The sequence below is a fragment of the Triticum aestivum genome, chromosome 4B, assembly GCF_018294505.1.
Source record: "Triticum aestivum cultivar Chinese Spring chromosome 4B, IWGSC CS RefSeq v2.1, whole genome shotgun sequence".
In the NCBI taxonomy this organism is placed as follows: Eukaryota; Viridiplantae; Streptophyta; class Magnoliopsida; order Poales; family Poaceae; genus Triticum; species Triticum aestivum.
This window is the reverse complement of record NC_057804.1, coordinates 437255755-437324429: the sequence shown is the minus strand read 5'-3', so window position 1 is coordinate 437324429 and position 68675 is coordinate 437255755. Positions and strand designations below refer to the sequence as shown.

General features: G+C 43.7%; 3 protein-coding genes across 9 annotated transcripts; 1 reads left to right on the top strand and 2 right to left on the bottom strand.

Annotated features, from left to right (window-relative positions):
- Positions 1-16267: 16267 nt before the first annotated feature.
- Positions 16268-18706, bottom strand: LOC123092586 (uncharacterized). 2 transcript variants are annotated; one of them, XM_044514386.1, is made up of 2 exons: positions 16860-18706; positions 16268-16662 (listed from the first exon to the last, which is right to left on the bottom strand). In XM_044514386.1, exons 1-2 carry the CDS (start codon positions 18067-18069, stop codon positions 16619-16621), a joined length of 1254 nt encoding a protein of 417 aa, XP_044370321.1. In that variant the 5' UTR covers positions 18070-18706; the 3' UTR covers positions 16268-16618. The 2 variants fall into 2 exon arrangements, with proteins under 2 accessions (XP_044370321.1, XP_044370322.1); XM_044514387.1 differs by having other exon boundaries at positions 16983-18706.
- Positions 18707-19360: 654 nt separating this feature from the next.
- On the top strand, positions 19361-23742 carry LOC123092585 (serine/threonine-protein phosphatase 7 long form homolog). Of its 6 annotated transcripts, none has more exons than XR_006444748.1 (9): positions 19412-19567; positions 19735-19891; positions 20605-21211; positions 21290-21547; positions 21691-21911; positions 21987-22299; positions 22368-22836; positions 22911-23012; positions 23347-23536. XR_006444748.1 is itself a non-coding variant. In XM_044514382.1 (9 exons), exons 4-9 carry the CDS (start codon positions 20819-20821, stop codon positions 23623-23625), a joined length of 1566 nt encoding a protein of 521 aa, XP_044370317.1. In that variant the 5' UTR covers positions 19426-19567; positions 19735-19891; positions 20368-20434; positions 20605-20818; the 3' UTR covers positions 23626-23742. The 6 variants fall into 6 exon arrangements, 5 of the variants coding, with proteins under 5 accessions (XP_044370316.1, XP_044370317.1, XP_044370320.1 ...); XM_044514382.1 differs by lacking the exon at positions 22368-22836 and adding an exon at positions 20368-20434 and having other exon boundaries at positions 19426-19567; positions 23347-23742; XM_044514381.1 differs by lacking the exon at positions 22368-22836 and having other exon boundaries at positions 19361-19567; positions 23347-23742.
- Positions 23743-28479: 4737 nt separating this feature from the next.
- LOC123094956 (guanosine nucleotide diphosphate dissociation inhibitor At5g09550) lies at positions 28480-31717 on the bottom strand. The gene is made up of 13 exons (XM_044516812.1): positions 31462-31717; positions 31221-31283; positions 31002-31085; positions 30809-30916; positions 30547-30719; positions 30316-30427; positions 29929-30009; positions 29788-29850; positions 29587-29688; positions 29371-29495; positions 28995-29205; positions 28847-28921; positions 28480-28714 (listed from the first exon to the last, which is right to left on the bottom strand). The coding sequence occupies exons 1-13, from the start codon at positions 31546-31548 to the stop codon at positions 28655-28657; spliced, it is 1344 nt and encodes a 447-aa protein (XP_044372747.1). The 5' UTR covers positions 31549-31717; the 3' UTR covers positions 28480-28654.
- Between the last annotated feature and the right edge of the window lie 36958 nt (positions 31718-68675).

The window sequence follows — 68675 nt, the reverse complement described above, 5'->3', positions numbered from 1 at the left end:
GGATGGCCTAGGAAAATGTGCACCACTTTTGGCAGAGGTTCTGAACCAAGACAAAAATGATGGGCATTTTAGAAGGGCATTTCAGGTTCATTGAAAAATTATTTTAGTAACCCTAGTTGGTTTCAGAGGGGACTGGGGGTTCTGTCATCCCCATTTCAAGTTTCTGATGAAAAAGTAAACATGATGCAACACTCTAATGCATAACTAGCTAGGGTGTGACAACTCACCCCCACTCAAAAGAATCTCGTCCCGAGATTTGGGTTCCTCCGGGAAGAAGGCGGGATACTCAAGTCGAAGACGATCCTCCCTTTCCCAAGTTGCTTCATCCTCAGAATGATGAGACCACTGAACTTTGAGGAACTTGATGTTCTGACGTCGAGTGGTACGCTCAGCCTGATCGAGGATACGGATGGGGTACTCTCGATATGTAAGATCATCTTGGAGATCAAGCGTTTCGTGGTCCACTCCACGGATAGGATCCGAGAAGCAACGCCTGAGTTGAGAAACGTGGAAGACATCGTGGACCCTGGAGAGGTGCGGAGGTAGTTCCAATTGGTAGGCAACTTCTCCTCGTTTGGCGAGAATGCGAAAGGGTCCAATGTAACGAGGAGCCAATTTGCCTTTGATACCGAAGCGATGGGTTCCCTTCAGAGGGGTGACCCGAAGATAAGCCTTCTCGTCAATTTCGAAAGTCATAGCCTTATGCTTTCGGTCATATTGACTCTTTTGACGAGATTGGGCTGTTTTCAACTTTTCACGAACGATGCGAACTTGTTCTTCTGCTTCCTGAATCATATCCGGGCCAAAGAATTGTCTTTCCCCGGTTTCTGACCAATTAAGGGGTGTTCGGCATCGTCGTCCATAGAGAACTTCAAAAGGGGCTTTACCCAAGCTAGATTGATAGCTGTTGTTGTAAGCGAATTCGGCAAATGGAAGGCACTTCTCCCAGTCCATTCCGAATGAGATAACAGAGGCTCGAAGCATGTCTTCTAGAATCTGATTGACGCGTTCCACTTGACCACTCGACTGAGGGTGGAAAGCGGTGCTAAAGGAGAGACGAGTTCCCATAGCATTTTGGAAACTTTCCCAAAATCGAGAGGTGAAAAGACTTCCTCGATCCGAGTTAATTTCCAAAGGAACACCATGGAGGGACACTATTCGGAGATGTATAAGTCTGCCAGCTGACTAGCGGTTATACTCTCACGAACAGGTAGGAAATGAGCTACCTTGGAAAGACGATCGACCACGACGAAAATAGCATTATTCCCTCTTTTGGTCCTGGGAAAACCGGTAATGAAATCCATACCAATTTTATCCCATTTCCATTCAGGAATAGCTAAGGGTTGAAGGGTACCAGCAGGCCGTTGATGCTCTGCTTTTACACGACGACAGACGTCGCAATTTGCAATATACTGAGCAATTTCTCTCTTCATCCTAGTCCACCAGAACCTCTGGCGTAGGTCCTGATACATTTTAGTGCTACCGGGATGAATGGTGAGAGGAGATTCATGAGCCTCCTTAAGGATCAACTGCCGTAGATGCTGGTTCTTGGGAACCACTAGACGGTTCTCAAAGTACACAACACCATGATCATTGGTGGAGAAACAACTAGCACCTCCGCTAGCAATGTTCTCTTTGATTTTAGATATTCCCTTATCTCGCTTTTGGGCAGCGATGATTTGATCCGTAAGAGTAGGTTTTGCTACCAAGGTGGAAAGAAAACCTTGAGGTACAATGTGAAGGTTAAGCTTCCGAAATTCCTCATGGAGAAGCGGTTGACTTTGTTGTAACATCAGGTTGTTACAATAAGATTTACGACTTAGCGCATCAGCCATGACGTTGGCTTTCCCTGGGGTGTAGGTTATTCCTAAGTCGAAGTCTGTGATCAATTCAACCCAACGTCTTTGCCTGAGATTCAGATCCGGTTGGGTGAAAATGTACTTCAGACTTTGGTGATCAGTGAATATTTCGCAACGATTACCGAGGAGGTAATGTCGCCAGGTCTTAAGTGCATAGACTACGGCTGCAAGCTCTAGATCATGAGTAGGATAATTCTCCTCATGTGGGTGCAATTGCCGTGAAGCGTAAGCAATTACATGTCGATCTTGCATGAGAATGCAACCTAGTCCTTGTCGCGAGGCGTCGCAGTAGATAACGAAGTCCTTGGAGAAGTCTGGCGGTACCAGTACGGGAGCAGAGGTCAGGCGTCTTTTCAGTTCCTGAAAGCTGTGCTCACATTGTGGAGTCCATTCGAACTTCTTATCTTTCTTGAGGAGTTCGGTTAGGGGTTTAGCAACTTTGGAGAAGTTCTCGACAAAGCGACGGCAATAGCTCGCTAAGCCTAGAAAACTCCGAACTTGCTTGACCGATTCGGGTGGAGTCCAATTAAGGACGGCTTGAACTCGCTCAGGGTTAACAGCAATACCTTTACCAGATATTACATGACCCAGATAGGTCACTTCTGACAACCAGAATTCACATTTAGGGAATTTGGCATAAAGGCGATGCTCTCGAAGTTTCTTCAACACTAGCCTTAGATGTTCGGCATGTTCTTCCTCGTTCTTGGAGTAGATGAGTATATCATCGAGATAAACTACGACGAATTTATCCAAATACTCCATGAAGATTGAGTTCATTAACCGAGAAAAGGTGGCTGGAGCGTTGGTTAAACCGAAGGACATGACGGTGTACTCGTATTGGCCATAACGAGTAACAAAGGCCGTTTTAGGAATGTCCCCGTTTCTGATTTTGATTTGATGGTAGCCCAACCTCAAATCCATCTTGGAGAAGACTGAGGATCCAGCGAGCTGATCGTACAGGTCGTTGATCCTGGGAAGTGGATATTTGTTCTTGATTGTGACCAAGTTGACAGGTCGGTAATCTACAACCATCCGGTCCGTACCATCCTTCTTCTTGACGAATAGGACGGGGCAAGCCCACGGAGATGAACTAGGGCGGATGAAACCCTTTTTCAAGGACTCATCGAGTTGTTTCTTAAGCTCGGCTAGTTCTAGTGGTGCCATCTTATAAGGTCTTCTAGCAATCGGAACGGTTCCTGGAATGAGGTCTATTACGAACTCAACATCCCTGTCAGGTGGAACACCTGGCAATTCCTCTGGGAAGACATCCGGAAAGTCACGGACTACCGGAACGTCCTCAAGGTCTGGCAAAGGGCTGGCGTTAAGAGAATATAATTGTCGCTTGGCTATTCGGGTCAAGACATTGACTATCTTCCCCGAAGGATGGGTGAGTTGAACAGTCCTAGAGAAGCAATCAATTTTGGCTTGATGAGCTGACATCCAGTCCATACCCAAAATGATATTAATATCTGAAGATTTAAGGGCTATCAAAGATGCGAGAAAAACAAGTCTATCGACTTGGATTTCATTTCCATGGCTTACTCTAGAAGTTTGCCATTTGGATCCCGGAGTTTGGATTACCATAGAGGTTGGCATATCACCGAATGCGACGTTATGCAAGCGAGCATAGTTTTCAGATATAAAAGAATGAGAGGCTCCTGTATCGAAAAGAACAGATGCCGGGTGGCAATTAACAAGAAGCGTACCGAGAACGACGTTGGGATCCTCTTGAGCTTCTTCGGCAGAGATACAGTTGACATGGCCACGTGAAGCGGTGACCGGTTTAGCATGAAACACTTTCCCTGTCGGCTTGCCACGGCCAACAGCTTTAGCAGATTGATTGGGGTTGGTCTGGGGACACTCACGCATATAGTGACCAGATTCCCCACACTTGAAACAAGTCACGGAACTGGTACGTGGAGGAACATTATTGGTTGGACCCCCATAGGGCTTGGCTGGAGCAGACTGTTGTACAGGGCGAGGCGCCTGGAAAGATGGCCTCGGTGTGAACCTGGGTGGCAGGGCGGTGTTGGGCACCCACACGCGGCGCTTCTGAGGACCAGCACCGGATGAGGAACCCGTGTCACGTCCATGCTTGCGTGTTGCGTCATAGTCAGTCTGACCAGTTTCAGCACTGATGGCTTTGTTGACAAGTTTCGAAAAAGATGTGCACTCATGCAGACGGAGGTCGCGGCGAAGCTCAGGACTAAGGCCCTTACGGAACCTTGCTTGCTTCTTGGCGTCAGTAGAAACTTCCTCAGTTGCATATCGTGCGAGATTACCAAACTCCCTGCTGTAAGCATCCACAGAAAGTCGGCCTTGGGTGAAACTGCAAAATTCTTCACGTTTACGGTCCATGAGACCCTCCGGAATGTGATGTTCACGGAAAGCCTCGCTGAACTCAGCCCAAGTAGTGACATGGCCCGCTGGGCGCATAGCTCCATAATTCTCCCACCATAGACTGGCGGGGCCTTCAAGATGATATGCAGCAAAGGTGACCTTGTCAGCCTCCGCTACCAGCGCGGAACGCAGTTTGTGAGAGATACTGCGAAGCCAGTCATCAGCGTCGAGAGGCTCGACGGAGTGGTGGAACGTGGGTGGATGCAATTTGATAAAATCACTGAGTGACACCACGTTAGCCCTTTGATGGTGTGCTGTATTCTGTTCAATACGCTCCAACAAACGGTTTGTCTCCCGCTTGTTTCTCTCAGCTTCCATCATCACCTCGGCTAGTGAAGGAGGATGAGGCAGATTTTCATTCCTGGCTTCACTGCCTTCGGCCTGCTCTTGGGAAGCAGGGTTAGCGCGCGTGTTGACCATCCTAGGTAGACAAGACAATGATTTAGTCAGGATGGTAAAATTCCGATATAGGATACATAATGTAAGGAATAAATCGGAATGCAAGATGATCATCCGTATGACATGGTAGATACAGAAACTGCTTCTTTTATTCCATCGTCATACACACCATACAGGGTTTAGTACAAGACCAAACATAGTACTATTACGGTGAAAAGAGGATTACATCTCATCGGAGGCATTCCAAGCTCCTATACATTATTTTTCTACATCTCCGGAAAGAGTACAAACTAGGTCATATCCCACGAGTTACGCGGGACGATAGACGACACAGCTAGTGCAAACTAGTGATACTACCACTAACTCAGACCGATCCGTAGTAGTCCTCGTAGAAGTCGCCTCCATAGCCTGGAAGTTCAACATGATCATCCGGAAACAGACGGTCTCGCGGAGCTTGTGGACCATAGGGGCTAGGATGAGGCCTTGGACCAACAAACGGTGGCCTGCGGGGACCGCGAGGTGGGGTGATGCCTCCTACATCACGCCAAACCATCACGTCTGGCAGAGCAGATCTCACAGGATAGAGATCGCGCATATCTGAATATCCAGCTTGCACCGCCGGTGCGAACCGAGTCAAAGTGGCCCAGTGGTCAGCACGGGTATTGAAGAGCTCTAACCTTAAGGCCCGATTTTCACGGTCCTTATCCTCGAGCATCTCAGCAGTGGTGCGAGTCCGTGAATCCTCCTGAGTGGAGTCAGCATAGATAGCCTGGAGATACCCTTGTGCTCCCGGAAGTGATCCTGGCATATACCGGAAATCAGAGTCCCGAAATAACCCAGATCTGACTCGCATAATGGTCATCATAGAGTAGGCGGCGTCCTGCACAGCCATCTCAATAGTAACCCCGAGTCCATAGGAGCAGTGAAGAGGCTCGGTGGATCCAGGATAAGATGGAAATATCCTGACAGTGCAGAGATACTGGCTTTGATTAAAATCTCGGAATTGCTCTTCGACCGTGTACTCGGGATACCAGCGATATCCAGCCTCAGTCATTACCCTGACCAACTTAGCAGTATGGCCGGGTACATCTAGGCATCGAGTCAGGCGAACCACTTGATTGAGGTCGCGAGTGGCCATCTGAAAGCACAATCATAATGCAAAGGCATTAGAATTTCTAGCAAAATTTCGGCAGCATAACAGCTGTAAATGCTCAAAAAGAATTTGAGACATTTGACAAAGGATTTCGTACACACTCAACATCACCAAGTTGAACATCTGCAAAATGTGTAGTAGAACTGAACTAGGCTGGTAACCATCAAACTTATAAGGTACTACTGATTAGTAACTCGTGATCCTGATAGAGAGAACAGATCCTAATTCCTTAACCCCCGGTGGAAGAATGGACTGACTCAGATCAGAAAGTCATAAGGTATAAGGAGTAAAAAGAGCCTTACGTTCCAACCCACAAACAATTCCCCTACATATAACTAAAGAATTTCTAGACTCAACATCGACCAGTTTGGCTTGGAGAACCTACAGGCAGTCCGGCTCTGATGCCAACGCTGTCAGGACCCCGACTCGATGTCACATCGATCTAGCCGGTAACACCTCATATCACTTTGCGGCCTCACGCACGGTATCCCCACGGGTGTCGTCTTACCTTTGCCCGGGACCGTTTGCGCCTTTTGGCTCACGTATATGATAGTGTCGCTAGCATCCATATGATAAGGAGCCCGGGCTGACATGACTAGTCGTAAACCCAAAGTGGCACAGACTTACAGGGACAGGCATCCATGACCCAGCTTCGAACGTGTCGGTCATCAGCAAGTGGGTCCGGGCTGTAGCACTGGGCTAGCAGGACTCCGGTAAACCGGGCTGTAGCGGGCTAGCAGGACTCCGGTACTCAAAGCGTGACATTTCCCCGAAGGGACAGACACAGGAACGAAGAAGGACACATGCCGGCCAGCCTAAGTGTTCCAGAGCAGTAGCAAGCTACCATGGCTCAGCGGTAACACTAGGAGACATTTCCCGGTAAGAGAGGCTACTAAAGATAAACAACTAGATAGTCAGATCCCACACATACCAAGCATTTCAATCATACACACAATATGCTCGATATGTGCAAATACAACGAAGCATCACAACATGACTCTATGACACAAGTACTTTATTTAGGGCTCAGGGAGCCATACATAACATACACAAAGATACGGGTCTCACGACCCAACATACAAGTCATACAGTCATACAAGCCAACAGCGGAAGTAACTTGTCTGAGTACAGACAACTAGTAAAATAAAAGAGGCTTGGAAAGCCTAGCTATACTACGTGGTCCTCCACAAGCTCAGGGTCACCACCTGGGTCCTTAGCCTACTCGTTGATGTCAACGTCTACATAGAACCCATCAGAAGGGGTTGCAGCGTCTTCTGTAAAAATGTAGATTATAGCAACATGAGTACAAAGGTACTCAGCAAGACTTACATCAGATCCTACATACATGCATAGTATCAAGAAGGGTTGGTGGAGTTATTGCAGCAAGCCAGCTTTGACTCTTGGCTAGACTATCCTACGATACTCCAACTTGAAATGGTTTTGCGCACACGAGTCCACTACTCACCACTTCAATACACTACCGAGGATCCACCTCCGTCTTCCTACGGAAGAGCCATCCTCGGCACTCACACTTATCTTGAGGCTTTTAGTAGTTTTCCATTTACTTGTCTATGAACTGTATAGGCAACCAAGTAGTCCTTTACCGCGGACGCGGCTATTCGAATAGATTATGATAACCCTGCAGGGGTGTACTTCTTCATACATGTTTCCACCACTTAGCGTCTGCACACGACATGTGCTCGGCAGACTTCAAGCGAAAGCCGACGTGGGTGTAGACCACGACCTACCTAAACACTTAAGCCTCTAGTCCAGGTTTATCGCCTATTCAGGTTCCATCCGCAGGGAGTCCGGCCGAGGTTTCCCATACGGCCCCGAACGATGTGAACAGGGTTCCCGAGATACCTAACGGGTATTCGGTACACCGTGCCACGTACCTACCGCATCACAGCCCACCCCTACGGTCAGCGCTGTCCACGGCCTCCAGTAGGCTACAAACACCAGAAACTACTTGCAACTCCTGGACAGAGAGCTAGGGTGAATAAGAAGTCGAGCGGGGTCATATTTCAGGGCCCAATGTATGGTAGTAGCTGATTCTTAAATCACACATACAGATCTCAGTGCTTAAGGTCGGCTTCAATGAAACAACCCACCATGTACTCCTACATGGCCTCTCATCGATACCTTTACCAAATCGTATTCACCACACCACTCTTATTACCGACATAATCATTTCACTCTAGCCCATCACCCAGATGAACCAGACCTGACACGACTCTAAGCATAGCAGGCATAGCAAGGTAGGAACAACACATACATATGGCTCAATCAACTCCTACACATGCTAGTGGGTTTCATCTAGTTACTGTGGCAATGACAGGTCATGCAGAGGAAATGGGTTCAACTACCGTAGCACACAGCAGTTTGAAACGCGTTGTCTTAATGCAGTAAAGGAGAGCAGGAGCGAGAACATGGGATTGTATCGATATGATCAAATGGTTGGTTGCTTGCCTGATGGTTCGATGCACGGATACGGTTCTTCGTTAGGGTAATCGCGGTACTCCTCGGGGACAGAACCTGTCGCAAAGGACATCGATACACAAGCATCACCAAACAATGTGCAACAATATGATGCATGCATGAAACATGGCAATATGAGTGTGTTGGGCTAATGCAACTAAAGCCAGAAGGGTTTGAACAAATTTGAATCAAAGATTCAAATTCCAAATTCAAATATGGCCTTTTAAAGTGCCTTTTCTTGTTCTGCTTAAAACATCAATTTAACTTGTTTGATCATGCATGAAAATAGTACAGATGGATAGATTGGATTTTTCTGATCATTTTTCATATATAATTTGTCCAATTTGGAGTTACAGAATAAAAGTTATGAATTTTTGAAGTTTAAATAATATTCTGGAATTTCCTGATTTAATTTAAATCCAGAAAATCAATTACTGCGTCAGCCTGACGTCAGTGTGACGTCAGCAGGTCAACGGAACAGGTCTGGGTCAAACCTGACAGTGGGTCCCGCATGTCAGGGTGATTATTTTAATTAAAACTTAATTAAAACTAATCCTGTTTAATTAACAGGGCTGGGCCCCACCTGTCATTGACTCAGGGGAGTCAACCAGGGCCCACCCGTGGTCAAAGTCAAAGTCGGCTGCCGGCGTTTAGTCGCCGGCGAGCCCGACGCGGCGGCGGGAGTGGTTTTGGCCATTTCGGCCACCAAATGGACCGCGGAGGCCACCGGAGTGGAGCTGAGGACAACCCGCAGCTCTTGGCGGAGCCCGTTGGGGTCGGGGTGGCCGGAGTTGGCGCCGGCGACGACTTTGGCGGCCACCGGGGTTCGGCCGAAGGTGAACTTGGCGCTAGAGGGGTCGGTGAGGCTCGGGGAGTGGCTGGCTAGGTGCTGCGGAACTCGGTGAGTAAGATGGACACCATCTTGTGGCCGGAGTGTGGCCGGAAACACGTCGGCGACGAGGTCCGCGACGGTGCGGGCGTGTGATCCTCGTGCGGTGGCTACACGGCTCGGGAATGAGAGAGAGAGGGTCGGGGGAGTAGCTAGGCTCACAGCGCTCCCGTAGAGGCCACCGGCAGGGTCGGGGACGAGCTGAGGCAGCGACGGCGTTGAAAGGGATCTCCGGCGACGGCGAGCTCGGGCGAGGTCGGTGCGGCGGCTTCGAGGCACGCGAGCGCTCGGGGCTCGGTTAGCTCGAAGGAGTAGAGGACGGCGGAGCTTCTGGACAGGGTGGCGCGGCGTGGAGACGACGGGGAACACGGCTACGACGGTGGTGCGGCGACGGTGGCGTCGGCCATGGCTGGGGCGTGCGAGGGGGAGGAGCTGGAGAGGAGAGGGGGTGTCTGGGGGGTTCGGGGGAGAGAGGGAGGCCGGTTCACGGCGTTAGCCGGGCGAGGGAGGCGGCGAGGCGGCGAGCAGCTGCGTGGCGAGCTGCGGTGCCGCCGCCGAGCACCTTGGCTGCCTGCCTGGCGAGCCAAGCAGCTCGCTGGAGCGGTGGCCGGGCTGGGCCGGCCAGGTGGGCTGGCTGGTGGGCCTGCGGTGGCGCCAGGTAAGTTTTTCCCTTCTTTTTCTGTTTCTGTATTTTATTTAATATATCTGCAACTTTGTTGAATTTAATAAAATACCTAGACAACTTCAAAAATCACCAAATTGCTCCTGGTCCATAGTTGGATTATTTCCAACATGAAACATTTTAGTTTGGAGATATTTGAGCATTTAAATATTTTATATTATTTTAAATGCCCAAATTCCAATATTTATGATTTAATTCAAAAACCCTAGGATGGCCTAGGAAAATGTGCACCACTTTTGGCAGAGGTTCTGAACCAAGACAAAAATGATGGGCATTTTAGAAGGGCATTTCAGGTTCATTGAAAAATTATTTTAGTAACCCTAGTTGGTTTCAGAGGGGACTGGGGGTTCTGTCATCCCCATTTCAAGTTTCTGATGAAAAAGTAAACATGATGCAACACTCTAATGCATAACTAGCTAGGGTGTGACAGGCTGCCAGCGTGGCACCGTCGGGCAGGGGCGGAGACAGGGGGGGGGAGCAGGGGCCTAGACCCCCCCAAGCGTTCGCACCCCCAACTCTGCACTGGTATACGTAACGTGCTAATGTCCGTGTTGTTAATCTTCCCCTATATATATATATATATATATATATATATATATATATATATATATATATATATATATATATACTATTAAAGCAAATAGTGCTTCTGGTCGTACGTCATTAGAATTACCCCTGAAGTTGATACAAATTACCCACCATGCCACCCATAAGTAAACAAAACGGTTCAGTTTTTCTCAAAGTTGCGCTGGATTTGGTTCTTATTAAGTGATATCCTCATGTAACCAAACGGAAGGTGTAGCGCGGTGGCTAATGCTTTAATCCTCCAGGTAAGAGACCTGTGTTCGATCCCAGGCTCCATCACATTTTCTCTGTTTTTTGCGAACCCTCCCCCGCGTTAATGGGCCGGCCTAGGCGTCTGTTTTTTTTTTCAGTTTGCAATTTGCTTGTTCGTTTCTCATTTTTGTTTTGTGATTTTCCTTCTATACATTAATTATTAGGGATTTTCAAAAATTCAAAAGGTTGCGAATTTTGTTAAGAAATAAAACATTGGTGAATTCAAAAATGTTCTCGAAAGCATAAAATGTTCTTGATTTAAAAAACTCCTGTTTTTTATTTCTTTTTTGCCTTTTTTTTCTCATATCCGATTTTGTTTTCTCGTCTTTAAATTAATTCGGGATTTCAAAATTTTAAAAGATTGTGAGTTTTGCTTTTTTTTGAGAAATCATAAAATTTCTGTGAATTCAGAAAATGGTCGGGAAATCAAAATGTTCGCAATTTTTAGAAAATTGTTTGCATGTCATAAAGAAATTCTCGATTTCTAAAAATATGTTCATGAAATAAAATAATGTTCATGATTCTTAGAAAATGCTTGTGTATTCAACACGCTTTTGGGAACTGGAGAAAATGACCATGAAATTTTAGAAAAGGATCAAAAAAATTCAAACAGATCCATTGAAACAGATATGTAAATAACGAACAAAACAAACCATAGATCCGGAGAAGTTATTTTATTATTTTATTTAGTTCATCGCACACCGGGTAAAAAAAGGATTTATGTGTTCTTTACAATGTTGATCCCCAAAAAAATGACACATTTTTCAATGGGTTAGTTTTTGTAAGCTATATGAAATGACTAAATGTCTAATTTACTTCCATACATATCTATGTTTATTGTGGTACTATAGTTTTACAGGTCATGAAAAACACCACGACGCTAGCTAAAGTCGAGACACATCATTCATCATTCTACCTTAGGCAGGATCTATCAATACAGTTTGCTCAGCCAAAAAACATTTTGTTGTGACGCCTTAGGAAATAAAGTCGTCATGAGACCATCACATTTTCAGTTTTTGAAATGACTTTTTAAAAGTCTCTTATCTCATCATGACATGATTTTGATGTACTTTATGAAGTGATATTTTAAAAGTCTGTATCTCATCCTTGCATAATTTGCATAATCTGATTTATTTTTCTCCCGTGGCAACGCACGGGCCTATTTGCTAGTTATTAATCACTTCATTAAGCCCAATCCTAATGTATCGAAGCCCACGAAGCCAGCCCATGTTCAGGCCATTGGATGAGGCCACCGTGGTATTATGAAAATCTGAAAGTTCTCACTTCCCTCAAAAAAAAAAAAAAATCTGAAAGTTCTCACGGACGCTATTATATGGGCATATATACAACGACTAGCAAATATGCCCGTGCGCTGCAATGGGAGAAGCAAAACCTAACATGAAAAACAGAACTTAGGATGCTCCTAGCGACTCATCCTTGTTGCTACTTCCCCTTTTCGCCAATGGCTTTGATGAACATGGTGTCCATCTATTTCACGATGAACATGATCAATACCAAGGCGATGAGCTTGGTCATCACGGCCTAGCCTATCTCTCTTATAACCTCCTCCTGCACGGACATGTAATTCTATAAACGTTAGTACACAATATATCCTGGATATCATTTCTTTGTCATCCTATGTCTGCACAAAAAATAGAATAAGGATAACATTATTATAGAGCTTAGAGATCAATAAATAGTATGATCTGAATTTACAAAAAAACTATGTGATCAAATATGTTTGCTTACAGGGTTTGCATGCTTCTTGTACGTGCATTAGTCTTGGGTATTCAACGGTCAACAAATACGACAATTCTTGGATGAAGTTGCACTGCTATCCATCTGATTGGAGGAGGCTATATGAGATGATGGTCGGGAACTTGGAAGTGCGTTCAGGACACATTCTGGAACAAAACTGCAAAGTTATATATACATAGTACTAATAATTGTTCAACATTGTATGCTCTTGATCGCAGAACGAATGGTTTCCTAAGGAAAAACTGGACAAGGCACATAGATCAGACTGTGTCTATAAAATATGATGTTCCTGCTACACTGCATCAACTTGTTATAAAAAATGACATTTTAAAATCCGTGGGAGAGGATGAGGCACATGCATACCTTGCTGCCTTGCCGGTGCGCAAGCAATTGTAAGCGTAGTTCACATCCATCCAGTACTATTGGTTCCCGATCTAGAGGGCCCTGACCTGCAACCAACGGATACCTGCACCGCGGCCGTAGTAGTATGTGGCCTGAGAAACGTCAGCAGCTGGCCCGACATCTGCAGAGGGCGTGGCGCTCGCTGCTGCGGCGACGGATGGTGCCCCAAAGCAGCGGTGTGGGACAATGGTGAGAAGAGGAGGAGGGGAGATGGGAAGAGGGGGATCATGATCTGGATGGAAAGAGAGGAGAAATTGGCTGGCTTTCAACTGTATGGGTAGATGGAATGGAAGTAGGGAGGACGTCCCAAGAGTTTTGGGAAGGGGAACAGGAAATTTCTGCGGCAATAATGGTGATTTCTCGCTGTGCTGGTGCGCGAGCGATGCGGATAAGGAAAATTAATTACTACCCGTGATTACCCTAAATTAATTGCATATGCATTACCAAATAAGAGATTGATTGCCAAATTATTCTCAAAGATTGATCGGGAGGAGCCCGGGAAGAAAGAAAATCGCTGCAGAGGTGCGAGGGGATGGACGAAGGGGTGGACGTAAAACGGGAGAGGAACACTACGTTTTTTTAAAGTAGTAGAGAAAAGACCTAGCCGCCGTCGTCGCCTAGAATATATCTACCGACTGCTCCATTGCGTGCTTGCTGGCTGCTTGCGCCGTCATCGCCTAGAATCGATCTACGGACTGCTCCATTGCGTGCCTGCTGGCTGCTTGCGGCTTGCCGCAGTCGTCATGCTGTTGCCAGCCATGGATTATGCCTTTGTTCCAACTGCCAAGTCCTTGGATATCTGCATCTGCTCCTCAATCTTGAAGGTATACTAGTGTTTTACGTGGATTACATTCAACTAGTATGATTTATACGAACCATATCTATATTGGTCTGGTTGATTAGTATTCTTGAAAATCAAGCAAGATTTGAGAGAATAGTTTTAGGGATTGGAAGAACCATGGAGAGGATTTGGGGAAATTTCTGGACCCTTCTCTTCGGTCCCTCTCTCTGTATACATCTATAGTATGTGTACATTTTACATTTTAGTCCCTAAGGAACTAGGTAAATATAGTCATACACCAACACTCCCCCTCAAGATGGGGCAAATACATCATACAAACCCATCTTGCTACAAAACATGGAGAATGTTTTTTCGGGGAGTCCTTTTGTAAGGACATCTGCTACCTGACTAGCTGAGGTTACATACGGTAGCCAAACTATCCCTCTATCAAGCTTCTCCTTAATAAAATGACGATCAATTTCTATGTGCTTGGTTCGATCATGCTGAACAGGATTATTTGCAATGTCAATGGCAGCTTTGTTGTCACAGTACAACATCAGATGCTTGCACCTGTACAGCCGCAGCTCTGCTAGGAGGATATGTATCCATAGTAACTCACATATGCCGTGAGCCATAGATCTAAACTCAGCCTCTGCAGTAGATCGAGCCACTACACCTTGCTTTTTACTTCGCCAAGAAACTAGGTTTCCTCCTACAAATGCACAATAACCAGATGTTGAGCGTCGGTCATCTAGAGAACCAGCCCAATCAGCGTCAGTATAGCACTCAACTTGTAAGTCTCCTTGTCTGGTATATAAAAGGCCTCTTCCTGGGCACCCTTTAAGATACCTTAGGATCCTGTTTACAGCTTCCATATGAGCTGATTTTGGGTCATGCATATACTGGCTAACTACACTCACAGCAAAAGCAATATCTGGACGGGTATGAGATAAATATATTAACCTTCCAACAAGTCTCTGATAGCGCTCTCGATCCACGAGTGTACCTGCATCACTACTTAAACGATGATTTTGCTCAATAGGTGTAGCTGCAGGTCGACAACCAAGCATACCTGTTTCCTTGAGCAAATCCAAGATATATTTCCGTTGTGAGAGAAAAATGCCCTTTGACCCCCGTGAGACCTCTATACCAAGAAAATATCTCAGTTTTCCCAAGTCCTTCACTTCAAATTCCTGTGCAAGATGATGCTTCAGATTTGCAACTTCAGTGGAATCATCTCTGGTAATCACAATGTCATCGACATACACTATCAGTATTGCAACCTTGCTATTACTATGCTTGTAGAATAGTGTATGGTCAGCATTGCTTTGAACATAGCCCCTTTTCAGCATGGATTGTCTGAACCGGTCAAACCAAGCTCGTGGTGACTGCTTTAAGCCGTATAGAGAACGACGTAGGCGCAACACCTTTCCACCGGTTTGACTGGACTCAAACCCAGGAGGTATATGCATGTATACTTCCATCTCATCAAACATTGCTTCCTTCCATTTTGGATCCTCTATAGCTATTTTCCAATGGTATGGACACAGAGTCTAAAGAGGCAATAAAGCTTTTGAAGGGTGGATTACAATATTCATAGGAAATGAAATTGGCAATATCATGTTTATAATCTTTGAGGTGTCCTGGAATGTTTCGATTTCTAGTAGGTTTTCGCAAAGCAATCGGTAGATTATTTTCAGGAGCAAGGGTAGATAATTGATTCTCACTCTGCCCCGCGGTGCTAATAGGAGTGGCGGAACTACATGGGTTAGTGTTAGTACCTGGGTCCTCATGCATGTGAAGCTCACCGTCTTGTGAAGGAAATGAAGAATTTTCTATTGCATTTTCTGTGTCTCCATGACCAGAACCATTATTGCACCCATCATTATTTGTCTCCTCCCCCTGATTTTGAGCATTATCTAGAATGGGTAAACCACTTGAAGTGGAAACAAGAATGGGGCTTAATGGAGAGTCTACATTACTACTCTCCCCTTCTTGTTGCACTTCACGTGGGGATAATGCAATGCCAGTGTCACGTGTTGAGCCATAATATGGTTCATGCTCACGGAACGTCACATCCATGCTCACAAAAAACCGGCGCTCTGAAGGGCACCAACATCTATAACCCTTTTGAGAGGGGGAATAACCCATGAAAACACATTTGAGAGCACGGGGATCTAATTTTCCAACAGAGTTCCTATAATCATGCACAAAGCACACACACCCAAAGACCTTTGGAGGAACTACAAAGTCATTAGAATTCAAGAGACACTCAGCGGGAGTCTTGTGACCAAGAACCCGAAGAGGCATATGGTTTATCAAATATGCTGCGGTTTTTATTGCTTCCCCCCAAAGAAATTTAGGCACATTCATTGTAAACATAAGTGAGCGTGCAACCTCAAGCAAATGTCTATTTTTACGCTCTGCAACACCATTTTGTTCCGGAGTATCAACACATGTAGTTTGATGTTCAATGCCATTTGAGGCAAGGAAATGTCCAAACTCGTTGTTGATATATTCAGTACCATTGTCTGAACGCAAGGTTTTAATAGTTGCCCCATGTTGATTTTTAATGAGAGCACATAAATCCTTAAAAACCAAGAACACATCACTCTTATGCTTCAAGAGATAAAGCCAAGTGTAATGACTAAAGCAATCAATAAAAGTCACAAACCATCGGTGCCCAAAAATGGAACGAACCTCACAGGGTCCCCAAACATCCGAGTGAATCATTTCAAATGGTTTGGCACTTCTTAAACCTATACTAGGATAGGAACCCCTTGTATGTTTAGCTAACTCACAAGCATCACATACAAGGAGCTCCTTGGGACACAACTTGAAAAGAGAGGGGTAAATACATAATAATGCAGCAAAAGATAGATGGCCAAGCTTGCGATGATGGAGTAGCAGTTCTTGGCTAGGAGACAAGCATGATGCAAAAGCAACTTCATCACTTCCTTCATCAAGATAGTAGAGTCCATCATGCACGGTCCCAGTCCCCAACAGTCTCCCTGTCGCTAGCTCCTGAAAAGCACAACAGGTAGGATCAAACCAACCTCTACAGTTAAGGGATTTAGTAATATAGCTAACAGATAAGAGGTTGATTGGAAATTTAGGAACATGTAGAACCGGAGATAAGGACAATGTCTTAGTGCACCTAACGGATCCATGTCCTACAATAGGTGCCATGGATCCATCAGCTACACGTACCTTGTCCTTACCTGAACAAGGTGTGTAAGAAGTGAACAAATTTGAGGCTCCTGTCATGTGGTTAGTAGCTCCTGTATCAATAACCCAAGGGTTTGATTGTGTTGTAGAAGTGTGGGTCTGGTGAGGTTTCATACTTTGGTGTGAATTGATATAGAAACTAGATTCAGCTTTAGAGGAATCCTGGGAAGTAGACGAGCCTTCTGAGAGTCTAAGCTTGGAAGTAAAATCCTCAAGAGCTCGCACATCGACCACTGGTAGCTCCCCCTTGGATGTAGTGAGGTTAGCTTGTTTTTTGTTTGCTCCATGAACTCCTCCTGGTCGAGACTTTCCTTTTTCCCACCAAGTTGGAAAGCCATGCAGCTCAAAGCATGCATCCTTTATGTGTCCAGTCCTTTTACAATGGTTGCAGAAAAGTTTGTTTTTATCTGATTTGCCAACAAACTTTGGGGCACGTCGAGCTTGCATGGATAAGGCTGCACGAGCATCTATATACTTTAGGCCATTCTCAGGCTGAGCCAACCGAGTCTCCTCCTCTATCACACTTGAGATAACATCATCAAGACTAAGCCACTCAGTTTTTGAGAATATAAGTTGGCGTCGAAGGTCAAATTCCTCATTTAAGCCATCAAGAAAGAGCTTGCTCACAAATGGCTCAAACCAGGTATGATGAATAGCCAAGTCTTGTTTGTCAACGGGCTCAAAGGGATGATAATAATGCAGTTCTCTGTACAGTCTTTTGGTCTCACCAGCATACTCTGTCACAGACTTTGCGCCTTGCTTTAGGTTTGTCAATTCACGCATAATACGATTACCTTGCATTTTATTGGATCTCCCTGCAAACTGCTTCTCCAAAGCTGCCCATACTTCAGATACAGTAGTCATAGTCTCAACTTGTTCTCGAATTGGTGGTTCCATGCTTCCTAATAACCAGACCAACACTCTGTCATTAACCTGTTTTGCACTAGTGTCACTTAGTTGTTTTCCTTCATCAGCACTAAGCAAGTCATCATAACCATGAGAACTCAGGATTAACTGGGCATGTCGTGCCCAGCTGATGTAATTGCCCGGTCCAGCCAGCTTTACTGGATTAGGCTCAAGTGCATATTTGATTCCTTCAGGAACCACTCTGAGTTGTTGCTGCTGCTCAAACATTTTGCTGAAAATTTCATATAGCTTATCCACACTAGAATCCCCTGCTTTATCCTTGCTTGGATATGCCATAGTTCACCACGACAAAACAAACACCCAGTCACACAGGACTTGTTTTAGCACTCCACCAGCAACACACTCGTACACAATGGCAAGTAGATGTATTAGTATGAGTTGCTCTCAGATGCACACATGCAACACAAGCAGAATATTTTAATCCGGCCACCAAGCAAAGATAAGCTTGACTTGACGAGCTCACAGTCAGTCAGTACTAATCGCAATAATCCAAAGGGAATCACAGGTGCTATTATCACCTTCTCATACAGATGGTCAGATGCAGAGGAGGCAGTGGCCGTATATTGGCGGATGACAGCAAGAAGCTCGCCTGCAGATTAACAAATTTGTATACCGGCGGCAGTGCGGCTAGATGCGGCAAGACATCACTAGCTTCTCGTTTTCTTATCAACTAACACAGGGGCGACTTGATGATTCAAAGCTTACCGCCTAGCCACCGTAGTCAAGCTGGCGAATCTGGACGGCAACACAGCACCGCCAACCTCAAATCACAGAAGAAACGCAGTGGATTTCAACCTGCTCCGATGCCATCTTGAAAATCAAGCAAGATTTGAGAGAATAGTTTTAGGGATTGGAAGAACCATGGAGAGGATTTGGGGAAATTTCTGGACCCTTCTCTTCGGTCCCTCTCTCTGTATACATCTATAGTATGTGTACATTTTACATTTTAGTCCCTAAGAAACTAGGTAAATATAGTCATACACTAACAAGTATATTTGCATAAACATGCAATGGATTAATTTCTGGCTAGATTTGCCTTTCTCAATTAGGTTTGATGTTGTTTTCTGGATTACAGCTCACTAGAAATTTTTTCCTACAGATTATAGTCCACTAGTGAATTTATACTATTTTACTTGGATATAAAGTGCAGAGAATAATCTACTATACAACATATCTTTTAATTTGGTTTGATCTTATTGACAGCCATAGATCTAAATTTAATCTAGGAGAAATATAGTACTTTCAATTGTCCATATATTGTTATGACTTGATATCTCAATGTTGCATCGGAAATTGCACCATGGGGAAAATACGGACAGGACACAAGGAGCGGGCATTTTTTGTGCTACCTGCTATGCACCGTTCGATTTGCTCGTGTTGCATGAAATAACGGTGTTAATACAAACGTAACATGGACATGGACAACACCGCATTAGGTCAGTCCATATTGAACTTTCCCCCTCTTTAGCTAGTATTATCTTATTCGCCCCCCTCATACTCAAATCCTGGCTCCGCCCCTGCCGTCGGGCCCAGAGCTGGGTATCATAACGCCGGGCCTGGAGGCGCTATACGGCCCAAATAGCGCCTGGGCCTGAGGCGCTATGCCTCGTTGCCTTGCAGCCGCAGCCGGCCCACCACGCCACGCTCGAACAGAGGGCAGTCGAACAGAGACAGCGGCGGCGGCGCCCCTCTCTCCCCTTGTCAAATCTTCACTCAAAATCGGCTGGAGCTTAAGCTTTTTTTCGTGGATTTCATCGCCCATCCATCCCTAAAGGTATTCCCCTCCGACCCCCTCAATTTCATCCGACAAAATCATCACATCGGCCCTATTTTTGCATGTTTAGGTGAAACCCTAGTTCATCATCATGTTACAGTTTTGTATGGATTATTGTGATTGTATTGAGTAAGCATTCTAGACTACTTTACTGTTTCTCTGATTAGGAACACTTCGAGCATGGCTCACGCGGTAGGAAGGATGCCAAAAGCAGGGGTGTAGATGTCCACGGCCATTGCTGCCCATCAGGACCCTCTTCGGCATCTTCACTGGCGGGTCTGCTGAATGAAACAAAGATATTGGGGTACTGCTGCGTAATAACAGGTTTTTTGTCCCATAGTTTTCACTTTATGCTAGTATAAACAATGGATTTTCTTGGTATGCAACCAGCACGCTATATTCCCAACGTATCTTCTGAAATCAATTAGGGGCTCCATGGTTCTATCTAAATCAAAAATCAAACTTGGCTGATCAGGCACATTGAAGCGAAGGCTTCCTTGCTGTGTCAGTTTATACTAACATTCATAGCTTACACATTTTGGGCGGCTCTTGAAAATTAAAACAAGGATTAATATTCCTAGCATGACTGCATTAGCTATGATCTGATTAGCTAGTAGCGGTGTATTTAAGCACACCCGCTGAAAGAGTAGTCTAATTAGCTAAATGCAGCTTTGCTGTTTCTCAAGACACAGATTGGTGCTACTATGACAATTGGCTAACATCGACAGCATTTTATTATGCACCTTTGCCTTGTATGTTCTGAATGATTAAAGTTATGATTCTTTTTTTCAAATATCTAGGATGACACTTCTCAGTGAGCATTATGATAAGGGTCACCGTGGGCGGCTTATGGCGGATGAGAGACATGTAATACATATTGATAATGCTAGTTCATACTTGTTAGTCCATTGATGTTACTGCCAATTGGAGTGTTCAAATGAATTTGTCAGGACAGTTGAATATTTTGTCACTGATTTATTCTAGTTTGTATTCTTAGTTTACATGGATCTATAATGTTCTAACTTGTATTTTTGCAGGTCTTTTGTCCCCTGCGCCTGAGGCCTCATGAGGCTTCATCCAATAAGATGAGATATGATGAGCGGTACACACAGTACATTGAGAGGCCGGGACTCCTTCCGTTCATCCAGCTTGTCACTCGGTTGACGCCAAGCATGAACCCTTGTGCCGATCACCGCGCTTGTTGACCGCTGGAGGCCGGAGACTCATAGTTTTCACCTCCGGACTGGGGAGATGACTGTTACTCTCCAGGATGTTTCGATGATCCTGGCACTTCCCATCGAGGGAGTTCCTGTTTGTTTTAGCACTGGTGCTGCTGGTTGGCGCGCTAGGATGTTTGAGCTTATCGGTGCGGTTCCTGCGGTGCCGGAAGACCCGACTAAAAACAGAGTCCCCGCCGGCGCGACTTATGTTTGGATTGTAGAACATTTTAGCCAGTGCCCTGATGATGCTAGCGAGGAGACGGTGCAACAATATGCACGCGCATACTTGTGGTATGTGATCTCGAGGACTCTGTTTGCTGACGGTGGTGGCAGGACCGCTCCGTGGATGTGGCTGAAGGCATTATCTGGTTGGGATAGTAAACAGAGCCGGGGTTCGGCGGCACTTGCCTACTTGTACCGTCAGGTAATCACTTGTAAATATTTTTTCATGATATTACACCTCCAGACATTCTCTAATCATACTGCTTGTGCCTCTGTGCAGTTGGATGAGGCGTGTTGTAGGCGCAAAGATGAAGCTAGTATTGGTGGTCCGTTGGTCCTACTTTCGGTTTGGATGTGGGAACACTTCTCAGTTGGACGACCGAGAGTGATTGGTTACGACGCCTGGGATGATCATGACAACCCGCTACGGAAGCCTACATGGGCGTACAAGTGGGACAAGGTTTCGGAGTTCACTGGTGACCCAAACAGGATGTACAGGGAGTACACCAATGAGTTTGACACGCTAACCTCCGAGCAGGTAATAATTGTCATGTTAATATTGAAATTTCCCAGTTTGTCTGAGTTTTTTTAATGTTGCATCATTGTCATAAATGTTAACAGTAGATGCCTATCATTAGCTCCAATTTTTTCTATTGTCTCCCTGCTTGTTCTATTTTGTAGGTGACATGGCAGCCATATGGAGCGCGGGACAATTTTGCTTTCATCTGTGATTTCCAGTTGAACCCGAAGTGCACGGAGGAATCACATCTTTGGCTGATGCGGTGCCCATTGATATGCTTATATGCAGTCGAGTTCCACCTTCCACAGCGTGTGATGACCCAATTTGGATTATTTCAGGATACACCGCCGAAATGGAAGGACACGGATGTCGCGCTTCACGGGTGAGAGTGCATCTTCTGTCTTTAGCATTGTAATACTATTTCAGGCTACTAATACTTGTCATTGTCAATATGAAGCTTGGACAAAATGAAACAGAAGAAGATCAAGAACTGGGAGTCATATCATGACAAGTTCATCAAGAAATGGAATTACGTCGTGAGGGTGGCTAATGATAACCGACAAGTACATCTCCAAGAGTACGATGAAGCTGCATTTGACAAATATCTTCGTTGGTTTCTTAGCGAGTCCCGTGTGGAGTTATGCCCACCTGCTTATGAGGAGGGCATATTGGAGGCGCCCACAGGTTTTGAAGGGACTGCCAACCTTGAGTACAACAGGCTCATCAGAGAGGGCAGACAAACCGGATTCGCTCCTGTGATCAACTTTATTGTAAGTTTTGCCCCTTTCGACGTATCAACATAACTAGAGCTCTCTTGTTGACATGTTTGTTTTCATAGCGCACTGAGATCTCGCGCCAAACTCCGCCTATGTCTTCTAGGCATAGCCGGTCCCAAGCCCGGGTAAAGGAGGAGGGTTGTGATAGGCTTGGCGAGCCAACGTAAAAACTAGCCAGTCCCATAGGTATGAAACCGATTTGAGCGAGAGTAGTACTAGGATGGGTGACCTCCTGGGAAGTCCTTGTGAAAGAGTTTCATATCTAAGGGTTGTGATAGGCTTGGCGAGCCAACGTAAAAACTAGCCAGTCTTTTGGGTATGAAACCCATTTGCGCGAGAGTAGTACTAGGATGGGTGACCTCCTGGGAAGTCCTCGTGAAAGGGTTTCATATCTAGCCTACCCCAACTTGTTTGGGATCAAAGGCTTCGTAAGTAAGTACTGAGATCTCGCGCCAGATTAGTGAAGCCGGCCAAGCACTCGCACAACCTCAGGGCAGGGATTCTGAGAATGCCCTTAGAGAGTTTGTTAAGGTATGTTGTGAGAGCTTTTTGTTTACATGTTCTGTGTTCAAATCCAATAAAATCTCTATTTCGCAATGTCACAGTGTAGCGCTACTCGGCTACGTTCCTTAGCTCATCTTCTTGGTTGCCGTACTGTCGAGGCCGACATGCCCACCCAGTCGAGGTCCACTTCTTCTGAAGAGGAGGTATGAAATCTGTGTTACCATATATTTTTTAATTCTTGCATATAAAATATTCATCATGCTGTGATTGCATACACGAATGTTCCCATCATCATGTGTGCACCCGTATATATGTATAAGTGTAGTTCTAGAGTCCACATGTATTGCTAATTACCATGTGGAGTTATGAACTGAACATTGCTTGTTGCATGTTTCAAAGTTGATGCTATGATTCGTATTTTGTGAATTGTGTTCCAGAAACAAGCTATATGTTACTTTATGATTTATCTTTACTCAAACAAAATGTTGAATTTCTTGCTGGATGCAATTCCACTCAAACACATTCCTTATTTTTCAGGCGGCCGCCGAGATGACCCTGAGGGGGTTTATGGATGATGCACCTCAGCCTAGTCAGCCTATTGAGCGGCGTCACTTCAACTTAAAGCCTAGGAAGACCTTCAACCGTTATACACCGGAGGCATGGAACAAGAAACAAAAGAGGACCGTTGTTGAGTCCGAGAACGAGTTTGAGGACGAGGAGGAGCCGGCACCGAAGAAGGTTCTGAGGAGGTTGAAGAGGGTCGGGGTGGAGCCGGGGACGAAGAAGGTTGTGAGGCAGGCGAGGGGGAAGAAGTAATGTATTTGTGAACTATTGAAGTTGTCACTTTAGTTAGCTTCTATTTGTAAACTTGTTGTAATTGTGGACTTGATGTGAACTTGTCGTAATTGTAGACTTGCTGTGAAGTTTTCGTAACCGTGAAATTCTTGTAAACTTATCAACTTCCTGCCAAGCATAGCGCCCGGTCATGAATCATGAAAGAGCTTAAGTATGCGTGTGGTGCTATGGCCTGAATCAGGGCATAGCGCCCTTTATGAGGGCACTATGGTATGAACCATAGCGCCTCCGCTTGTGGCGCTATGATATGAAGTACAACGCCCTTGTTGGTGGCGCTATGGTCGACAGACCGTGCCACGTTGGCTGCCTCATGGCGCCATGAGTCCGGCGCTATAGTGTAGTGCATAGCGCCCCGTTGCAGGCGCGATCAAAAAATGTCAGATTCGTGAAATACTTTCGTTGTGGGGTCAAATCCTGCTTAACTTTTTCAAAAGGGTCAAAACAGTGATTTTGCCCTTGCTAGGGCGTTCATTTCGAGCTTACTCCAGCCAGTATACGTCCCGTGCAAGCAAAAAAGTTGTACTACTACCCTTCAGCTCGGCAGGTCAAGTCCACCACACGAGTACGAGCAGTACTCCAGTAAAAATAGATTCAGTATTCAGGCTACGACAACACGTGAACGAGCAGTACTTTCATGCACGATCTGCGCACAATATACGACTTTAAAGCCACACGCACACACACAAAAAGAGGGGATCCAATGGTGTAGCCCTTTCCCATGAGCCTTTTTTTCCGCCGGCGAAGCGAAATCCTCCCAGCCGGCCCCAGGGACCCAATTTTCGTCAGATTGGACCGAAAATACATCCGCCGAATCCAGCACGCTGGGAGGCGCACGGAAGCGCTGGCGAAAGCGAAAAGGCCAGCTCTGTCTGCGAGCCAGCCCCAGACCCCCCCCTCCCCGTGCGCACGATAGAGTGCCACTTTCCCCTTCGTCGTTGCTGGCACCACCACCTCTGCCCTTCGCGGTGAACCCGTCGCTAGAAAGTGCAGCTCCGCCGCTAGAAAGGAAAGCCTTCGCTACGCCAACCTCCACCTCCTTGCTGGTCGAGCTTTCGCGTCGGCTCGGCGTCGCAGGCAGCTTTCCGCGCACCACGCCCGCGAGGTGTTCGGCGATTTCATGTTCAACCATGGACTCCGACGACGAGGAGATGTCCGCAACTCTGATGGAAGAGGAAGCCGAGGCCGCCGCCGACGATGAAGAGCACTTGATGATCCTCGCCTCTCTGGCCAGCCTGTTCACGCGGAATGCAAAGTCGCAGCGAGGTGGCTTGGCGCCAGGGCGCCGCAAGAGCAAGGCGAGGCAGCGGATGGAGGGCTACTGCATACTCTACGCCGATGATCCATTGCACGACGAGACAATATTTCGGCGCCGTTTCAAGATGAACCGGAAGCTCTTCCTTAAGACTGTGCATTCCATCCGGGAGTTCGACAGCTACTTCATTTGCAAGAAGGATTGCACCGGCATGGTAGGATTTTCCTCTCCAGAAGTGCACACTCGCTGTGAGGATGCTTGCATACAGAGTTCTCAGTGATACACAGGATGACTATCTACGCATGGCCGAGTCCACTGCCATTGAGTGTTTGTACAAGTTCTGCAGGGCAGTGATGGCAGTGTTTGGACCAAAGTACTTGCGATCACCCAATGTGAAGACACTGCTCGGATCCTAGCCATGAATGAAGCAAGAGGATTCCCTGGGATGTTTGGAAGCATCGGTTGCATGCATTGGGTATGGAAGAACCGTCCATTTGCATGGCAGGGGATATACAAAAGGCACAAAGGGAGCTTGCAGTGTGATACTTGAGGCAGTGGCTACACAACATCTCTGAATTTGGCACTCCTTCTTTGGCATGGCAGGACTCACAATGACATCAACGTCATGCAGTGTTCGAATATCTTCGCCAAGCTTGTTGAAGGTCATGCTCCCTCGGTGAACTTCGAGACCAATGGGCGCTACTACAACAAGGAATACTACCTAGCAGATGGCATCTATCCAAGATGGTCAACATTTGTGAACACTATCTCAAACCCCATTGTGGGCAAGAAATCTTGGTTTGCTCGGTGCCAGGAGGTTTGCAGGAAGGATGTCGAGTGGGCATTTGGTGTGCTCCAAGCTCGATTTGCTGTTATCCAGTACCCTACTCTGACCTGGTCGAAAATTCAGATGTGGAAGGTGATGAATGCATGCGTGATCTTGCACAATATAATCATTGAGAGCGAGCAGGAGGATCCAGTGATTGAAACTAAACCATATTTCAGACAGGGTCCTCTTGTAGCTATTGATCAGCAGGTGTCGGCATCATGGGACGCCTTCTTTGCTATGCACAAAGAGACCCGGGACCCACAGGTGCATCAAGAACTGGAACACGATCTGGTGGAACACCTGTGGAGGCTCAAGGGCAACATATAGTTTGATGTGTTTTAATTTATTTTCAAAACTTGTTACATTATGAACTTGCTTTGTTGAACTATTTGTTTTGTATTGATTTTTATGGCGAACTATGTGATCAAAATTATGTTGTGTGTACATTTGTGTCAGTTTTAGCGCCGAAAATCGCTGTTTGGGGAGCGAAGTTGGGGACGCGGCTAGGAACCGGCGCCCCCACGACGAAATTAGCGTCGGCACCACCCTCCCAAGCCGCACTATCTACCACCAAAAACGGCCTGGGACGGCGCCCACGGCTGGAGATGCTCTTAGTTCATTACTACTCCTACACAATTCAACTCCTTGCTTGGTGTGCCTGCTAACTATAATCAAAACTAGTACTAAGGGCATCTCCAACGGCAACCCGCAAAAATCCTCTCACATCCGTCCGCGGACAGGGGGGCCAGTCCGCGAACATGGATGCGGGAGGACGTCATCCAATGCTAGCCGCATACATTTCAAACCACATTTTAACTAACCGGACGAAATTCAAGGGAAGCGACCAATATTCATCAAAGTTCGGATAGAAAATAGCACAAATCATCCAACAGTGTGTGCACGTGAATGGACGCCCGTTTGTCCTGTGTTACACCACGACAGCACGTGCGGACTACATATAATGTGTGGACCAATGTTGAGTGGATGAATCAATCAACAAGTTGAGCAAGAGGAAGTAAAACTTACCATCTCCTCCATGTCCATGTGCAATGGCCACCTTGCCTCGAGCTGACTAACCAAGTTGCAAAACTTGATGACGCTGACTTGGATAGCATGCCAACGATACGACAACGACCCCACATTGCATAGTTGAATGATGTACATGTCATAACGCGCAATGTGCTTTGGTGCTTGAAACTTTTCATGCACTTGCTCCCAGAAGGGCTCCCCTTTACTCCTGCCTATGAAATCCGTGGATACGGCCAGCCACGCATCGCATGACAACTCATCCTTCATGGTCGAGTAGCTCACCATCCTTTATACTCTAAAAAACGATGTGGCATTTGAAAATAAGCTGAATGGCATTTGACCAAACACCTGCTGGGCGTAGTGTCCGCCATGGAGGTCGTCGATAGGGGGCGGAGTGTACCTGGGTACAAACGGCTCCAGGGTGGAAAGCTCCGTTGGAACGGCTAGCGGGCGCGTCGGTGCTGATTGCGGACGTCCGACAATGCATCTATGGCGGCCAGAGACGAACAACAATGACGGCGGAGGTGGAGGGCGCGGATGCAAAACAAGGGGGAGAAGGGTCAGAGTAGAAGAAAATGGGACCGGGATGGGGGATTGGGTGGGCCGAGGGTGTCGGAATCCTACGTTTTCGGGTCTTCGGACTCCCGCAGACCTCCCCTACTTTGTCTCCAATTTGCGGGAGAAATCACGTCCGGTCCGCCCCGCGGACCGACACAGGTCGACGTTGGATGGCTTCCGCGGTCCGGACGGTTGCGGGTCCGCCTTGGAGATGCCCTAAGCCTGTAATTTATTTTTGTTAAGAAATCTGTTTACATTTCTTAAAAGCACTACTTTTCACCAAACCTACGAAAGAGGCAGCATTTTCTTTTGCCGCCACTTTCTGGCCTAATTAGATTGGTTCCAACGAAAAAGGATATCTGCTACCATGATACGATATGGGTGTCATTTCAAGACGCTACTCCAGTCCAGCCCAGTGCGCAGCTTGAGGATGGCAAGTGAAATGATTTGGTCCATGACGGTGCTGTACTGCTGCTAATAGCACCATGATAAAGGCCGTTAGCCTTTGAACCTTTGATCCTTTTCCTTCAATCTATGATGGAGCCCACGCCGTTTTCTGTATGGCCTGGATAAAGCAGTTTATGAGGCAAGTTTTAGTTAACCACTATGGGTAACATGCTGAATTATTATCAGGGTCACCAACCACAGGCCTGAATTATTTGAAAACCCAATGCGTTCTCCGTTTTCCTCTGTCGCGTCTGCGCTATGCTGAATTAATTTTGGTTCTGCTCATTGAAAAAGTTGGAAGGCGTGGAAGGCCGGCAACATCGTGCACTTAATTTATCCTACTGTCATCAGGACAATAGGTAGATGGACACCGGAATATCTATTCTCTCTGTCCAAATCTCGAACCCCCACTATTATACTCCCTCCGTTCCGAATTACTTGTCTTAGATTTGTCTAGATACGGATGTATCTAGACTCATTTTAGTGCTAGATACATCCGTATCTAGACAAATCCAAGACAAGTAATTCGGAACGGAGGGAGTATATCCGAGAGTCGTGCCCTTCTTCCCCTTATCCTAGGGCCACGGCGATGTTTTTTTTTTACGGATCCTTTCGCGATGTTCAGCAGTAGTAACACAAGAGATTTGTTCAGAATGAGCATAGATGAACAATGCAATTCCCACTCACAGGTTCACGCTAGTGAAGAAATGCAGAGATTATTCGACGTATATAAATCCATGGTACTACACTTTGTATAGGAAGGACAAATGGAAGCCCAAAAGCAAGAAATGGATAGAATGGAACCGATCCATCTATGAACGAATCGATGGATAAAGAAAGAAAGAAAACTGAAATTATCTACTAGCAACAGATGTTCAAGCGGCATCATTTTCACCGGCACTGGCAGCATTCAGATCCACAGAAAGATCAAGTTCCTGCATTGTAACAGAGCAAATTGTTGAGTTTTCCATTCAGATCTTCCTTTGGTCTTTTAATCGGCTATTATTCAGTATTGAAAATATTGACGTTTTGAAAGAAAGGAAGAAAAAAAGAGCTAGCACAATTACCTTTCCAGTGATCTTGCTGTACAAGGCGAGCACATCCTTCACCGTTGTCTCAAAATGGGTGGTCGCGTCGTAGCTCTGTAAAAAACAACGAATTAAGAACAATCCTGCAATGTTGTGGAGTGAGTAAACTATGGTTGCTTCAACTTACAGTTGTCAAGAAGCAGTTGTCCTCCTCAGCAGCGTTAACAGGCTCGAATCGATCGTACATGTCGAAGAATGTCTCCTCCACTGGGCCGAGCAGGTCGATCCCCGGTTTCAGCTCGATCTCGGGCTTGTCGGTCTCAGCTTCAGTCGACACAAAGGCGATGAACTTGCCTTTCGGCGCAACGTTGTGAGCGTACGAACAACAGAACACGTACCTGCAAAATAATTGTGTCAGGTACTGCTATTGTGCTTTAACTAAACAAGACAGCTCATGTTTGAAAGCAATCATAACAGCTAAAACCAACTGAAGAACAGTACTCCTTATCTAACTAAGATTGTTTTAAGGTTCGATGGTTTGCTTTCGTTTTAAAATTACTTACATGTCTGATTTGCGCTTCAGCTGTTTCTTTGGGAGGATAATCTGCACGGAGTGAGAATCTTTGGTGTCAGGAATTGGATGCTTCATTATGCATATGGCACGCGCCACCCTTCCAACCTTCTTCACCTGTACATTGTTTGAAGGATTTCAAGGTCATATCATACCACAAGCCTGAATCTGAAATTTACTGGTTTGCGAGCCACAGATGTATATATACCTTGTCAGGCAAGTATGAGGGATCACAGACAACCTTCTTGCATTTCGCGGTCTCCCCTTCGGATGTCACACCAAATGCTTTACCACTCTCATCGAACTCAACCTGCAAACAGTTCCAAATTTAAGTTTGACTGAAGATTTAGAAAGTAGCATTGCAGCACTGTTGAGTGGTGAACTGTCTGAAAATGGATAAAACAGTTACCTTGCATTCTGGTTTGTTGAGCATGTATGTGCCACCATAAACAGCGCTCAGACGAGCAAAGGCCTAGTATAATGTTCTCAATTTCAGTTGAATGAAGCTGAAATTTCTATCAATTAAGGGTAAATTGGCGTGGTCATATACCTGAGGGAGCTCTCCTAGCCCATACAAGGGGTAGATATAAGGTGATCCACCTTGGAAGCGTGCCAATGATTCCGCATAAAGCTATTGAAAGAAGACCAATGTGGCGATCAGATGTTAATTCTCTTTTCCTCCGCAAACCCCAATGTATTTATTGTCAAATTATCTGTCATGGCTTCATGTTGTTTGTTTCACCCATTTTATATCTTTAGCTGAAAACTATGCTCTTACAGCATATGTCAAGGAAAAAAGATGTGCAGTATATGTCCTTTCTGTAATCCGTCTTCCAAGAATACGCCTTAGGATCTTCTCTTTTTTAAAACAAAAAATAGTTGGCTAAGGTGCTGACTCCAACAGACTTGTTTTGTTTAGTTGGTGGGAATATAGTACCTTCATTCTCTTGACAGTGTCAAGTGCAGGCTCATCGAGATAGTTGTCATCCCGGTGAAGTGCCAATGCATGACCAATAAAGTCAACTGTGTCATCCTCCAGTCCATATTTGCTGACCCAAGCAAACATTGTCGACTTTGCATTAGGAAATGGTCGCGAAATGCAACTTGGTTTTCTACTTTTTGATTATTGAGCAGCAACCAGAATATAACACAAGCCAAAGCAACTTACGAGATAAGTTCCCTCGTCGTGACTTTGTGCAGATCTAGGCCTTCGTGTGATTTCGCGTCATCCTCTTCGTAGTCCTGAACATAAATGAAGAACTTCCTAGCGCGGCGCTTTTCAAACAGGCCCATTAGGTTAGATTTCAAGGCTTCAACATCTGTCGCAGGGACTTTGTGGATCTATCAGCATTACCAAAGAAGGAAATGTGAATAAGAACATGGTGTATAAATGTTTAACAGTAGTATCGCGTCAAATATCAGATCCATACCTTCCCGTTGTTGTACACGAAGCTGCCATCGACGGCCTTGAAGTTCAGATACTTTGTCACGCTCGTGCGGATCAAAACACGGACCAATGCACCGTTGGCCATCATGAACTGCAAAGTCACATTTTACGGTGAACCGCATAACAACAGAAGCACAGGAAAGACAAATGAACTGAGTTTACAAGCGCCTACAGACCTTGGGCACCATGTCGACATTGTACTCCTTGCTGATACCCAGATGTTCTGGAGTGGTGTCGCTGCCTTTGAATCTCTTCCAGATCTATCAAGCGAACGGAACGAAACGTAAGACAACATAACTGAAGATTCACGAGAATTTTGAGATCCTTTTTTTTTTGTATTTTGGAGAACATTGTGATACATATGGTGTTTGCAGGGGTTGCGTTAAATAGCGCACCTTGGCCAGATTCAGGGATGTAGATTCTCCACCGTAGTAGTCATTCCTGTCCATGTGAAGAACCTGTGCGTACACAAGGTACAAAGAAAGATAATGGCTTCAGAGTTATGCATTGTAACTTTTGTCAAAAGAGAAATGATAGCTTAAGATAATGTTGCCCTTCGTGAACAATTGGTGATGATGTATCCAGCAACATTTCCATGTGATGATACGCAAAATCAGAAGGGAACTCAGTGCTCACCTTGAGGCCATCGACGGAGAGGATGCCACTGAGGATGCACTCCTTGAGCCCCGTCCCCAGCACGATCACGTCGTACTCCTCATCCATCGCTCCCGAACAAACCCTTCTTCTCCGATCTACCGGTACCGGATCTTCCTCTCGCGGCGGTGAGCCTCCTCCACCCCTCGCAGGTTATCTCTCCCTTCCCGGCTCGCCGTGCGTATATATGGGAGGAGCCCGACAAGCGCGCGCGTTCGCACAGGCACCGCATCCATCGGTCGCGGCTCCCCGCGGAGATGCCGTCGAGGCGCGCGGTTGCAGGTCGCAGCGCCCGGCGAGCTCGACGCGTGGCGCGCCGTGCTCTCCGTCGTTCTCTCTCGCGAGGTGGCGTGGGCCACCGTATTGTACGCCAAAGGCCTGGGCCCAGCGCTCCCTTTTCATCGTATATTTCTAAAACTTTTTTTTTTGAGGATCCGTATATTTCTAAAACTTTCATAACGTATAAAAATGTCTCTGCGACGTTAACAAAATGTTCACAACACAAACGAAATGTTCACATGTCTTAAAAAGGTAAATGGTACTTAAAAAAAGTCTTACGAAATGTTCGCCCAATATTAAAAAATGCTTTGTGCCCATTTAAGAAGAAGTTTTTCGCATTTTAAAAATATGTATAACCATATAGAAACACTTTATAACCATATAGAAACAAGTTTTCACGTTTAAAAAAAGGTCATGCAATTTTTGAGAAATTTTCATTATTTATTACAAAAATGTTCAATGTGCATTTTACGAAATGTGCAACATGTATTTGGGAAATTATTCAACGTGCATTTGGAGAATATTTAACGTACATATAAAAAATGTTCAAACTATATACAGAAAGTGTTGCATGAGTAATTTAGGTAAATTCAATACAGTATTCTGGAAAGAATAAACAAAACAGAGAATACAAAAAAAGAAAGAAAACTGAAAGAAAGCCAATGAAAACCATCACAGAATGTCCGGCCCACTAGGGCGTGCGCGCACCATGTGCGAGAGGCAAGACGAGGATACTGTATATCCCTTGTGGAGTAGTTTTTTTTTTTGAGGGGTTTGTGGAGTAGTTATGTAACGTACCGAGCTCTAAGCTCGCGTCACTCACACGCTACCCTACATAGGCTTGGCCCAGCGAGTGCAAGCAGCCACTAGCAAATGAGGGCACACCTATTATTTTCTTTTGCAAGCAGCCACTAGCAAATGAGGGCACACCTATTATTTTCTATTGATTTTTTTGGTTGCTTAAATATCAATTTTATAAATATTCACAAATATGAAAATCTATAGTGGATTTAAAAATTTATATGAATTTGAAACAACATTCTTGGATTATAAATATCTTCACAAATTAAAAAATGTTCGTAAATTTAAAGATGTTCATGAGTTTGAAAAGTTTCTCTATTTTCGACGGTTTTGATAAAGGTTCATAAATTTGAAAAATGATTGCAAAATTTTAAACTACCGTGAATTTCAAAATTGTTTGCCAATTTTAAATGTATTCATAAATTAGAGAAAAATATGAATTAAAAAAATTCAAAAATATGTTGGGAAATTTAAAAAAACATGTTTTTTTTAAAATATGATAAAATGAAAACTAGAAAAGTAGATTAAAAATAAAAAGCGAAAGGGGGAATAAAGGACACCCTGGAAGCTTCGGTGATGGTGGGGGTGACGGCCGGAAAACGTCGCCGGGGTATTTTCCATGACGAAAAACGGTTATACTTGACACAAGTGAAGCCTCACAAAATAGAGCAAAATACTTTAGTGCATCGTGTATGCTATGATATTTACAAGACAAGTTGTCTCTTATGCGCTAAGTCTTAGTAGCAGGTACCAAAGTGAACCTGGAGTGGCTCACTGAGAAGCTATTAAAAATATTCTTAAGCACCTCAGGAGGAAAAAGGACATGCTCCTTGTCTATGGAGGAGATGAAGAGCTCGTTGTAAATGGTTACACTGATGTTGGCTTCATGGCTGATATAGATGACTATAAATCTCAATCGGGCTATGTTTTCACCCTCCATGGTGGGCAGTGGTTTGGAAGAGTTTCAAGCAGAACACTGTTGTGGATTCTACCACCGAAACATATTATATTACAGCTTCAGAAGCTTCGAAGGAGGCAGTCTGGATCAAGAAGTCTCTTGAAGAAGTTGGTGTGGTCCCAAGTGTGATAAACCCAATGACACTCTATTGTGATAATAGTGATGTCGTTGCTCAAGCAAAGTAACCAAGATCCCGCATAAAGACCAGGCATATCGAATGCAAGTATGATAGTATCCGGGAGTATGTCGATAAGGGATTTGTGGAAGTACTCAAGATTCACACATATTTGAATGTCAGATCGGATGATGAAGCCTCTACCACAAGCAAAATATGAGCAACACCGGATAGCCATAGGTGTTAAAGAAGCTACGTAACTAGATTATTGACTCTGGTGCAAGTGGGAGTCTGTTGGAATGCCCTAGAGGCAATAATATGGTATTATCATATTTCCATGTTTATAATTAAGAGTTTATATTCTATGCTATAGCTGTTATGATCATGGAATGTGTGACTCATTGGAAAACCCATATGCACGTGTGAAATGATAAACGACAAAATATGATTCCTAGTCTCGCCTCTAAGACTAGCTCAAGTGTTGTTGGTGATCATGTTTTCCGGATCTTAAGATATCGTTAAGAGTAATGATAGTCCTAAAACAACTTTGAGAATATGATGTTGGAAGAAAGATCATGTTGAATCAACCCAAACTTATTTGTTATACTTTGAGATATTATCGTCACAAGTCAATTGTTATAACACAGATAGTTGACATGTGATTTAGTTCCTTAGACCAGGGGAGTATTGTAGTCTCTTCTTACCGTATGATGGATTTTGGGGTTGCTCAAATCTCTAACATGGTGATTATAGCGACAACTTACAGGTTCATCGAAAAGTTTGACAAGAGGCTAGATAGCTGAGTGATACGTCTCCAATGTATCTATAATTTTTTATTGTTCCATGCTATTATATTATCTGTTTTGGATGTTTAATGGAATTTAATATACCTTTTTATATTGTTTTTGGACTAACCTATTAACCAAAGGCCGAGTGCAAATTGCTGTTTTTTTTCCTATTTCAGTGTTTCGCAGAAAATGAATATCAAACGGAATGCAAATGGAATGAAACCTTCGCGAGGATCTTTTTTGGAACAAACGCAATTCAGGAGACTTGGAGTGGAGGTCAAGGAAGCCACAAGGCGGCCACGAGGTAGGAGGGCGCGTCCAGGGGGGTAGGCGCGCCCCCACCCTCGTGGGCCCCTCACAGCTCCACCGACCTACTTCTTTCGCCTATATATACTCTTATACCCTTAAACCACCGGGGAGAGCCACGAAACACCTTTTCCACCGCCGCAACCTTCTGTACCCGTGAGATCCCATCTTGGGGCCTTTTCCGGCGCTCCGCCGGAGGGGGATTCGATCATGGAGGGCTTCTACATCGACACCATAGCCTCTCCGATGATGTGTGAGTAGTTTACCACAGACCTTCGGGTCCATAGTTATTAGCTAGATGGCTTCTTCTCTCTCTTTGGATCTCAATACAAAGTTCTCCTCGATCTTCTTGGAGATCTATTCGATGTAATTCTTTTTGCGATGTGTTTATCAAGATCCGATGGATTGTGGGTTTATGATCAAGATTATCTATGAACAATATTTGATTCTTCTCTGAGTTCTTACATGCATGATTTAATATCTTTGCAAGTCTCTTCAAATTATCAGTTTGGTTTGGCCTACTAGATTGATCTTTCTTGCAATGGGAGAAGTGCTTAGCTTTGGGTTCAATCTTGCGATGTCCTTTCCCAGTGACAACAGGGGCAGCAAGGCACGTATTATATTGTTGCCATCGAGGATAAGAAGATGGGGTTTATATCATATTGCTTGAGCACTCTACATCATGTCATCTTGCCTAATGCGTTACTCCATTCTTATGAACTTAATACTCTAGATGCATGTTGGAGAGCGGTCGATGTGTGGAGTAATAGTAGTAGATGCAGAATCGTTTCGGTCTACTTGACACGGACGTGATGCCTATGTCCATGATCATGCCTAGATATATTCTCATAACTATGCGCTTTTCTATCAATTGCTCGACAGTAATTTGTTCACCCACCGTAATATATGTTATCTTGAGAGAAGCCACTAGTGAAACCCATGGCCCCGGGTCTATTTTACATCATATTATTTTCCTATCAACTTACTATTTTTGTCATCGTTTATTTTGCAATCTTTACTTTCCAATCTATACAAAAAAATATTTATCTTATTATCTTTATCAGATCTCACTTTTGCAAGTGGCTGTGAAGGGATTGACAACCTCTTTATCGCGTTGGTTGCAAGATTCTTGATTGTTTGTGCAGGTACTAGGCGATTTGCGTGTAGTCTCCTACTAGATTGATACTTGGTTCTAAAAAACTGAGAGACATACTTACGCTACTTTGCTGCATCACCCTTTCCTCTTCAAGGGAAAACCAATGCATGCTCAAGAGGTAGCACTAAGTGGGATTTGCTTCTCCGGCGATGGAGAGACATTCTTAGGGCCCTCTCGGTGTGATGAGACCCATCATCTCCTAGCCATACATAGGTGACTAGGCCACGGGGATGTCAAAACATGTCAATGAGAAAGAAGAACAAAACCGGTAACAAGGAGACCGATATGGTGAGCGTGAGAATGACTCAAGATGATACCAATATATCTCACCTCAGGTTTAGTAAAGTATTGCGAAGCAAAGGTAATAGCACATGATAACCAAAGCTTCACTCGAATGCCATTTGTGCATTCATAGGGATCGATATGGATGCCCATGGTTCCGCTATCGGTCACTAAACGAAAGGGGTTTTGTCATGTCTATGTTTTGCCGAACCTACAGGGTCACAACCTTAAGGTAATCATGATTTGCTGAGTATTATTGGAGTAAGATTTATGAGGAAATATTTATGAAATTGTTTCATTAATATTCAAAATAATTTTGGGGGGAACCGGAAGCGTTTCGGGGTCACGAGAAGGGTAACAGAGTTTACCGGGTAATACCTATCAATGATATATATAAGTTGAAAATGTTTTATAGATGTTAAATTAATAATGAAAGGCTCTAATAATATGTAGAAGGCTTTTATATTTAATTAAATATCAACGGGTCTTAAAAGACCAAGTAGTGGAAACTATATGTGGCCACATGGGCCCAATAGGAGGTCACACCCCCTTTTCTTCTTGGAGAAGGAAGGGGAGGCCGAATTGGAGGGGGACTCCCCCTCCTATGGCCGGCGCAAGGGGGTGGACCTCCCCCCAATGTGGCACCCCTCTCCTCTCCTTCAACCTGTATATACTCGAGGATGTGGCCTTTGAGAGACACAAGTTTTCGAGCCTCCTCTAGTTCTAGTTCATCCAATTAGAGCTAGATCTAATGCTCGTAATTAGAAACTCAGTGTGGTTTTAATATTCTCCCTCTAATTCCCCGGCGGTTATTAGCTCTAGACAGCGAAGCGCTGCCAAATCATGAAAACTGCACGCTTGCAATCCATGGATTCTACTACATATGTTTCCCAACAATGAGCATGCTCAAAAACAAAAAGAAGGTCGTGTGATATAGAATAAACAAAATTACCATGCTAAACTTTAAAAATTGCCATCCCACATAGATAGAAAATGTTTTATTTGGATAAGCCGCAATTAGATTTTATATGTTGTTTCCAAAAACGTAAAAAAATCACACATAGAAATTTCCATGGTAAAAAATAATAAAAGATTGCCATGCGATAACAAATAAAAATTCCATTCTACTAATAATTAAAAAAATCATCCTCTTAATAATAAAAATGATATCCTCTTAAAATTAAAAATTTCATGTTATTGACTATTAAAATGCCATGCTATTAATAATAAAAGTGCCATCATCTTAAAAATAAGAATGACATGTCATTGACTATTAAAATGCCATCATCTTATGAGTAAAAATATCATGTTATTAATTATTAAAATGCCATGCTATTAATAATAAAAGTGCCATCATCTTAAAAATAAGAATGACATGTCATTGACTACTAAAATGCCATCATCTTATGAGTAAAAATATCATGTTATTAATTATTAAAATGTCATGCTCTTGATAATAAAATTGCCATCGTCTTATTAATAAAAATGTCATGTTATTAATTATTAAAATGACATGCTCTTACTAATAAAACTATCATCCTCTTATTAATAAAAATACCATGTTATTAATTATTAATTGACTTGCTCTTCGTAATAAAAATGCCATGTGAGAAACCAAAAATGCCATGTATTGGAAAAAATATATCATGGTTTAAATTTAAAAGATTGCCATGCTACCTATAATAAAATGCACATGGCAAATCTGAAAAAAAAATCTCCACTATAAGGGATTTGTGTTCTTTCTCAAAATAGAAAAGTTAGGATTTTCATTTTTTTTTACAAATGAATTTTTCAAACTCAAATACATACTGGACAGGGACGATTCCAAGGGGGGCGGCGGGGGTGGGAGGTGGGGGTGGGGGGATTTTGTTTTTACGTAATGACGATCAAGCAGCATTCGTTTTCTTTCCTTTTACTTGCGTCTGATGCTATCGCTAAGGTATAGCCGCCGTCTAGGGCAGTTCCGTATTCAGCGCTGTGCAATTCCTAAATCAAGATTTAGACGGTCGGAGGGGGCAAGGCGATCCAAAGCTTGTGGGGATGCATGGCAGGCCGGCCGGCCGCACAGCTAGCATGATCGGCGATGAGGCAAGTAAGACTATGTTTTTTTTTGCGGGGTGCAAGTAAGACTATGTTATTCTCGTTTCTCTTCATTCTTGGCTTATATTTTATGATTAGATTAATCTGTACCTTTGGAACTAAAGGATTGGAACAACACAAACTGTATACATAAAATTGTTAATATGAAATATTGCTAAGTCCTGACCCGTGAGATAAGATTTTGCATTGTTTATCCCTTCTAGCAGCAGAAAGATTTAGTTCATTAGCATGTGAATTACCCTTTGTATTTCTTTTATGGCAACTTTTAGCAAAAATTTAATACTCCCTCCGTTCCTTGATATAAGGTGTATAGTTTTTTTTAGAAAAAACCCGAAATATAAGGTGTATTGCGTTGCACCACTCGTTTGGGTAATTTTTTTATGGATTCGATTACATTTCCTTATATTAGGCAATCTCCTCTATTTTCTCATGTCAATTAGTGAGGTGTAATCTCGCCCAAAACTTGTGAAATTATCCCTCCATGTGCGTTCTTTAATATCCGTGCCAAAAACTATACACCCTACATCTAGGAACGGAGGGAGTAGTTCAGAGCCAAAACATGTTTTCTTCTCTTGATGAAATCTGTGAATAACCTAAGCCACAACGTCTCTACACAAATTTTTTCCAATCAATCACAACACGGAAAACCTTGCCCCACCCCCCCTCCTATGTTAGAATCCTGGCTCCATCCCTAATAGTGGATGTTTTGAGCGCAAGTGTTCATGAAACCCTCTTCGGCCCAAGTGATGAGCGAGCATTGTGTTTGCGGGGATTGGTCCTATGGCGAACTTTCGCCAAATAACATTTCTGATTTTAACAAGGCCGCAACAGGGGTCATTTTGCAACAAGAGCCTTGATGCAATTGCAACAGGCCTAAACAAACAATTCCGCTCGTGACCGCGTTCAGCGCCAGGTTCGTCTTCTCCGACGATGACACCGCCCTTCGCCACGTCGGCTGCATCGCTTTCGTCCGCTCCGCCACCTCGCTGATCCGGTCAGCCGCCACGATCGACTTGCAATAAAGTGGTAAGCCTCTCACAGGCCGCGCCGAACTCCTCCCCCTCCCACACCGTCGTCCGTGCACCCTCTTTCTCCCATCATCCGGCGAGCGTCGTGTCCTCTTCTTCCTGCACGAGGACGCAACACTCCCAGGGTTATCTGTGCCCCATGCCGATCCTTGTCCTCGACCTACTAGCCGGCCTCGTCGGCGTGTAAATCACCACCACCGGTACGATCATGCTCGAGAGCTAGCGGGAGTGGACCGACAACAGAGGTGCTCTACTGGAGTCACCGAAGTGGCGTCAGTTTGCAACAGCGGCCGAGTTGCGGTCGAGCCTTCTGAAACAGGGGTCGAGTTGCAAAAAAGTGGAATAGACGGAGGTTGGGTTCTGACGGTATGATAAAGAGTAGATCCGATGGCCACTGAGGCGCCGAACGCTTGTGTGGAATCATATACTGCGATCGCTTTTGCTTTCTCTTGTTTTGCTGTCAACGGTGTATGCGGTAGCGACCGGCAAAACATTGCGTCTTAGCCTCTCGTTTCTTTACTGTTGCATCTAGATGTCTTTTCTCTGCTTTTTGAGGGTACTTTTCTCTGTTTATTTTTTAAAGATCAGATCTATTATAAAGATTCATCGAAAAAACAAAACACCTTAAACATAATAAAAAATATATCGACATCTATGGACCACTGAACGACATTGCCGCCGTCGGAATGAGCCGCTGATGCGCTGCTGTTGCCGCTACCATAACGGAGTCAGACTGACCTTGTTGATGACAGCCGGGAAGTCTTTGTGCACGCGTTGTAAGGACCAGCGTCCCGGAGTCGCAGTCATTGTTGTTGAATTCTTAAATCGATCTGAAGAATTTGACACCAAATATCACCTTTGCGCACGCATGACGAGAAACCTAAACTCGCCGCCCCGAGGAAATCTACGCCGGATCTCCGTCTAATCCGTCGCAGCGGACAAATTTGAGGAGGATCGTAGCCCGGAAGACTGACTCGGAGAAGAAGCGCCGCCATCCGTCCAAACGTCGCCCCTGCAAGAACTAAAACCCTACCTATCTACTAGCCGGAGTGGAGGAGAGACGAATCTATGGGCTTGCCGGCGGAAATCAGGGGAGGAAGCCTTTCCCTAGTCGGCTTGCGAGAGAGGAAAGAAAAAGTCTAACCTATTTGTTGTTATGTCTTTAACAGTGAAATCTGATTTTCTTTTTATCGAACGAGAAAAAGGCAGGTAAGGACGCGACGCCTCCTGGCGAGTACGTAGCGGCACCGCCGATAGTATATTCTGCCGCATGAGCAACCTGAATCATCCACTTTCGCTGCCAACTTTTCCGACCCCGGCCACATATATGACGAAGCACACAGCGTTAACGAGGTCGTTAACTGATCACTTGCGCCCTCTCTCAGATACGGCCTCCGGCGTCGTGGACTCGGAGACAAGTCGCCCTCCCAGATTTGGCCCGAGAGCCGAGACCTTATCACCCAATATAAAATAGATCAATCATGGATTCATGGTTGTGTCCCGGAGCGGAGCCGTCTTCTTTTTCGTTTTTGTCTCTCCGCAAGCCCAAGGTCGCCCACGCACTCACGCCAGCCAAGCCCGCCCGCTAATTCACGTGGAAATCGTAGGACGTGGGCAGAGAGAGATAACGACGAGGAGGAGGCGAAGCGAAAAGGCACGCGCGGCCGCGAGACGGGCTGTGCGTCTTGAGCTTCCCACAGACTCTTCGCCGCCCACGGGAGGACAGGCGGCTTCGGGGCGCAGCGTGACGTGAACGGCCATTTTCCCCCTCATCGGCGGCCACATACGATGGGCGGTTGCATCGACATACTGCCCGTGCGCCGCGGGCCAGTGGATCCGTCGGGATAGCTCACGAATGCTGTGGGAGGCAATGATACGAGTGAGCGATGGACATGCTTGGTGTATCGTGACGTCCACATTTCAGATGCTATGCGTCTATTTCTTCAACGCGGCATGTGGCCACGGACCTCCACATCTCTGGCTGTCCAGTTTTTAAGGGCATGAACTATAGTGACGTATGGATACATATGCCTCGTGAGAAAAAAATGTTTTAGGCGTCTATTTTTTTTCTTCAATGCAAGTTATCATTAGTGGGCCTCATAAAACAATAAAAATTAAAGACTGTAGTACATATCAACTCTTCTCTGCAACTTTTTCAGTTTTTTACATCGGACCACATTCTTTCTCTCCAAGCACCCGCCTCCCGCAGAGGATCCCGCTTCCTCAGTAATTATTATTTTTTCTGACATCCGAACCTACATGGCACGCGAGGCATCACCCTCGACTATGTATTGGCCATGCCTTAAGAGACCATCAAAAGTCCAGGTAGACGCGAACAATACATTTTTGTGGTGTCACTTCTCTCTTTTTTCTAGTTCTTTTTCGTGTGTGAAAATTATTATTTTAGAGCGGGTGTGAGGAATATCGTGTATATACGTCTACCTTGGAATTACATAATTCAACAATACCATGAGGGCCAGAGGTAGAGCTTGAAGCCCATTGTTGGACGGGCTAAAAAGAAGGAAATGGCCTATGGAAGGTTCAGGAGTAAAACAACAATATACAAATTCTAAAATGTTGGGTAGGCCACGGCCGACTCGGCCTTGCCGTAGCTCCGCCGGTGATTAGGGCGGAAGCAAGCCACCGCAGTTGTACCGCTAATTATACCGTAACATGGAGCAGACAAGTAATTACGGAGCACTTCATCGCACCGGATATTGATATCGTTTTGAGAATTACATTAACCTCGAGACTTCAAAACGGTTTTCGGCCCTAGCATTATGATAGAAGGGGCACATTCTCCATTCTCTCAGCTTACAGGATGAGCTCCGAGACTAAGGCCCAGCAAGAAGATTGGCTCGAGCACCGGCCAAGTAACTCAAATCACATTGCGGCTAAGAGAGACTGGACTAATCCGTGGAAGGTGAAGGTGTCGTCCAAAGTCCATGTTTTTATCTGGCATCTGGCTCACACATCATTACTGACGGGCACGACTAGGTACAAAAGAAACATGACCACCTGACTAGTATGCTTGATATGTTCTGTTGTAGAAGATACATGGCACCATTCACTCTTTGATTGTCGCATGTCGTGGCCCGCGTTGTGTGTCGGCGTTGGGAGATGAAGAAATCCTCAAACATACAAAGAGTGAATGGTTAACAGCTCTAACTGTCCGAAAGTCATTGCAAATATTAGCAGAGGTGCAACAGCTATATACGCGCCAATTTTGAAGGATATTCACCATAGGAGGAAGGAGTTCGAGGATGCAATTTTTCGTTTTGAACCTAGGGAGTCTAATAGTGAAGCTCATGGATTAGGTAAGGCGGCGTCATCTCTTGACGCCGGCCGTCATGTCTGGCTAGGGGGAGTTCCTGATATTATTTATATCCTGGACATTTTGAGTATTGAAAATCCCTGGTTACACCTAGAAAACTAATTATACCATAACTAGCTAAAGAGTGACTAAGCAAATTCTGATTCCGTCGAACATGAGCAATATAAGTGTTTCTAAGTAACAATAATCTAATACATGCACCATAAAGCCAAAGCGAGATCTATCTGTACCATTCTTCTTCAAGAGATTTACTGCTTCTAGACAATTTGTCTCAACATGAATTGGGATGGCTCCATTGCAATGCCAAAGACAAACCTTCCTTTATTGCTAATAGCTTAACCTTCAAAGATCAGAACAATGTCGGGGGCATCTCCAAGAAGGGAAGATAAGGGCATATCCAATGCAAATTCTAAAATGAAAACCACAAATGTCCACAGACTAGTCTAGACGTGGTCCGCGAACATGATGTGGGAGGGAGCCAATCAACACTTATTCATAAATAATCCCAATTTGTCTGGTTGGAAGGAGGGAAGGGTCCATGCACATGGTTGGTTGGATGTATATATGTGTGTGTGATGTGTCGTTGGGAGGAGGGAGATGATAGAGAAAAGAGAGGAGGACCACTTGGTTGCTTTTCATTGGTCAAGTGGGTGTTCGGACTCCTGCATTGCGCCCCTCCCAATGCTTGTTGCCAAAATACCGAAAACGGACATGTGGACTAGTCCACGGACATATAGGGGTCCCCATTTGTGGGAAAAAGTTGACAAATGTGGTTTGAACACCACTGTCCGGACATATACATGAGTTTTGAGGATCTCCTTTGGAGATGTCCTAATATCTCCTAATCGGTCACGAAGGATATACCGCTCCCTGCCAAGCCACTGCCAGAGACAGAAGAATCATCGGAATTTAACTTAGCCCAACCAGTTTTAGGTAACCTCCATGATGTGATACCCAAATCAACATATATCTTCTTCTTTTGAACATTCTGACACCACAACCTTGCCTTTTATGGGATAAAATGATGGCTCATACTGCATCGCAAGAATCGACTGCACATAGTTGCACAAAAATTGATTGGAAACATCAATGGGAGGTGCAAGTTTGCGATAGATTATTTCATTTCAAGCAAACCAATTTCTCCATAGAAGCATGAGCAGATGCAATCGCAAGTTCTGTGGCAGATCACTAGTCAGGTGTAGCAGCATTCACAATCCGTAGTCTTCACCTAAGACACCGATGGCAAAGGCCAAACTTTAACAAGTAAATCCCATGCAGCAATTGCATGGGGGCAGCGGCACAAACCGTGGAGTTGTTCTCATTATTGATCCCATAGACCGGGCATCGAGCGTCAGTCTCTAGGAATATTGCATGCTTCCTTTCCCATGTAGGTAGTGCATTAGTCACCATTCACCACGCAAAAATACAGACTTCAGGAGGAGCATTACAGCCCCAGACCTCACTCCAATATCTCTGATCTCCTCCTAGTGAGCAACTAGATGAAAACTGGTTATGCTCATACAATGCATCAAAGGCTAGCTTGTAGGCATTCCTAAGTGAAAATTTTCCTGAGGGTTCACAAATCCGTGCAATGAAATCCTCCCATTGTGCTAGGCAGCTTAAGCTTTAAGATTTCAGACGCATCAAGAGGTAGGAACTAACGAACCAAATTAGGATCCCATGATCCATTTATACTACGTAATGTTGACACTTGCCTATCCTCCATAACAAGCCCTTTTTGTGAAGTTCAAGGCCATAAGCAATCCCTACCAGGATGATGATGGGTCTGATGAAACATCGTATCCTCCAATAGACCAGCAGGATAGTACTTAACACGTAGCAATCTTGCGCACAAGCTATACGAATTCATCAACAATTGCCAAGCTTGACGAGCTATTAGAGCTTTATTAGAAATCCAAAAATCATGAAATCCCATGAGACCCAAGCCTTTTGGTTTGATCAAGTCTTCCCAAGATTTCCAATGTGTCTTTCTTTTTCCCTTCTCCGATCCCCATAGGTAGTTCGACCATTTCATTAAGGTCATCACACAACCTCAAGGGTAACTTGAAAATGCGTGTAAGATAAGTGAAAATTGCCTTAGCGATGGATTTGATGAGTATTTCCTCCCCCTTGAGATGGACAGCCCCGTAACACCATGTGTTTAGTTAATTTTGATTACATATTTTGAAATTTGTCTCTCGTCATGAGCTCATCCAGAGTTGGCAACCCCAAGCACTTCTCTTCAAAATTTACATTATCCGCAATCAATTTAGTCCAGACCTGCACTTGTTGTGTAATAAGGCAAGACTTCCCAAAAGGATCAAGCACTTCACAAGGTCTAATAGTCGACGAGTGGCTGACATAAGAGTTTAACACATTTTTTACTTGATATGTTGCATCTCTATTTGCCTTGAAAAAGAGAAGGGTATCATCTGCAAATAATAGATGTGAGATCCCTAGTGCATTTCGCCAGATTTTAACGTAAACCCCTAATAATAAGAGCAGACAATCCATCAGCAACAAAGATAAACAAGTAATTAGAGACAACATATCACCTTACCATAGCCCACGTGGTGGTCTAAAGCACTACAAAATTTGCCCTATTCAGTGAGAGAAACCATGGTGACGAAACATGAAACGTCGCCAATTTCTGTGACGGTCCACCGTAAGAAGCCCCCCTCGGGGGGCAGCTCCCTCGGCAATTTTGATGATGTTTTAGACTGATTTTTGGCAATGTATTCGGCCGTCATTAGGCATGTGCTTATTTCCCGATAATTTGTAGTGTTGCAGAAAATAATTTGGAAACCTCAAATTTTTTAAGATCTCGTTTTGATGGTGCAAATGGTTTGCCCCCTTGTGTTTTAGAGATTGTTGTTAGAAATAGGTATGGACTAATTTGTTTGCTAATGCACACAGAGAGAAATAGTCCACGCAAGTCCGAGGAGAATGTTGTGTTCAGTGTGTAGTTTGAAGAACTTCACCGAAAATTATCTGCGCCGCGAAGAAGGATGAGCTACATTTTGAGAAGACATGGAAGTGAGAAGATTTTATCATAGGAATTGACCTCTTAAAATTATTGCTAACGTGAATCAATATCCGTTTAGTTCATCCGAGGAAGAATGACTGCAGCCGAGAAGATTGAAGGCAAAATCAAGACATAACATTCGTTTCATCGTTCTTCTTTCTATTATTTGAATCATAGGACCTTCGTACTTTTAAGAGGGGTATAGGTTCTCGAAGTTGAGGTCCACTGTGATGCTTAGTCGAAACATGTGAAAGACTGAGAGAAATCTCTTTGTGCTTCGAATGATTACCTATCAGCAAAAGACGTTGTTCTTCGAAGCTGTAGGACAGTAGGAGATATCTTTTCGACCGAGGAATTGATGGCTTAGTCATGGTGACCGCCCGAATAGCATGCCGATGGCGTGGTTACCGCCTAAACTGGATGAAATGGCATTACTTGCCACGATTAAGATTGAAACTAGACTAGAGATGAGAGAATTCAGTGGACAACTGTGACACCCTGGATTTTGCTATTTTTCTTTTTCTGGGGTTTAATGGATATTTGATTTGCAATCACCTCTTTTGGACTTGCCACTTGAAAATTCTTTTGACTTTATTTCAAGTGGGTTTCATCTCTTCCAAGCTCATGCCATGGAATAATTTATTTTAAGGGCATAATATTCATTTTCCCTCTGAAAATGAATATTTTCTCATTCTGCTATGAAGCAACCCTTGTTTTTCTTGCTCTGAAAATCCCCAATGAATTCCAAAATATTCTTTGGTTCATGCCTCACCTTCCTATGCAAAATATGCCATGGTCATTTGGAGAATATTTTCTCAATAAAATATTTTCACTTCTGGTCAGTCAAGGCACTTTGTGAAGCAAGTGCAATTTTGCTTGATCTTCTTGAGCTAAAAATTTTACCACATGATTACCTTCTTACCAGAAGCCTACCTGATGTCTACTATGCAACTTGTTCTCGTAGACTTGTGTTGGGACTTCAAGCGCAGAGTTTTGTAGGACAGTAGCAATTTTCCCTCAAGTGGATGACCTAAGGTTTATCAATTCATGTGAGGCGTAGGATGAACATGGTCTCTCTCAAACAACCCTGTAACCAAATAATAAAAAGTCTCTTGTGTCCCCGACACACCCAATACAATGGCAAATTGTATAGGTGCACTAGTTCAGCAAAGAGATGGTGATAGAAGTGTAATATGGATGATAGAAATATATTTTTACAATGTGAATAAATAAAAACGGCAAGGTAGCGAATGATAAAAGTGAGCACAAACGGTATTGCAACGCTTGAAAACAAGGCCTAGGGTCCGTAATTTCACTAGTGCAATCTTCCAACAGTGCTAATATAATTGGATCATATAACCACACCTCAAAGTGCAATGAAGAATCACTCCAAAGTTCCTATCTAGCGGAGAACATAAGAAGAAATTATTTGTAGGGTACGAAACCACCTCAAAGCTATTCTTTCCGATCGATCTATCCAAGAGTTCGTACTAAAATAACACCAAATAATGTCAGATTCATAATACTCAATCCAACACAAAGAACCTCAAAGAGTGCCCCAAGATTTCTACCAGAGAAACAAAGACAAGAACGTGCATCAACCCCTATGTGTAGATTACCCCAATGTCACCTCGGGAATCTGCGAGTTGAGTGCCAAAACATATATCAAGTGAATCAATACGATACCCCATTGTCACCATGATTATTCATATGCAAGACATACATCAAGTGCTCTCAAATCCATAAAAGTATTCAATCTGATAAAACAAAATCTCAAAGGGAAAACTCAATTCACAACAAGATGGAGACGGGAAAACACCATATGATCTGACTATATTAACAAAGCCCGGGATACATCAAGATCCTGATATCTCAAGAACACGAGAGAGAGAGAGAGAGAGATTAAATACATAGCTACTGGTACAAACCCTCAGCCCTGAGGCTGGACTACTCCCTCCTCATCGTGGTGGCCGCCGGGATGATGATTCCCCCCTCCGGCAGGGTGCCAAAACGGGGTCCAGATTGGTTTTCGGTGGCTACAGAGGCCTGCGGCCGCGGAACTTCTGATCTAGGTTAACCCCGAGGGGTTTTGGAAATTTGGGATTTTATAGGGTAAAGAGGGGGTGCGGGGGGCCATCAAGGTGGGCAGAACCCACCTGGGCGCGTCTGGGCCCCCAGGCGCGCCCTGGTGGGCTGTGCCACCCTCGGGGCACCCCCAGGTACTACTCTGGCCCATTGGTGGTCTTCTGGTCCATAAAAAAAAATCCAAAAATAGTTGCGCGGTGTTTGGACTCCGTTTGATATTGATTTCCTTCGATGTAAAAAAAAATAGCAACTGGCACTGGGCACTGGGTCAATAGGTTAGTCCCAAAAAATGATATAAAGTTGCTATAAAATGATTGTAAAACATCTAAGAATGATAATATAACAACATGAAAGAATTAAAAATTATAGATACGTTGGAGAAGTATCACTACCCACCAAAATTCACACTCTAAATCCGAGTAACTTTTCCTCAAGTTCCATCACCAGTTTCTGTCCAGAAACTTGCCAGCTTGGTCTAGTCATGTATGGTTGTCAAGGTGGCAAGCCATGGGCATCCAGCAGCTCTGCATTGAAAGGACTTGGCCCTAGACAAGGTCTGGCTACCCTGGCGCACCGTGTTGCACCAGTGCATGCGGTGACCGCGTGAAGACATGGTGTTCGATAGTCGGTCAGCGTGCTCTGAGCGTCGGGACCCCTCCGTCGTTGCCTGCTCGTCCTCCTCATGCCACTGTAGCTAGTCCGAGACACTCAGTAGCTTCTCCCGCATCCACCTAGCCCCCTCTGCAGCTCCCCAACACAGGTCGCGTACACAGCGGACACGGACGCGACGGGCACAGAAGCACAGTGCACACGCGTGAACGAAACATCCCGCCCCGTGCCCTGTTGCTTGGCTGTTCTTCTCCATTGTGCTTGGCGGCGTCCTAGTGAGCTATCCCATCGATCTCAGCCCCTCTTGCTCCCTTTATCCTCTCCAGAACTCTCTCCGGTGGCCTCGAGCTCTGCCTCCTCGTCGCCTATAAAAATGGCTCATCCCGGGCACTTCTAACCATCCAACCTTCCTCCTCTGGCCACAAATCTAGCAGACAACCAATGCAGCAAGACAGGGAAGGCCTCTGGCCGCTGATCCTCACCAGAGTTGTCCACGGATCCCCCTAGGCCATGCACTCACTTCGGTGCTCTTCAACCCTATCCTCCTCTTCCGTTGAGCTCATGAGGTCCTCCTGAGCACGATGGTGCTCTTGGTTTGTCAGGACTCCGTCGGAATCACCAAGTCCGACGAGCTCCGCCGCCCTCCATCTCTGGAGACGGCCGTCCCGACACTGTCCGCCCACCTCTGCCCTCGCCTTGGGTACGTACATGTTTGTAATGTTGTGCTCGACCCATCCCACTCCTCACTGGTGGTCGCTGTAGTCTCCTCACTGGAGAACCACCGGCGGTAGAGCCATCGTCTCTGTTTCTCTCCCTCTCTCTCTCAAACCTGACATGGGGTCCCACCCGTCAGTCTCTCTCTCCCTCGCCCGAAGGGGTATGAGTGGAGGCGTATTTGGAAAATACGCCTTCGACGTGGCCTCTTCTGGAATATCTGAATTTTAGTTTAAATTCATATATTTGACCCTAACTTTGACCAGTCATATCTCCTAAAGTATAAGTCCAAATGAGTTGATTCTTTTGCAACAGTTTTGTTATGAGCTTATCTTTCTGCATGCCAAATTTGAGAATTTTCTTTGTTGTAGATATTTTCTGGTGCAATAAAAGGCATTATGTGACATTTTATTTTTGCACTTTAAGTATTTTTTAGAAGGTTTTGATTGCCTTGAAGAGGACGAGGAGTTCTGTGACCTTCCTCTGAACTAAGGCAGGCCACACCAATCATTTGCAAGGATGGCATTATAGCAGCAATGATTTTACTTGAACTAAATTCATATTATTGCATTCATTTCACTTAAATAATTTAACTTGAGCAAGTATATTTTCCTTGTTATGTCCTTGCAGTAGCATACTTGTTAGTTTGTTAGTTCGTGCAGTAGTACTTGCTCTATATGCTCGTGTTTACTTTGATGCACTCATTCATGTCATTTTTTACTTATGCATTTCATGGCATACTATGACTCGAGTTATTTTATTCAAGTTTAACATGATAATAATTCAACTTGAACATGATGTTTATCGAGTCATGGTGCCACCGAATCGAGCTCACCAGTGTAACCACACTTGTCTGGATGGGGAGGCGCTAGTGTGGTCTATTGTCATGCCTCTCACCGGTGCCTCCAACTAGGGAAATTTATGTGCTTGCTCTACCCTGGCCCGGTAGGCAGGCATAACCTTGTGTGCCCATAGTTTTTTGGTACCATTGTCCTCATTTGGAACCGTTTTTGTTTTGCCACGACGGTAGCCGGCCACGAAGGTGGCAGATGTCCAGAGTGGCATCCGGAGCCACCCATGACTTATCCCAAAGGGGAGTTGGTCGGAGTGGCCGGGAGAGTGTCATGCAATAGAATGGTTTTGTCGAAAGCTGTTGGTCCACCCGAATGGGGGCACGAGGCCATGGTTCTATGGCGTGGGTACAATGTACTAACCTCTATAGAGTGTATATTCTATCGATAGCCACGTCCTCGGTTATGGACACAGTTCATAGTAGGTCACACCATGGGTCAACAAAAATAATTAACTTGCACACTTATGGCACTGTCAAGGCACGAGCTATGGTAGATGACCACGTGATGGTCATCGAGGTGTTTCTGATTATGATCAAGTAAGGATCACCGTGGTAAGCTGGTGATTGTTGTTAATGGTAACCAAGATGGTAAGCTGGTCCGAGGGGCCACGAGATATACCACGCTCACTTCATGACATTCATGCCATGTTCATGCATTCTACCTGATTAAATGTCTTGTTATTGTTTGTCATATTTGCTTTGCTTGTTGTGAGCTTGCGAGTACATTCAAAGTACTCACCTGACGTGTCATGTGATACGTCTCCAACGTATCTATAATTTTTGATTGTTCCATGCTATTATATTATCCATGTAGGATGTTTTATATGCATTTATATGCTATTTTATATGATTTTTGGGACTAACCTATTAACCTAGAGTCCAGTGCAAGTTTCTATTTTTTCCTTGTTTTTGAGTATCGCAAAAAAGGAAAACCAAACGGAGTCCAATTGACCTGGAATTTCACGGAGATTATTTTTGGACCAGAAGAAGCCCACGGAGTATCGGAGATGGGCCAGAAGAGTCCCGAGGCACCCACGAGGGTGGGGGGCGCGCCCTACGCCCCTGGGCGCGCCCCCTACCTCGTGTCCACCTCGGAGACCCCCCTGACTTGTTCCCGACACCAAAACTTCTTATATATACCCAAACTTCTAGAACATAACCTAGATCGGGAGTTCCACCGCCGCAAGCCTCTGTGGCCACCAAAAACCAATCGAGACCCTGTTCTGGCACCCTGCCGGAGGGGGGGAACCCTCACTGGTGGCCATCTTCATCATCCCGGCGCTCTCCATGATGAGGAGGGAGTAGTTCAGGTATGTACCAGTAGCTATGTGTTTGATCTCTCTCTCTCTCTCTCTCTCGTGTTCTTGATTCAGCACGATCTTGATGTATCGCGAGCTTTGTTATTATACTTGGATCTTATGATGCTTCTCCCCCTCTACTCTCTTTTAATGGATTGAGTTTTCCGTTTGAAGTTATCTTATCGGACCGAGTCTTTAAGGATTTGAGAACACTTGATGTATGTCTTGCATGTGCTTATCCGTGGTGACAATGGGATATTCACGTGATCTACTTGATGTATGTTTTGGTGATGAACTTGCGGGTTCAGTGACCTTGTGAACTTATGCATAGGGGTTGGCACACGTTTTCGTCTTGACTCTCCGGTAGAAACTTTGGGGCACTCTTTGAAGTCCTTTGTGTTGGTTGAATAGATGAATCTGAGATTGTGTGATGCATATCGTATAATCATACCCACGGATACTTGAGGTGATATTGGAGTATCTAGGTGACATTAGGGTTTTGTTTGATTTGTGTCTTAAGGTGTTATTCTAGTATGAACTCTATGATAGATCGAACGGAAAGAATAGCTTCATGTTATTTTACTATGGACTCTTGAATAGATCAATCAGAAAGAATAACTTTGAGGTGGTTTCGTACCCTACAATAATCTCTTCATTTGTTCTCCGCTATTAGTGACTTTGGAGTGACTCTTTGTTGCATGTTGAGGGATAGTTATATGATCCAATTATGTTATTATTGTTGAGAGAACTTGCACTAGTGAAAGTATGAACCCTAGGCCTTGTTTCAACGCATTGCAATACCGTTTACGCTCACTTTTATTATTAGTTACCTTGATATTTTTATATTTTCAGATTACAAAAACCTATATCTACCATCCATATTGCACTTGTATCACCATCTCTTCACCGAAGTAGTGCACCTATACAATTTACCATTGTATTGGGTGTGTTGGGGACACAAGAGACTCTTTGCTATTTGGCTGCAGGGTTGTTTGAGAGAGACCATCTTCATCCTACGCCTCCCACAGATTGATAAACCTTAGGTCATCCACTTGAGGGAAATTTGCTACTGTCCTACAAACCTCTGCACTTGGAGGCCCAACAACGTCTACAAGAAGAAGGTTGTGTAGTAGACATCAAGCTCTTTTGTGGCGCCGTTGCCGGGGAGGTGAGTGCTTGAAGGTATATCTTTAGATCTTGCAATTGAATCTTCTGGTTTCTTGTTTTATCACTAGTTTAGTTTATAAAAGAAAAATACAAAAAATGGAATTAAGGTTGCCTCATATGCTTCATCTTTTTAATGTCTTTCATGAAAATGACGGGAAGGAAAATTGTGCTCAAGTACTAGAAGAAGAATTACATAGAATGCTTGGCATAAAATATGTGAATGATGAGCATGATTACAATGTTGTTAGTATGAATTCTTTGAATACCCATGATGCTAATGATATGCAAAGCCACAAGCTTGGGGATGCTATGTTTGAGGAAGATGATATGTTTAGTCCCCCAAGTTTTGATGAGAATATTTATTATGATGAAAGCATGCCTCCTATTTATGATGATTATATTGATGAAAGTGGGTTTGGAAGAGTGTCAACTTTAGGAAGTAATGATCCCACTATTTAGGAGGATGTTGAATATTATTGTGATAATTATGAAAGTGGATTTGGAGAGGTCATGACTTTATTTAGTGATGAATCCACTATTTCGGAAGAGGTTCCAATTGATTATGAGAACAAAGTTGCTATCTATGATGATTATTGTGATGACTTGTATGCTATTAAGAATAATGATAACCATGAAACTTGTCATCATGATTTTAGTTTTCAATTGGATTATGCCTCACATGATAATTATTTTGTTAAGTTTACTCCCACTATTATTCATGAGAAGAAATTTTCTTATGTGGAGAGTAATGAAAATTCTATGCTTGTAGATCATGAAAAGAATGCTTTATGTGATGGTTATATTGTTGAATTCATTCATGGTTCTACTGAAAATTATTATGAGGGAGGAACATATGCTTGTAGGAATTGCAATAATATCAAGTTTCCTCTCTATGTGCTTAAAGTGTTGAAGTTATGCTTGTTTTGCCTTCCTACGCTAGTTGATTATTGTTTCCATAAGTTGTTTGCTCAAAAAATCCCTATGCATAGGAAGTGGGTTAGACTTAAATGTGCTAGTCATATTCTTCATGATGATCTCTTTATGTTTCAATTCTTATCTTTTATGTGAGCATCATTGAAATCATCATGCCTAGCTAGGGGCGTTAAACAATAGCGCTTGTTGGGAGGCAACCCGATTTTATTTTTGTTCTTTACTTTTTGCTCCTGTTTAGTAATAAATAATACATCTAGCCTCTGTTTAGATGTGGTTTTATGTTTTAATTAGTGTTTATGCCAAGTAGAACCTTTGGGAAGACTTGGGCGAAGTCTTTGCGATCTTGCTGTAAAAAACAGAAACTTTTGCGCTCACGAGATTAGCTGTCGTTTTTTTACAGAAGAGTGCTTTTAAGTTGATTTTTTGAAGATGATTGATAGAAAAATTCCTCACGTCCACCAATTTATTTCAGAATTTTTGGAGTTCCAGAAGTATTCGAACAAATCAGATTACTACAGACTGTTCTGTTTTTGACAGATTCTGTTTTCTATGTATTGTTTGCTTATTTTGATGAATCTATGAGTAGTATCGAAGGGTACGAACCATAGAGAAGTTGGAATACAGTAGATATTACATCAATATGAATTTAGAATGAGTTCACAACAGTATCTAAGTGGTGATTTATTTTCTTATACTAACGGAGCTTACGAGTTTTCTGTTAAGTTTTGTGTTGTGAAGTTTTCAAGTTTTGGGTAAAGATTCGATGGACTATGGAATAAGGAGTAGCAAGAGCCTAAGCTTGGGGATGCCCAAGGCACCCCAAGGTAATATTCAAGGACAACTAAGAGCCTAAGCTTGGGGATGCCCCGGAAGGCATCCCCTCTTTCGTCTTCGTTCATCGGTAACTTTACTTGGAGCTATATTTTTATTCACCACATGATATGTGTTTTTCTTGGAGCGTCATTTTTTTTTGCTTGCTGTTTGAATAAAATATCAAGATCTGAAATTATTAAATTGTAGAGAGTCTTCACATAGTTACATAATTATTCAACTACTCATTGATCTTCACTTATATCTTTTGGAGTAGTTTGTCAATTGCTCTAGTGCTTAGAGCATGGCGGTAGTTTTATTTTGAAGAAATTTTTGATCTCTCATGCTTCACTTATATTATTTTGAGAGTCCTAAACAGCATGGAAATTTGCTTTGGCTATCAAACTAGTCCTAATATGATGGGCATCCAAGATGGGTATAATAAAAACTTTCATATAAAGCGCATTGAATACTATGAGAAGTTTGATACTTGATGATTGTTTTGAGATATGAAGATGGTGATATTAGAGTAGTGCTAGTTGAGTAATTGTGAAATTGAGAAATACTTGTGTTAAGGTTTGCAAGTCCCATAACATGCACGTATGGTAACCATTGTGTGACAAATTCGAAGCATGAGGTGTTTCTTCGATTGCCTTCCTTATGAGTGGCGATCGGGGACGAGCGATGGTATTTTCCTACCAATCTATGCCCCTAGGATCATGCGTGTAGTGCTTGGTTTCAATGACTTGTAGATTTTTGCAATAAGTATGTGAGTTCATTATGAGTAATGTTGAGTCCATGGATTATATGCACTCTCACCCTTCCATCATTGCTAGCCTCTTCGGTACTGTGCATTGCCCTTTCTCACCTTGAGAGTTGGTGCAAACTTCGCCGGTGCATCCAAACCCCGTGATATGATACGCTCTATCACACATAAACCTCCTTATATCTTACTCAAAACAGCCACCATACCTACCTATTATGGCATTTCCATAGCCATTCCGAGATATATTGCCATGCAACTTTCCACCATTTCATTTATTATGACACGCTTCATCATTGTCATATTGCCTTGCAAGATCATGTAGTTGACATCGTATTTGTGGCAAGGCCACCATGCATAATTTTTCATACATGTCACTCTTGATTCATTGCCCATCCCGATACACCGCCGGAGGCATTCATATAGAGTCATATTTTGTTCTAGTATCGAGTTGTAATCTTTGAGTTGTAAATAAATAGAAGTGTGATGATCATCATTATTAGAGCATTGTCCCGAAAAAAGGAAAAAAAAGAAATGCCAAAAAAAGGCCAAATAAAAAAAGGAAGGCCCAAAAAAAGAAAAAAAAGATAAAAGGGACAATGCTACTATCCTTCTTCCACACTTGTGCTTCAAAGTAGCACCATGATCTTCATGATAGAGAGTCTCTTATTTTGTCACTTTCACATACTAGTGGGAATTTTTCATTATAGAACATGGCTTGTATATTCCAACAATGGGCTTCCTCAAATGCCCTAGGTCTTCCTGAGCAAGCAAGTTGGATGCACACCCACTTAGTTTTTTGTTGAGCTTTCATACATTTATAGCTCTAGTGCATCCATTGCATGGCGATCTCTACTCCTCGCATTGACATTAATTGATGGGCATCTCCATCGCCCATTGATTAGCCGCGTTGATGTGAGACTTTCTCCCTTTTTGTCTTCTCCACACAACCCCCATCATCATATTCTATTCCACCTATAGTGCTATGTCCGTGGCTCACGCTCATGTACTGCGGGAAAGTTGAAAAAGTTTGAGAATACTAAAGTATGAAACAATTGCTTGGCTTGTCATCGGGGTTGTGCATGATGAGAGCATTTTGTGTGACGAAGATGGAGCATGGCCAAACTATATGATTTTGTAGAGATGAGCTTTCTTTGGCCATGTTATTTTGAGAAGACATAATTGCTTAGTTCGTATGCTTGAAGTATTATTATTTTTATGTCAATATTAAACTTTTGTCTTGAATCTTATGGATCTGAATATTCTTGCCACAATAAAGAAGATTACATTGATAAATATGTTAGGTAGCATTCCACATCAAAAATTCCATCTTTATCATTTACCTACTCAAGGACGAGTAGGAATTAAGCTTGGGGATGCTTGATACGTCTCAAATGTATCTATAATTTTTGATTGTTCCATGCTATTATATTATCCATCTAGGATGTTTTATATGCATTTATATGCTATTTTATATGATTTTTGGGACTAACCTATTAACCTAGTGCCCAGTGCCAGTTTCTGTTTTCCCTTGTTTTTGAGTATGGCAGAAAAGGAAAACCAAACAGAGTCCAATTGACCTGAAATTTCACGGAGATTATTTTTGGACCAGAAGAAGCCCACGGAGTATCAGAGATGGGCCAGAAGAGTCCCGAGGCACCCACGAGGGTGGGGGGCGCGCCCTACCCCCTGGGTGTGCCCCCTACAAAGTGGCCGCCTCGGATACTCCCCTGACTTGTTCCCGACGCCAAAACTTCTTATATATACCCAAACTTCCAGAACATAACCTAGATCGGGAGTTCCGCCGCCGCAAGCCTCTGTAGCCACCAAAAACCAACCGGGACTCTGTTTCGGCACCCTGTCGGAGGGGGGGGATCCCTCACCGATGGCGATTTTTATCATCCCGGCGCTCTCCATGACGAGGAGGGAGTAGTCCACCCTCGGGGCTGAGGGTATGTACCAGTAGCTATGTGTTTGATCTCTCTCTCTCTCTCATGTTCTTGATTCAGCACGATCTTGATGTATCGCGAGCTTTGCTATAATAGTTGGATCTTATGATGCTTCTCCCCCTCTACTCTCTTGTAATGGATTGAGTTTTCCCTTTGAAGTTATCTTATAGGATTGAGTCTTTAAGGATTTGAGAACACTTGATGATGTCTTGCATGTGCTTATCTATGGTGACAATGGGATATTGACGTGATCTACTTGATGTATGTTTTGGTGATCAACTTGCGGGGTCCAGTGACCTTGTGAACTTATGCATAGGGGTTGGCACACGTTCTCGTCTTGACTCTCTGGTAGAAACTTTGGGGAACTCTTTGAAGTTCTTTGTGTTGGTTGAATAGATGAATATGAAATTGTGTGATGCATATCGTATAATCATACCCACGGATACTTGAGGTGACATTGGAGTATCTAGGTGACATTAGGTTTTTGGTTGATTTGTGTCTTAAGGTGTTATTCTAGTATGAACTCTATGATAGATCGAACGGAAAGAATAGCTTCATGTTATTTTACTACGGACTCTTGAATAGATCGATAAGAAATAATAACTTTGAGGTGGTTTCGTACCCTACAATGATCTCTTTGTTTGTTCTCCGCTATTAGTGACTTTGGAGTGAATCTTTGTTGCATGTTGAGGGATTGTTATATGATCCAAATATGTTATTATTGTTGAGAGAACTTGCACTAGTGAAAGTATGAACCCTAGGCCTTGTTTCAACGCATTGCAATACCGTTTACGCTCACTTTTATTATTAGTTACCTTGCTGTTTTTATATTTTCAGATTACAAAAACCTATATCTACCATCCATATTGCACTTGTATCACCATCTCTTCGCCAGACTAGTGCTCCTATACAATTTACCATTGTATTGGAGAGAATCTTTGCTATGTGGTTGAAGTGTTGTTTGAGAGAGACCATCTTCATCCTACGCCTCCCACGGATTGATAAACCTTAGGTCATCCACTTGAGGGAAATTTGCCACTGTCCTACAAACCTCTGCACTTGGAGGTCCAACAACGTCTACAAGAAGAAGGTTGTGTAGTAGACATCATCTTGCCAGTTTCAGGAGAAGTCGTACCAGGGTCAAAGTTGTTTTGTTCACCGCAGTCTAGGCAGTGTCCTAGCAGTGTCCATGTGAGATGGAATTCCTCTACGTCACCGTTCCGCTGCCGCATAGCTGTATCGTTGCATCAAGGCCCATGATCTGTCTACTAAATAATGTACATAAGTGCATAAGCACCATGTGTGCCGCTTGGCCTCGCCTCTTCATGTATCATGGACCCTATGAGATCAATAAAGCAGTTGTTTTCCTGTACCAAGTTGTTGTGTATTGCCAGGGGACATGATCTTTGAGCTGGCAATGCAAGGTAAACGGTTGCTTTGAGCCAGGGTGCCAGAAAAACTTCACAAAACATAAATATAATACTTAATATCACTACAACATACGCAAAAGTTCATACGTAATTAACATGCATATTTCTAGAACCTAACAGAACTACTAGAACTTATTTGCCGTCCTCTGATACGTCTTCAATGTATCTATAATTTTTAAGCATTTCATGCTATTGTATTATCAATCTTGTATACTTTATATGCCATTTTATATCAGTTTTTTGGAACTAATCTATTAACCCAGCCTCTGTGCCAGTTGCAGTTTTCTGCATGTTTTTGGTTTTTACAGAAAATCCCTACCAAACGAAGTCCAAACCCGGTGAAACTTTTTGATAATTTTTTCTGGACCAGGAGGGACCCTAGAAACTTTAGGACGAGTCTAGACGACCGATGACGAGATGACAAGGCAGCACGACGCACCCAATGGGGGTAGGCGTGTCGTTGATACGTCTCCAACGTATCTATAATTTTTTATTGTTCCATGCTATTAGTATTCATCTTGGATGTTTTATATAATTTTTGTGGTATTTTATATCATTTTTTAGGACTAACCTATTAACCCAATACCAAGTGAAGTTGTTGTTTTCTGCTTGTTTTTGGTTTTCTAGGAAATCCGTACCAAATGGAGTCCAAACGCAACGAAACTTTTTGATGATTTTTTTATCTGGACAAAAGAGACCCTAGAAGCTTCGAGAGGAGTCCAGACGAGAAGCGAAGAGACAACAAGGCAACAACCTTGTGGGCCCCTCGTGGCTCCATCTAACCTAATGCCATCTCCACAAATTCTCTAAAATCGAGAAACCAACAAAGAGAAACCACAAACACTTTTCCGCCGCTGCAAGTTTCTGTTCTTCTGCGATCCCATCTGGAGGCCTTTTCCGGTACTCTGCCAGAGGGGGAATCGATCACGGAGGGCTTCTACACCATCCTTGCTACCCTTTGATGATGCATGAGTAGTTCACCACAGACCTACGGGTTCATAGCTAATAGCTAGATGGCTTCTTCTCTCTCTTTGATCTTCAATACAATGTTCTCCTCGATGTTTTTGGAGTTCTATTTGATGTAATATTCTTTTGCGATGTGTTTGTTGGGATCCGATGAATTGTGGGTTTATGATCTGAATATTTATGAATATTAATTGAGTCTTCTCTGAACTCTTTTATGCATGATTGTTCTAGCTTTGTGTTTCTCTCTGATCTATCTGTTTTGTTTGGCCAACTAGATTGATTTATCTTGCAATGGGAAATGAGCTTTGTAATGGGTTCAATCTTGTGGTGCTCTATATCCCAGTGATAGAAAGGGACAAGACACGTATTTGTATTGTTGCCATTAAGGACAAAATGACGGGGTTTATTCATATTGATTGAGTTTACTTTGTCTACATCATGTCGTCTTGCTTAAGGCGTTACTCTGTTTTACTCTGTTTTGTACTTAATACCCTAGATGCATGCTGGATAACGGTCCATGGTGTCGGTGCGCTAAGAATGGGGTCCTTAGCGCCCCTGACTTGTGCACTAACAATGGCAGCATCCCCGGTAAGGGGTCTTAGCGGAGATCAGCAACAGACCAGAGAAGCCGCTCTTCGTGAGATCAAGGAGCGCATTAAGAAGATCCAAGCTTGGGATAAATCACAAGATCCTCCGCAGAAGCAACCAACCCCCGGCAAAAGCGACCTGAAAAGCTGCGGCCCGGGAAGCCCCGGAGGCACGGACTTGCCGCCAAACACCAGCGCAACGCCTCTCTCGCCAGCTAGTCGCTGATCAGTGAGGTGTCAAGCCCGCGGGTGATTAGGTGGAGGCAAGCCGTACGTGTCAGCTTGCTGGGCATAAGGATTACCTTTATTGACACCCGTCCTAATGGCATGTCACACTAATAAGAGGTAGGTGGATAAGCGGCACATTGCCCTTGCCGGGGATCATCCTCCACACGACACGTAGCAGTGCATTTAATGCACTTTTGTCCTAACTAGCAGAGTTAGGTGTGATAGATCTGGGTCAATCTAATCATCTTGTAATGATCGTTTTGCCACTGTGGTTACCTCTTGAGCTATAAAATGAGGGCCGAGGCAACCATTACACGTGTTCAAACCCTTGCAACCCACACGCACAGATAACCATGCCTTGATACGTCTCCGTCATATCTATAATTTTTGATTGTGTCATGCCAATATTATACAAAATTTACATACTTTTGGCAACAATTTATATGATTTATTGGACTAACCTATTGATCCAGTGCCAAGTGACAGTTCCTGTTTGTTGCATGTTTTTTGTTTCACAGAATATCCATATCAAATAAAGTCCAAACGCGATAAAAATTTACAGAAAATTATTTTGGAATATTTGTGATTTTTGAGAGGTGGAATCAACACAAACGGGGGCTCACAACCACCACGACACACCAGGGTGCGCCCAGGGCCCAAGCGCGTGGTGGTGGGTTGAGCCCTCCTCATAAGTCGGTTGGAGCTCTACTTTGGGCACAAGAAAGCTTATATCCGGAAAAAAATCATGTTAAAATCTCAGTGCAATCAGAGTTACGGATTCTGGGAATATAAGAAAAGGTTTTCGGATAGAAAACAGGAACTCTAAATAGGAGAGAATAGAGGGATAGATCCAATCTCGGAGGGGCTCCCGCCCCTCCGCCGCCATGGAGGCCATGGACTAGAGGGGGGACTCTCTTGCCATCTAGGGGGGAGGCCAAGGAAGAAGAAGAAGGAGGGGGGCTCTCTCCCCCTCTCTCCCGGTGGCGCCGGAGTGCCGCCGGAGCAAACATCATGACGGCAATCTACTCCAACAACATCGCCGCCATCAACACCAACTCTCCCCCCTCTATGTAGCGGTGTAACTCCCTTTTCTCCACTGTAATCTCTACTTAAATATGGTCCTCAACACTATATATTATTTCCCAATGATATGTGGTTATCCTATGATATTTGAGTAGATCCATTTTGTCCTATGGGTTGATAGGTAATCGTGATTGGTGTGAGTTGTATGTTTTATTTCGGTGCTGTCCTATGGTTCCCTCCGTGTCACACAAACATGAGGGATCCCTGCTGTAGGGTGTTGCAATATGTTCATGATAAGCTTATGGCGGGTGGCGTGAGTGACAGAATACACAGACCAGAGTAAGTGGCTTGTTGCGTATGGGAGTAAAGAGGACTTGATACTTAATGCTATGGTTGGGTTTTACCTTAATGATCTTTAGTAGTTGCGGATGCTTGCTAGAGTTCCAATCATAAGTGCATATGATCCAAGTAGAGAAAGTATGTTAGCTCATGCCTCTCCCTCATATAAAATTTCAATAATGATCACCGGTCTAGTTATCGATCACCTAGGGACAAATGACTTTCTTGTGTGACAAAAGCTATTTACTTTTATTGTCTTGCAATTTATTCATAGTTTTATTCTCGCAAAGTACTTCTAGTTTTATTCTTGTTCTAGGTAAAGCAAACGTCAAGTGTGCGTAGAGTTGTATCGGTGGTCGATAGAACTTGAGGGAATATTTGTTCTACCTTTAGCTCCTCGTTGGGTTCGACACTTATTTATCGGAAAAGGCTACAAACGACCCCCTATACTTGTGGGTTATCAAGACCTTTTACTGGCGCCTTTGCCGGGGAGCAATAGCGTGGGGTGAATATTCTCGTGTGTGCTTGTTTGCTTTATCACTAAGTAGTTTTTATTTTCTGTTGTAAGTTGTTCTATATCTTTAATTATGGATATGGAACACGAAATACCAAAAAAATTAGTTGTCCTTGCTACTCATGGAGGTGGGGAACCTCCTAAAACCCTCGATGCTCATTATGTGAAAAATATTAAACACTACTTTGATAATCCTGAGAAAACCCCATTCAACTTGATAATGGGAGACACATTGGATCAACGTGAATACTTTAGGGATTATCGCTTGACTCAAAAAGGGAAACTCTTATGGTATCTAATTGAAATGTTGCAATGGTATGCTTGTGTGATAGTTATCATGTACGACGATGTTATGACAGTCCGATGTTTTGTAATCCTATCCAACACTCGTACAATGATTAGCTAATCTTCTTAATTAGTTATCGCATATGGTTCGGGCAAAGTGAATGTGTGTGATTGTCTGCTTATCATACACGTTCTATGATCGTGAACTGTTTGTGATGGGCCGTGCATCGTAAATGTAGCACCACAGAATACCGAGTGCGATGGCAATGCAAGCACAAACGAGTTGCACGGATGAAGCGTTTGGGATATTCGAGATATCAGAAACAGTTTTATAGGAACAACTATATGCATCAAGGTTCTCTATCCCCGACGATTTGTAGGTCGTGTGGGAAGGACCCCCCTATCGCACACTCACTTGGTGACGGTTCAAAACGCTATCATGGAAAGGGGTTAAAAACATTTGTATAGCACCTCGTTGTACCAGTGAATTCTATGATAATTGCTAGGATCCCGTTGATTCATTTTAAATATCCATTTTTGATGAAATTCATGATTGATATGCTTATGGACAATATGCCAACATGAATTATGCTTATGGAGATGAACTTTCTATTGTTCCTTATGTTAAGAATGAAATTGTTGCTATTGCACCCAAACATGATAGTCCTATTATCTTTTTGAATTCTCCAAACTACACTATATCGGAGAAGTTTGCATTTATTAAGGATTATATTGATGGGCTGCATTTTACCATTACACATGATGATTTTGATGAATATAATATGCATGTGCTTGATGCTCCTACTTGCAATTATTATGAGAGAGGAACTACATCTCCGCCTCTCTATGTTTCCAACACTATAAAATTGCAAGAAATTGCTTATGCTATGTATTGGCCTTTACTTGATGAACATGAATTGTTCTTTTATGACATGCTGATGCATAGCAAGAGAGTTAGACTTCGTCATTGCATGATATATGTTGCTTTGTGCTCACTACTAAATTACAAATCATTGCTAATTAAAATTGGTTTTGATATACCTTGGGATTCGGGTGGATCCATTACTTGAGCACTCTATGCCTAGCTTAATGGTTTAAGCAAAGCGTTGTTAGGGAGACAACCGAGAAGTTTTAGAGAGTCATTTTATTCTGTTGAGTCCATTTATAAAGTTTAAATACAAAAAATATAGAGGGGAACTTAAAACTTTGCAAAAAGAAAAGTGAAAGTGAGAAAGACAAGCACAGTGGAAGCGGGAGCATGCCTTGAACTTTGTTCATGCCCATGGAAACTTTGTGAATCTTTAATTACAAAAACTTTTCAACAAAAATAATTATTACCTTTTACAAATCCATTGTATTATAAAAATAATGTGCCAGGATTTGCCTTTAGGATGATTAGATTGCTTGTTGGTATGTGCGGTGCAAAAACATAAACTTTGGCTGTAGCGCGTGATTTTACATTTTTTACTGGAATGTCAAAAGTTTCTAAACTTTTTACATAGTACTGCTATGCAAAATGTTTATTTTGTCCTAAGTTTTTAGAATTTTTGGAGTTACAGAAGTATGGTCAATGTTCAGATTACTACAGACTGTCCTATTTTTGATAGATTCTATTTTTGATGCATTGTTTTGCTCGGTTTGATGAAACTGTCGATTATACCGGTGGTATAAGCCATGGAGAAGTTAGAATATAGTAGCTACAATGCAAAAAAATATGAATGGGTTTCCAGCAGTGATTTGCATTATTGTACTAACGGATCTTATCGAGCTTTCTGTTAAGTTTTGTGTGGATGAAGTGTTCAAAGATCAAGGAGGTCTCGGTATAAGGAGAAGGAGGAGAGGCAATAGTTCAAGCTTGGGGATTCCCAAGGCAACCTAAGTAAATATTCAAGGATACTCAAGCTTGTAAGCTTGGGGATGCCCCGGAAGGCATCCCATCTTTCTTCAACAAATATCGGTATGTTTCGATTTTTGTTTCATTCACATGATATGCATAAATATTGGAGCATCTTTTGTGTTTAGTTTTCATTTTTTATGCACCATGCTGGTATGAGATAGTCCGTGGTTGATTTATAGATTGCTCTTTACACTTCACTTAAATCTTTTGAGTATGGCTTTATAGAATGCTTCATGTGCTTCACTTATATCATTTGAAGTTTTGATTGCTTGTTTCTCTTCACATAGAAAACCGTTATATGAAGAATGCTCTTTTGCTTCACTTATATTTATTAGAGCATGGTCTTTTGTAGAAAGAATTAAACTCTCATGCTTCACTTTTATATATTTAGAGAGTCAACAGGAATTGGTCAAGTGCATGGTTAGTCATAAAATCCTACATAGAACTTGTGGATCACTGAATATGATATGTTTGATTCCTTGCAATAGTTTTGCAATATAGAGATGGAACATGTGGAGGTACTAGTAAGCGGTTGTGGTTAGTAGGAATGTTGGTGTTAAGGTTGGTGATTCCCGAAGCATACACGTATAGTCTCTCGTTATGCTATGAAATTGGAGCATGATTTATTATTGATTGTCTTCCTTATGAGTGGCGGTCGGGGACGAGCGATGGCATTTTCCTACCAATCTATCCCCCTAGGGGCATACGTAGTTGTACATTGCTTCGAGGGCTAATAAACTTTTTCAATAAGTATATGAGTTCTTTATGACTAATGTGAGTCAATGGATTATATGCACTCTTACCTTTCCGCAATTAACCATCCTCTACGGTACTGTGCATTGCCCTTTCTCACCTCGAGAGTCAGCACAAACTTCGCCGGTGCATCCAAACCCCATGATATGATACGCTCTATCACACATAAGCCTTATCATATCTTTCTCAAAACAGCCGCCATACCTACCAATTATGGCTGTTCCATAGCCATTCCAAGATATATTGCCATGCAACTTCCACTGCTTCCGTTTTGAAGACTTGAGCATTCATTGTCATATTGCTTCTCATGATCGTAAGATAGCCAGGATGATATTTCCATGGCTTGTCCATTTTTTATATCCTTGCTATGCTAGATGATCGCACATCCTGGTACACTACCAGAGGCATTCATATAGAGTCATACTTTGTTCTAGGTATTGAGTTGTACTTTTTATTTCTATTGATTTGTAAGTAAATAGAAGTGTGATGATAATCATTATTCATTATTAGAGAATATCCCGGTGAGGAAAGGATGATGGAGACTATGATTTCCCCACAAGTCGGATGAGGCTCCAAACAAATATATATAAAAAAGAGAAAAAAGTGAGGCCAAAAAGAGCCCAAGGAAAAAAATGAGAGAAAAGACAGAAGGGGCATGATAATTCCATACTTGTGCTATAAAGTAGCATCATGTTTTTCATATAGAGAGTCTCCTATGTTGTCACTTTCATATACTAGTGGGAATTTTTCATTATAGAGTTAGATGCACACCCACTTAGTTTTCATATTGAGCTTTCATACACTTATAGCTCCTAGTGCATTCGTTGCATGGCAATCCCTACTCCTCACATTGATATCAATTGATGGGCATCTCCATAGCTCATTGATTAGCCGCGTCGATGTGAGACTTTCTTACTTTTTTGTCTTCTCTATGTTTATCCCTATCATTATATTCTATTCCACACATAGTGCTATATCCATGGCTTGCGGTCATGTATTGCGTGAGGGTTGAAAAAGCGGAAGCGTGTTAGAAAGTATGAACCAATTGCTCAGCTTGTCATCGGGGTAGTACATGATAAATACTTTCTGTTAAGAAGATGGAGCATGACAAGGCTATATGATTTTGTAGGGATAGCGTTCTTTAAGCATTAATATTTTGAAAGACATGATTGTTTGTTGGGATGCCTGAGTATTGATTTCTTTATGTCAAATTATAGACTATTGCTTTGAATCACTCTTGTCTTAATATTCATGCCATGATTAGATATGTGAGCAAGATTATGCTAGGTAGCATTCCACATCATTTTTTATCATTTACCTACTCGAGGACGAGCAGGAACTAAGCTTGGGGATGCTGATACGTCTCCGTCGTATCTATAATTTTTGATTGTTTCATGCCAATATGATGCAACTTTTTCATACTTTTGGCAACAATTTATATGATTTATTGGACTAACCTTTTGATCCAGTGCCCAGTGCTAGTTCCTATTTGTTGCATGTTTGTTGTTTCACACAATATCCATAGCAAACGAAGTCCAAATACGATAAAAATTTACGGTGAATTATTTTGGAATATTTGTGATTTTTGGGACGTGGAATCAACGCAAACAGGGGCCCACAACCACCACAAGACACCAGGGCACGCCCCACATCCTAGGCGTGTGGTGGTGGGTTGTGCCCTCCTTGTAAGTCGATTGGACCTCTACTTTGGGTGCAAGGAAGCTTATATCCTGGGGGGAATCGTGTTAAAATCTCAGTGCAATTGGAGTAATGGATCTCCAGGAATATAAGAAATGGTTTTCGGCCAGAAAACAGGAACATGAAACAGAAGAGAACAGAGGGATGGATCCAGTCTCGAAGGGGCTCCCGCCCCTCCGCCGCCATGGAGGCCATGGACTAGAGGGGGGACTCTCCTCCCATTTAGGGGGAGGCCAAGGAAGAAGAAGAAGGAGGGGGGCTGTCTCCCCCTCTCTCCCGGTGGCGCCAGAGTGCCGCCGGGGCAATCATCATGGTGGAGATATACTCCAACAACTTCACCGCTATTAACACCAACTCTCTCCTCCTCTATGCAGTGGTGTAACCTCCCTTTTCCCCACTATAATTTTACTTAAACATGGTGCTCAATGCTATATATTATTTGTCAATGATATGTGGTTATCCTATGATGTTTGATTAGATCCATTTTGTCCTATGGGTTGATAGATAATTGTGATTGGTGTGAGTTGTATGTTTTATTTTGTTGCTATCCTATGGTGCCCTCCATGTCAAGCAAACGTGAGGGATCCCCGTTGTAGGGTGTTGCAATACGTTCATGATTCCCTTATGGTGGGTGGCGTGAGTGGGCTATTGCATACGGGAGTAAAGAGGACTTGATACTTAATGCTATGCTTGCTAGAGTTCCAATCAGAAGTGCATATGATCCAAGTAGACAAAGTATGTTAGCTCATACCTCTCCCTCATATAAAATTGCAATAGTGATCACCGGCCTAGTTATCGATCACCTAGGGACAAATGACTTTCTTGTGTGACAAAAGCTATCTATTTTTATTATCTTGCAATTTATTCGTAGTTTTATTCTCGTAAAGTAATTCTAGTTTTATTCTTGTTCTAGGTAAAGCAAACGTCAAGTGTGCGTAGAGTTGTATCGGTGGTTGATAGAACTTGAGGGAATATATGTTCTACCTTTAACTCCTTGTTGGGTTCGACACTCTTATTTATCAAAAAGGCTACAAATGACCCCCTATACTTGTGGGTTATCATGCCTCTCCTAGCAACTTGCCGGGGAGGAGCACTCCGTGTACTTTTCTTCCACATCCACTGAGTACACCAAAAGCGAGAGTAGGGTTTTACGCTTCTCAGCGGTCCGAACCTGGGTAAAATCATGGTGTTTCCTATTGTGCTTGATCTTCGCGTCAATAGACCCCCCCGCCAAACCAGCAAATGGCTGCCTTGCCCCATAGATTGTCGGCTCCACGCCGACATCTTTGGCGCGCCAGGTAGGGGGTAGCCATTGGCGAGAACCTAGGCAGCATGCGGCATGTCGGTTCCTTCAAATTCACCATCATCTTCATCATCCATAGCACCCAAGAAAAAGGGCTCCATGACTATCAAGCCTTCTATGTCCCAGCGCCCATTGCCCTCATCCGTGGGCGGCGCAGGCAGTGCTGCCACCGCGGATGGAACAAACGCCGCGGTGGGCACGACCGGTGCACGCGACACGGTCATTGAGCCTGCCGTGACGGGAGCAGGCGGTGGGGATGTTGGAGGTAGACGCTTACCTCAACACTTAGGCGAAGACGATGTTCATGGCACGAGCAACACGGGTGCTCAACCCCCGCCTCCTCCTAGCGCCCATGAATGCGGGCACCGGAGTGGTCCCGCTCGATCAGGCGTGGACTATGGTTTTTCCGTCATAGCTGCGCAGGCGGTGACCAGGGAGAGGCGACCCCAGCAGCGAAGCATGTGTGGTTAGTCCAGTTGTCAACAAGCCATTGCCCGGCAACAGAGGTACCCACTTAGCGGGGTTGAGTACCCGGCAGTACTACAGGCCGCGGCAAGTCCACCGGATATCCACCAAGCCGCGACAAGTACGGGGCGCTGCTCGGATGTCGCGGCTAGATCTCCACCTCGCTTTCCCCCAATGGAATTCCCAACGAGTCAAGATCCTTGGTACACATTCCATGTGTAGAGAAAAGAGATCTTCGCGTACAATATTTCCATGGGGGGAGAGAGGAGGAAGGGCCATCCCTCCCACGAGACGAAGGCTACAACAAAAGGAAAAGTTAAGTTGATTTTTTTTCTCAGTTTCCTGTTCCTCAGTT

What these genes read in the sequence shown, in the direction of transcription:
- LOC123092585 (XM_044514381.1), top strand. Translation starts at nt 20,819, where the DNA reads ATGACTGTTACTCTCCAGGATGTTTCGATGATCCTGGCACTTCCCATC. An exon ending in ACGGATGTCGCGCTTCACGG is followed by an intron (nt 21,912 to 21,986) that starts GTGAGAGTGCAT and finishes GTCAATATGAAG; the next exon opens with CTTGGACAAAATGAAACAGA. An exon ending in CCACTTCTTCTGAAGAGGAG is followed by an intron (nt 23,013 to 23,346) that starts GTATGAAATCTG and finishes CTTATTTTTCAG; the next exon opens with GCGGCCGCCGAGATGACCCT.
- LOC123092586 (XM_044514386.1), bottom strand. Translation starts at nt 18,069, where the DNA reads ATGGCATATCCAAGCAAGGATAAAGCAGGGGATTCTAGTGTGGATAAG. An exon ending in TTCTTACACACCTTGTTCAG is followed by an intron (nt 16,663 to 16,859) that starts GTAAGGACAAGG and finishes TGTGCTTTTCAG; the next exon opens with GAGCTAGCGACAGGGAGACT.
- LOC123094956 (XM_044516812.1), bottom strand. Translation starts at nt 31,548, where the DNA reads ATGGATGAGGAGTACGACGTGATCGTGCTGGGGACGGGGCTCAAGGAG. An exon ending in CATCCCTGAATCTGGCCAAG is followed by an intron (nt 31,086 to 31,220) that starts GTGCGCTATTTA and finishes TTCGCTTGATAG; the next exon opens with ATCTGGAAGAGATTCAAAGG. An exon ending in CTGAAGCGCAAATCAGACAT is followed by an intron (nt 29,206 to 29,370) that starts GTAAGTAATTTT and finishes ATTATTTTGCAG; the next exon opens with GTACGTGTTCTGTTGTTCGT.